The sequence below is a fragment of the Ornithorhynchus anatinus genome, chromosome 2 (genome assembly GCF_004115215.2).
Source record: "Ornithorhynchus anatinus isolate Pmale09 chromosome 2, mOrnAna1.pri.v4, whole genome shotgun sequence".
Lineage (NCBI taxonomy): Eukaryota > Metazoa > Chordata > Mammalia > Monotremata > Ornithorhynchidae > Ornithorhynchus > Ornithorhynchus anatinus.
Genome location: NC_041729.1, coordinates 63,444,447 through 63,515,444, shown reverse-complemented (window position 1 = coordinate 63,515,444; position 70,998 = coordinate 63,444,447). Strand labels below are relative to the sequence as shown.

The following is a 70,998-nucleotide window of genomic DNA, read 5'->3' as shown; positions in this document are numbered from 1 at the left end:
CCTGGTTCTCCTCCTGTCTCTCTGGCCATTCATTCTCAGTCTCTTTGGTGAACTTCTCCTCCGCCTCCCGCCCCCAAATGTGAGAGCCCCTCAAGGCTCTGTTCTGGATTTTGCGTCCCCTTCTATCTACATCCACTCCCTTGGAGAACTCATTGGCTCCCACAGCTTCAACTACCATCTCTATGTGCATAATTCCTAAATCTAATCTCCAGGCCTGACCTTGCTCCTTTGTAGTCTGCGTTTCCTCCTGCCTTCAGGACATCTCTACTTGGATGTCCCACCTCAAACTTAACGTGTCCAAAAAGGAACTCCTCGACTTCCCACCCAAACCCCATCCTCCCCCCGAAAACACCACCATCCTCCCTGTCACACAACCGACGTCCTTGGCATTATCCTGGACTCTTCCCTCTCATTCAACCCACACATTCGATCCGTCACCAAATCCTGTCGGTTCAACCTTCACAACATCGGTAAAATCCACACTTTCCTAGCCACCCAAACCGCCGCCACGGTAATACAGTTACTCATCCTATCCTTTCTGGATTACTGCACTAGCCTCTCTGATGACCTCCCTGCCTCCCGTCTCTCCCCTCTCTAGTCCAAAATTCAGTCTGCCGCCCGGACCATTCGGTCCACGTTTCCCCACTCAAGACCCTCCGTGTTTGCCCACCCACCTCCGCATCAAAAGCACTCAATCACCTTGTCCCCTCCTAGTGCTGATTTTAGGCAGACTTCACTCCTCTAACTCCGACCTCCTCACTGTACCTTGATCTCATCTACTTTGCAACCAATCCTTCGCCCGCATCCTGCCTCTGGCCCGGAGCCCCCTCCCCCTTCACGTCCGACGGGTGATCACTCTCCCCACCTTCCAAGCCTTATTTAATTCACATCTCCTTCAAGAGTCCTTCCCCAACCAACACCTTGTTTCTATCCTCCTCCCTCTCCCTTCTGCATCTTTCTCGCGCTGACATTTGCACCTCTGATTCACCTCATCCTCAGCGCTGACATTTGCACCTCTGATTCACCTCATCCTCAGCACGTGTCCGCATCCGTAATTTCTTTTAATGACCGTCTCCCCTTCCTGACTCCTTGTGGGCAGGGATCATGTGTACCGACTCTGTTGCACTGTACTCTCCCAACTGCTTAGTACAGTGTTCTGCACAATTAAGCCCTCAATAAATCCCACGGATTAGGCGTGGATTGACTAGGTGTCTCCGCAACTAGGTGTTTAACCGGGTATACATGTAACTGCGGCTGTTTGCACGTGACTATGTGTATGAGCGTGATGGCAGGAGAAGCTGTGTATGATAATGATGATTGTATTTGGTAAGCGCTTACTATGTGCAAAGCACTATTCCAAGCACTGGGGAGGATACAAGGTGATCAGGTTGTCCCAAGTGGGGCTCACAGTCTTAATGCCCATTTTCCAGATGAGGTAACTGAGGCACAGAGAAATTGAGTGACTTGCCCAAAGTCACATAGCTGACAAGCGGCGGAGCCGGGATTTGAATCCATGATCTCTGACTCCCCAGCCCGAGCTCATATGTATGAATGTGCACCGAGGTATGTGCGCGGAGCTGTTTAGGGATGTACACTGCCTATGTATATACACCCTGCCCCTCGGCCCCCTTTCTGGCCAGCGGCCAGCGTGAGCTCACACTCCAGGAATCTCTAGATCCCTCCAGCCCCAGCGACCGGAGGACCGGGAGGATGGGGTGGGGAGGGGGAGCGGAGGGGGGGAAGGGGGCAGAGAATGGGAATTGGGGGTGGGGGATGCCTCTCCCCTGGGTGTCAGGCATTTATCAGCTTCCTCCGTGGGCGGCCGTGAAATCTGGAGCAGAAATCTGGAGCGGAGAGTGGAGGAGGCTGAAATGCCTGGGAGCAGAGAGGGGGCGGAAGGCGGGGGACGAGGACCGGGGGTTTGGGGAGGGGGAGGCTCAGGAGAAGAGGGATCGGACCGGGCCGCACTGGAGCTGTGTGCTGGGGGAGGGCCCCAGTAGCGTGGGAAAGGCCGGGGTGTGAGGCGGAGACGCGTTTGGAGAAAGTGGAGCATGACTTGAGGAGGAAAATGATCTCTCCCACAGGTCTTCCCGCCAAGAGCCTCCCTCGCCCTGGGCCTCCAGCCCACCGCCCCCACCTCTCCCCTCGCTCCCCAAAATCTGGAGCCTGGGACCCGAGCTCTCCGACAAGGCACGGCAGCACCGCCCTGCCTGAGAGCCTCAGGGCCAGTCCTGGGGGGCCCCAGCAGGGACTATGCCCCCCGCCCCCAAACAATACCCCACCCTGGCCTCCACTGGGAGCCCCCTCCTGCTCCTGCAAACAGATGTGGACCACCCGGGGACTTCGGGGGCCGAAGAGGGGAGAGACCTAGCAGGGCCAGCCCTGTCTCCACCGAGACCCCGGGCCAGTCATTTCCCTATTTCCCTGGCCCAGCCTGTCCGAGTGAAGCACGAAGGTGAGTCCACGTGGCCGAGACTTTACTTCCCAAAATGCCATCAACATTCACATTTGGTATGGTGACATGGTCTGTGGAGCCCCCCTCCCCTGGGGCATCACCCTGTCCCCGGGAGGAGGGATGGGGGCTTGACCATCAGCAGCTGGAGGGCACGAGGGCAGAAGGGCCGATGCTCAAAACTGGGGGCCCCCACCCACTCATTCACCTTCAACCCAGAGCTGGGCTTGGGGTGGAGGGTCCCCCGTCCTCCCCACCCCCCGTGGGGCAGCAGAAACGGGGGTTTGGAGGGACACTGGGGGCCTCCCCGCAACCAGAAAGACTATATCCCTCTCTCCCCTCCCGCTCAGTCTCCAAAAGCCTGATCATTGTCCAGGGAGAGGGGAAGGGCTGGGGGCTCCACTCCCACCAGGCCCGGGGTCGCAATTGACACCGCATCAGCGGGGGTTCCGGCTGGACGGGCCAAGGGTCTGCCGCCCAGCTCCGGTCCTCAGCCCAGGCCCAGCTCGCACGGGTTGCGGCGGGCGGCTCGGGCCTCCTCGTAGAGGCGGCGGAAGTCCCGGTAGCGTGGGGCGCAGCCCAGCCAGGCCTGGCCGAAGTGGCCCCAGCCGGTGAAGAGGAAGGTGCCGGGGCCAGGCCGCACGCCGCAGCGCAGGGGGGTGCGGATGGTGCCCGCACGCCAGCCCGCCGGCTGGAACAGCGGCAACTTCTGCCGGTGAATGAGGGCGGCGCCGACGCTGATGACCGCCTCCTGCAGCTCCAGGTCATGCCGCACGTCGCGGATCGTCCCGCGCAGAACTGCGGGGCCGGACACGGCTGGTGCAGGGGCCCCGGCCGACCCGACCGGCCGCCGCCCCTCCTCCCCCCGGGTGTCAGCTCTGCCTGGGCCAACCCGAGGCAAGGAGCAGCTGGGGCAGGGATGAGGGCCGCTGGCCCAGCTCTGTGGCCTGGGAGCCGGAGCCTCCCCCCACTCTCCACCCGGCGTGTTCCGCCCCGCTGGACCGCCCGGGAGGCCGCCCCTTGGCCCAGATGGGGGTCTCGACCTCTGCCCCTCCCAACCCTCCCCATCCCTTGCAGCCCAGGGGCGGGGGGGGGTCCCCACTCACCGAAGTCACTGGTGCAGGCCGCCGTCAGCACCTCGGTATCATTGCATGGGCGGCAGGTCCCTGCGGAGCAAAGCCCATTCATTCAGGCGTATTTACTGAGCGCTTCCTGCGTGCTGAGCATCCTACTAACTGCTTGGGAGAGTACAATAGAACAATAAACAGACGCATTCCTTGCCCACAGCCAACTCGCTGCCTAAAAGGGGAAACAGACATTAATATAAAGTACAGATGTGTATAGAAGTGCAGTGGGACTGGGACGGGGTGGGGATGAAGGAAGGGAGCAAGTCAGGGTGACAAAGAAGGGAGAGGGAGACGAGAAAAGGAGGGTTTAGTCAGGGAAGGCCTCTTGGAAGAAATGGGCCTTCAAAAAGGCTCTGAAGAGGGAGTGAGCGTGCGTCTGTCGGATTTGAAGAGGGAGGGTGTTTGGGGCCAGAGGTAGGACGTGGGCGAGAAGTCAGTGGCGAAGAGGTCAGAGGTCGAGGTACAGCGAGGAAAGTTGGCATTTGGAGGAGTGAAGCGTGTATGCTGGGGTGGAGTAGGGGAGTAGCTAGGCAAGGCGGGAGGGGGGCAAAGTGATTGAGAACTTTAAAGCCAATGGTGAGGAGTTTTTGTTTAATGCGGAGGTCGTGGGCAACCGTTGGAGTTTCTTGAGGAGTGAGGAAACACGGCCTGAACGTTTTTTGTAGACAAATGATCCAGCCAGCGGTGTGAAGTATGGATGGAGTGGGGAAGAGACAGGAGGCAGGGAGGTCAGCGAGGAGGCTGATACAGTAACCAAAGAGGGATAGGGTAAGTGCTCGGATTAATGAGGTAGCAGTTTGGATGGAGAGGAAAGGGCGGATTTTAGCGATGTTGCGAAGGTGGAATCGACAGGATTTAGTAATGGATTGAATATGTGGCTTGAATGAGAGAGAGAGAGGAGTCAAGGATAACACCAGGGTTACGGGCTGGTGAGACCGGAGGTACGGTGGTGCTGTCTACAGCGACGGGAAAGTCAGGGGAAGGACAGGGTTTGGGTGGGAAGATAAGAAGTTCGGTTTTAGCATATTAAGTCTGAGGTGATGAGAGGACATTCAGGTAGGAGGAAATGCAAGATGACAGAGAGGGAGAGACGTCAGGGCTGGAGATGTAGATTTGGGTATCATAGAGGTGGTCAGCTCCCCCTGCCCTCCCCATCGCCCTGACTCGCTCCCTTTGCTCTAAGCCCACCCCTCCCCGCCCCACAGCACTTGTTTATATATGTACATATCTATAATTCTATTTATATGAATGCCCATTTATTTGTTTAAATGTGTATATATCTATAATTCTATTTATTTATATTGATGCTATTGATGCTATTGATGCCTGTTTACTTCTTTTGATGTCTGTCTCCCTCCTTCTAGACTGTAAGCCCACCGTGGGCAGGAATTGTGGGCTGAAATGTTCTTTCCAAACTCTGCACACAGTAAGTACTCAATAAATACGAATGAATGAATGAATGAATGAATGAATGAATGAAGCCATGTAAGCGAATGAATTCACCAAGGGAGTGGGTGTGGATGGAGAATAGAAGGGGATCATTCTTTCATTCGTATTTATTGAGCGTCTACTGTGTGCAGAGCACGGAACTAAATTATTGGGAAAGTACAATTCAACAAATGACAGCTACGTTCCCCGCCCACAACGAGCTTACAGTCTAGAGCGAGGGAGAGGCAGACATCAATCCAAATAAATACATTACAGAAATGTACATAAGTGCCGTGGTGCTCCGCACCCCAGGAAGCACTCAGTAAATACCACTGAGTGATAGATTGTCTTAGGTCACCTAGCAGGTCAGCGCTCTAGGCTGACTAGAGGATCCAGGTGTCTCAGATCCCCATCCTCTAACCACACCACAGGCCTCGGCACCAGACGGGGGGGCTTCCGGCCTTCCTGGGGGTTCCTGGAGCAGGGAGGCAGGGGCCGGGCCCCCACGGGACAGGAGGTGATGGAAACCTGATCTGCCCCCTGACCGTGCTGGGTCCCTCTGCACCCCACTCTGCCCGCCACGCTGAGTGCCTTTTGCACCCCACCTTAACTGCCCACCACGCCGGGAGCCCTCCGCCGGCCCGCCCGGCACTCACCTTCCACGCCCAGGCCTCCGGAGAAGAGGGGCCGGCGTGGGTGCCCATCGTCACGCAGCTCGTAGCGGAAGGCGGCGACGCGGCGGCTGATGTCCCGGTGCGGCGCGGCCAGCAGGAACAAGGCCACCTTCTCCCAAGGCTCCCAGGCGAAGCAGCGGCCTCCTGCTGGGCCTGCCCTGGACCCCCCCGCCGCAGACTCCTCCAGCAGCAGCTCTAGGACCCCGGCCCGCTCCAGGTAGACCTGAGCCCCCCGGAACGTGTCAGCGGGACGGATGCAGGCCAGGAGGCGGCGGGGCGGGGGCGGGCGCGGGGACAGGGTGAGGCGCAGGGCCCCGGCCGGGTACAGCCACTCCACGGAGCCCTCCGCGCAATGTAGCGTCAGCTGCTCCACGAGGTCGCCTTTCTGGGACAAGCCGCTGCCAAGGGAGAGACAGCACACGTACACAGACCTATCATTAGCACTTAGCCCCACAGTTGGGAGGGAGGTGGGTGGCACTGCAGAGAAGGGGCAGGGCGGCCCCCTACCCGGACTCCTCCCTTCCTAGGGCTGGCCTGGGCCGGGCAGGGTCCCATGTATGTACAAAGGCACACGTGTATAGGAACACGGCAACCGACTCTGTTGGATTGTCCTCTCCCAGATGCTCAGGACAGTACTCTGCACAGAGTAGGTGCTCCATAAATACCATTGATCGATTGGTGTTTGTACCCACATTGGCAGGTGGATGGATGGATGGATGGATGGATGGATGGATGGATGGATGGATGGATGGATGGGTGGGTGGGTGGGTGGGTGGATGGATGGATGTACAGACACGGATGATGGATGGACCATATGTATGCACGTAGAGATGTACTCAACTATGGATGGAAGGACGCGTGTATGCACAAACACACCCAGACAGACTTATGTATGAACACACATATGGACAGATGATGTACACACGGGGATGATCAGACATACACACATGACTGGAGAGGGGGAGGCTTGCAAAGCTGGTATGTCTGGAGTCACTGGGGTCAAGCAAATCGATCAGTCAATGGTATACTTTACTAGTCGCCAACTCCCTCTCCCCGTTTTTCATTCTCAGATTGGAAGCCCCGGGAGGACGGAGGGGGCCTTGCCTAATTGCCTCCCGTCCAGCCTTTCCCAGCACTCAGTACAGAGCTCCGCACACTTTGAGCGCTCGATGAATCCTACACCCCTAACAGTCCTAGCTGTTAGGAGAGCCTGCTCGCGTGGGGTGTTTGTGACCCCCGGGGTCCCCGGAGAGGACGGGGTGGGGGTCCGCCGGGGCAGCGGCCTGAAAGGCTCCACCCTATCCCCTCCACGGGGCTCGGGGCAGTCAACGGAGGGTCAACTGTCCCCTTCTGTCCCCTGGGTCTCTTCTCCCCCAGCTCTGTACCCCGACCCCGATGCAGCTCCTTTTCCTCATTTCCCCACTCAAACTTGGAAGCCTCATCTCCCCCCAGCTCCGAACCCTCATCTCCCCCCAACTCCAAACCTTGATCTCGCCCAACTCTAAACTCTGACAGCCCCAGCTCTGAACCCCGACCTCCCCTAGCTCCGTACCTCAGCTCTCCCCAGCTCTGAACCCCGACTTCCCCCCAGCTCTAAGCCCCGACCTTCCCCAGGGTCCGGGGAGGGCATTCATTTCCCGCTGCAGGGAGACCGGGTACCAGGTAGAGAAGCAGCGTGGCTCAATGGAAAGAGCCCGGGCTTGGGAGTCACGGGTCATGGGTTCGAATCCCGGCTCTGCCACATGTCAGCTGTGTGACCTTGGGCAAGTCACTTAACTTCTCTGTGCCTCAGTTACCTCATCTGTAAAATGGGGATTAACTGTGAGCCCCATGTGGGACAACCTGACTACCCTGTATCTTCCCCAGCGCTTAGAACAGTGCTCTGCACATAGTAAGCGCTTAACGAATAACATTATTACTAGTGGAATTGCTATTGTTCTTGTCCGTCCGTCTCCCCCGATTAGACCGTGAGCCCGTCAGAGGGCAGGGACCGTCTCTATCAGTTACCGATTTGTAATAATAATAATAATGTTGGTATTTGTTAAGCGCTTACTATGTGCCGAGCACTGTTCTAAGCGCTGGGGTAGACACAAGGGAATCAGGTTGTCCCACGAGAGGCTCACAGTCTTAATCCCCATTTTACAGACGAGGTAACTGAGGCACCGAGAAGTTAAGTGACTTGCCGCTTAGTACAGTGCTCTGCACATAGCAAACGCTCGATAAATGCTACTGAATGAATGAAGAGCCCGGGCTTGGGAGTCAGAGGTCTTGGGTTCTAATCCCTGCCCCGCCACTCGTCAGCTGTGTGGCTTTGGGCAAGTCACTTCACTTCTCCGGCCCTTCGTTACCTTATCTGTAAAAAGGGGATGAAGACTGCGATCTCCTTGTATCGCTTAGAGCAGTGCCTGGCACGTAGTAAGCGCTTAACAAATACCATCATCGTCGTTATGATGATCTCCCCCCGGCTCTGAACTCTGACCTCCCTCCAACTCCAAAGCCTGACAGCCCCGATCCCCGACTTTCCCTTTCCAGATTCCAAGACGTTCGGGGAGCATGGAGGGGGGAGGGAGAGGGAGGTGGGGATGGGGAAGGCGGGGGAGGATCGGGGAGTGAGCCACGGCCCCCCTGCCCGAGGCCGGGGAGGGGGCCGAGGTCCAGGAGCAGGGGGCAGCTGGGGCAGGGAGGGGGTGGAGGGGGCAGGGGCCGGCCGTACCTTCCCGTCCAGCTGCACTGGTCGTCGGAGTAGCGGGCCAGAGCCCAGGCCACCAGTCCGGCGCAGAGGACCCCCAGCAGCGGCATGGCGGTGGCGGGCCGGGCGGGCCCCGGCCTCCGGGGGCCCCGGGCCGGCCGCCGGCCCGAAGACTGACCGCCAACGGGCCGCCCCCACCCGCCTCCACCAATCGCGGGGCTGCTCCCCTCCTCTGGCCCTCCCCGTCCCTCCCTGTTCTCCCCTGTCCTCCCCTGTCCCTCCCCTGTCCTCTCCTGTCCCTCCCCTGTCCTCCCCTGTTCTCCCCTGTCCCTCCCCTGTCTTCCCCTGTCCCTCCCCTGTCCCTCCCTGTCTTCCCCTGTCCCTCCCCTCTCCTCCCCTGTCCTCCCCTGTCCTCCCTGTCCTCCCTGTCCCTCCCCTGTCCCTCCCCTGTCCCTCCCCTGTCCTCCCCTGTCCCTCCCCGTCCTCCCATGTTCTCCCCTGTCCCTCCCCTGTCCCTTCCCTGTCCCTCCCCTGTCCTCCCCTGTCCCTTCCCTGTCCTCCCATGTTCTCCCCTGTCCCTCCCCATCCCTCCCCTGTCTTCCCCTGCCCCTCCCCTGTCTTCCCCGTCCCTCCCCTGTCCTCCCCTGTTCCTCCCTGTCCCTCTCTATCCCTCCCTGTCCCTCCTCTGGCCTCCCCTGGCCCTCCTCTGGCCCTCCCCTGTCCTCCCCTGTCCCTCCCCTGTCCCTTCCCTGTCCTCTCCTGTCCCTCCCCTGTCCCTCCACTGTCCCTCCCCTCTCCTCTCCTGGCCCTCCTCTGGCCCTTCCCTATCCTCCCCGTCCCTCCCCTGTCCCCCCCCGTCCCTTCCCTGTCCTCCCCTGTCCCTCCCCTGTCCCTTCCCTGTCCTCTCCTGTCCCTCCCCTGTCTCTCCCCTGTCCTCCCCTGTTCTCCCCTGTCCCTCCCCAGTCCCTCCCCTCTCCTCCCCTGTTCTCCCCTGCCCCTCCTCTGTCCCTCCCCTGTCCCTTCCCTGTCCCTCCCCTGTCCTGTCCTCCCCAGTTCCTCCCCTGTCCCTCCCCATCCCTCCCCTGTCTTCCCCTGTCCCTCCCCTGTCTTCCCCTGTCCCTCCACTGTCCTCCCCTGTTCCTCCCCGCCTGTCCCTTCCCTCTCCTCCCCTGTTCTCCCCTGTCCTCCCCGTCCCTTCCCTGTCCCTCCCCTGTCCCTCCCCTGTCCTCCCCTGTCCTCCCCTGTCCCTCCCTTGTCCCTCCCCTGTCCCTTCCCTCTCCTCCCCTGTTCTCCCTTGTCCTCCCTTGTCCCTTCCCCGTCCCTTCCCTCTCCTCCCCTGTTCTCCCTTGTCCTCCCCGTCCCTTCCCTGTCCCTCCCCTGTCCCTTCCCTATCGTCCCCTGTCCCTTCCCTGTCCTCCCCTATTCCTCCCCTGTCCTCCCCGTCCTCCCCTGTCCTCCCCTGTCCCTCCCCGTCCCTCCCCTGTCCTCCCCGTCCCTTCCCTCCCAATTCAATTCAATAGTATTTATTGAGCGCTTACTATGTGCAGAGCATTGTACTAAGCGCTTGGAATGGACAAATCGGTAAAAGATAGAGACAGTCCCTGCCCTCTGACGGGCTCACGGTCTAATCGGGGGAGACGGACGGACGAGAACAATGGCAATAAATAGAATCGAGGGGAAGAACATCTCATTAAAGCAATAGCAGAAAAATAGAATCAAGGTGATGGACATCTCATTAACAAAATAAATAGGGTGATGAAGATATATACAGTCGAGCGGACGAGTACAGTGCTGAGGGGAGGGGAAGGAGCAGAGGGAAATGGGGGAGAAGAAGGTTTAGCTGCGGAGAGGTGAAGGGGTTGGGTAGAGGGAGCAGAGGGAAAAGGGGAGTTCAGTCTGGGAAGGCCTCCCGGAGGAGGTGAGCTGTAAGTAGGGTTTCGAAGAGGGGAAGAGAATCAGTTTGGCGGAGGCGAGGAGGGAGGGCGTTCCGGGACCGCGGGAGGACGCGGCCCGGGGGTCGGCGGTGGGACGGGTGAGACCGAGGGACGGTGAGGAGGTGGGCGGCGGAGGAGCGGAGCGTGCGGGGTGGGCGGTGGAAAGAGAGAAGGGAGGAGAGGTAGGAAGGGGCGAGGTGATGGAGAGCCTCGAAGCCTAGAGTGAGGAGTTTTTGTTTCGTGCGGAGGTCGATAGGCAATAACTGGAGGTTTTTAAGAAGGGGAGTGACAGGCCCGGAGCGTTTCTGCAGGAAGATGAGCCGGGCAGCGGAGTGAAGATTAGACTGGAGCGGGGAGAGGAAGGAAGATCAGAGAGCAGGCTGACACAGTAATCTAGCTCCCCCCCCCCCCCCCCGTCCCTTCCCTGTCCTCCCCTGTCCCTCCCCTGTCCTTTCCTGTCCCTCCCCGTCCTCCCCTGTCATTCATTCCATCGTATTTATTGAGCACTTACTGTGTGCAGAGCACTGGGCTAAGCGCTTGGAATGTACACTTCGTCAACAGAGACAATCCCTGCCCAACAATGGGCTCACAGTCTAAAAGGGGAGACAGCAAAACAAAACAAGTAAGCGTCAATAATAATGTTGGTATTTGTTAAGCGCTTACTATGTGCAGAGTCCTGTTCTAAGCAATACCATCAAGATAAAGAGAATCAGAGGTCTATACACATCATTAATAAAATGGAGTGATAAATAATATCTACAAATAGGTACAAGTGCTGTGGGGAGGTGAAGGGGCAGAGGGAAAGGGAGGGTTCAGTCTGGGAAGGCCTCCTGTCCTCTCCCGGGACACCCCGGGAAGAAAGGAAAAGGGGGGAGCGGGAAGGGCCCCGGGCTCAGGGGCCTTTGCAGAGAGGGGCGCCCTCCACGGCCCCTCCATGGGGAAACTTCCCCGTTGAGGTCCCTGGAGAGCTCCTGGGGATTTAGGCTCCTGGGGATTCAAGCGCTTCCAGGTGGAGATTTAGAAGCCCCTGAAGAGGGCCAGCTTCAAACAGTCGGTTGCCCTGAGGTTGCGCGCACAAACCACACGATAATGTCATATACCACGCTTCTCTGCCCTGTCCTTTCAGCTACCCCTTGCCCCAGTACCCAGGGCAGCTCAATTCTGAGGCCCCAACTTACAGATTCATTCATTCATTCAATAGTATTTATTGAGCGCTTACTATGTGCAGAGCACTGTAGTAAGCGCTTGGAATGTACAATTCGGCAACAGATAGAGACAATCCCTGCCCACTGACGGGCTTACAGTCTGATCGGGGGAGACGGACAGACAAAAACAATAGCAATAAATAGAATCAAGGGGATGTACATCTCATTAAAACAATAGCAATAAATAGAATCAAGGGGATGTACATCTCATTAACAAGATAAATAGGGTAATAAAAATATAGACAAATGAGCAGAGGAGCACAGTGCTGAGGGGAGGGGAAGGGAGGGGGGAGGAGCAGAGGGAAAGGGGGGAAAAGGGGGCTTAGCTGAGGGGAGGTGAAGGGGGTGGCAGAGAGGCAGCAGAGGGAGCAGAGGGAAAAGGGGAAGCTCAGTCTGGGGAGGCCTCTTGGAGGAGGTGAGCTCTTTGGCCCTGCTGCTCTCTTTGAGCAGGACAGAGTTACCATCATCTTTGAGAGAAGCTGATGGGCCACCAACTTTGAGAAAGGCCGGGTCCAATAGGTCATCTTCTTGGGGAGGTCCTACGTAGCCCCCTCACGGTGAGACACCACCAGACACTGGCTTACTCTCATACAGGAGCAGGTTCCAGGAGAAGCAGGAATGGGCAGGGATTGTCTCTATCTGTGGCCAAATGGTACATTCCAAGCGCTTAGTACAGTGTTCTGCACATAGTAAGCACTCAATAAATACTATTGAATGAATGAATGAATTGCAGAGAGTGTCAAACAGGGATCTAGAGGGAGAAGTCTAATAATTTCAGGATTCATTAAGCGCTTACCATGTGTTAGGCGCTGGGGTAGACAGTCCCTGTCTCACATGGGACTCACAGTCTCAATCCCCATTTTACAGGTGAGGTAACTGAGACACAGAGAAATGAAGCGACTTGCCCAGGGTCACACAGCAAACAGGTTGTGGAGATGGGATGAGGACGGCTGGGATGGTGGGGTGGGGGGCGTGAGTGTGTGAGACAGCATGAGGAATCAGATCAGCGGGAAAAACTGGGGAGTGGGTGGATCCAGTGAATGAATGACTTGGGACAGGGAGAGCCGCTGAAAACTGAAGGAGGTGGAAATAAGGCTGAACTGGAGTATTGGAGCAAGAAAACAGGTGTTTGACATTTGTGATAGGTTAATATTCAGCAACCAGTATTCTGTACGGAAGAAGGCTAGTTATAGCAGAGAAACCTCCAGGGCAGGGCTCCGGTCTTGTTCTTACTTCATCATCCCCCCCGCACCCCACCAGGATTTAGTAATATGCTGAGGAGAGAGGCATCTAAAGTTCTAAATCAACCTCAGCCTGGACAGGGGCTTTCATTCATTCATTCAATCGTATTTACTGAGCACTTACCGCGTGCAGAACACTGTACGAAGCGCTTGGAAAGTACAATTCAGCAATAAAGAGAGACAATCCTTGCCCACGACGGGCTAGAGGGAGACAGACATCAAAACAAATGAACAGGCATCAGTCTAAATAAATAGAATTATAAATTATAATTATATATATACATATGTGCTGTGGAGCAGGGAGAGGGGGCTTAGTCTGGGCAGGCGTCCTGTAGGAGGTGAGCTTTCAGTAGGGCTTTGAAGGGGGGAAGAGTGATTGGAAATTTGAGGATGAAGGGCATTCCAGGCCCTGGTCAGAGGATGTGGGCTAGGGATCGGTGGTGAGATAGGCGAGACTGAGGCACAGTGAGGAGGTGGGCGGCAGAGGAGCGGAGCGTGCGGGGTGGGCAGTAGAAAGATAGAAGGGAGGTGAGGTAGGAGGGGGCAAGGTGATGGAGAGCTTTGAAGCCAAGAGTGACGAGTTTTTCGTGTGAAGGTTGATAGGCAACCACTGGAGGTTTTTGAGGAGGGGGGTGACATGCCCTGATCGTTTCTGTAGCAAGATAATTTGGGCAGCAGAGTGAAGTATGGACTGGAGAGGCAGGAGGTTGGGATTTCAAATGGAAGCTGATACATTTAATCCAGTCGGGATAGGATGAGTGATTGTACTAAGGTGATAGCGGTTTGGTTAGAGAGGAAAGAGCGGATCTTGGCGATGTTGTGAAGGTGAGATAGGCAGGATTTGGTGACGGATTGGATGTGTGGGGTGAATGAGAGAGCAGAGTCAAGGAAGACACTAAGGTTGCAGGCTTGTGAGACAGGAGCGCTTAGAACAGTGCTTCGGCGCTTAGAACGGTGCTTCGCACATAGTAAGCGCTTAATAAACACCATCATCATTATTAATATTATGGCTGTGCCGTCCCAGTGATGGGAAAATTCGGGGAAGGACAGGGTTTGGGAGGGAAGATAAGGAGCTCTGTCTTGGACCTGTTGAGTTTGAGGTGGCCGGAGAACATCCAAGTAGAGATGTCCTAGAGGCAGGAGGAGATGCGAGCCCGGAGGAAGAGAGAGAGAACAGGGGAGAAGAGAAAGCTTTGGCACTGAATTTTTCATCCGTAGCGAAAACAGTAGAATTGGCAAAACTGTGGGTTTACACTGTGAGCCCGTTATTGGGCAGGGATCGTCTCTATCTGTTGCCAAATCGTGCATTCCAAGCGCTTAGTACAGTGCTGTGCACATAATAAGCACTCAGTAAATGCTATTGAATGAATGAATGAATGATAGAGACTGTTTATCTTCCCCAGTGCTTAGTACAGTGACTGGCACAGAGTAAACGAGGCTTAGTGGAACGAGTACAGGCTTGGGAGTCAGAGGTTCAAATCCCTGCTCTGCCACTCGATAGCTGTGTGACTTTGGGCAAGTCATTTCACTTCTCTGTGCCTCAGTTACATCATCTGTCAAATGGGAATGAAGACTGTGAGCCCCACGTGGGACAGCCTGATGACCTCGTATCAACCCAGGGCTTAGAACAGTGCTTGACACATAGTAAGCGCTTAACAACTATCATAATTAATTATGATTATTAACCAGAGAAGCAGCGTGGCCTAATGGAAGGAGCATGAGCTTGGGAGTCAGAGGAAGTGGGTTCTCATCTTGGCTCCACCACTCGTCTGCTGTGTGACTTTGGGCAAGCCAACTCACTTCTTTGTACCTCAGTTCCCTCATCTACAAAATGGACCGTGAGCCCCACGTACCTCAGTGCTTAGAATGGTACTTGCACAGAGGAAATGGTTAACAAATACCATCATCATTATTATTATTATAATAATGTTGGTATTTGTTAAGTGCTTACTATGTGCAGAACACTGTTCTAAGCGCCAGGGTAGATACAGGGTCAACAGGTTGTCCCAGGTGAGGCTCACAGTTAATCCCCATTTTACACATGAGGTAACTGAGGCACAGAGAAGTTAAATGACTTGCCCACAGTCACACAGCTGACAAGTGGCAGAGGTGGGATCATATTATTAAATGACATTGATTGATTGACCAAAAAGCATTATGGGCAGCCCCACACCATGTTTTGGGTGTCCCACAGTGGTAGGTCCCATCCAGCGTGGCTCAGTGGAAAAAGACCAGGCTGGGGCATCCGAGATCATGGGTTCTCATCCCGGCTCCGCCGCTTGTCAGCTGTGTGACTTTGGGCAAGTCCCTTCACTTCTCTGGGCCTCAGTTCCCTCATCTGTAAAATGGGGATGAAGACTGTGAGCCCCAAGTGGGACAGCCTGATGACCTTGCATCCCCTCCCAGCACTTAGAATGGTGCTTGACACATAGTAATCACTCAACAAATACCATCATTATCATTATTGTTATTGTTAAATAATGATAATAATGTTGGTATTTGTTAAGTGTAATCTTGGGGTAGATACAGGGTAATACAGGGTACACTTCTCTGAGCCTCAGTTCCCTCATCTGTACAATGGGGGTTCGAATCCCGGCTCTGCCATTTGTCAGCTGTGTGACTGGGGCAAGTTACTTAAGTTCTCTGTGCCTCAGTTACTTCATCTGTAAAATGGGGATTAACTGTGAGCCTCACGTGGGACAACCTGATGAACCTGTATCTACCCCAGCACTTAGAAAAGTGCTCTGCACATAGTAAGCGCTTAACAAATACCAACATTAATTAAAACTGTGAGCCCCACGTGGGACAGCCTGATGACCTTGCATCCCGCCCCAGTGCTTAGACCAGTGCTTGACACATAGTAATTGCTCAACAACTGCCATCATTATTATTATTGTTAAATAAAGATAATAATGTTGGTAAATGTTAAGCGCTTACTATGTGCAGAGCACTGTTCTAAGCTCCGGGGTAGATAGAGGGTCATCTTGGGATAGATACAGGGTAATACAGGGTACACGTCTCTGGGCCTCAGTTCCCTCATCTGTAAAATGGGGATGAAGACTGAGTCCCACGTGGGACAGCCTGATGACCTTTCATCCCGCCCCAGCGCTTAGAACGGTGCTTGACACATAGCAATCGCTCAACAAATGCCATTATTATTATTATTATTGTTATTAAATAATGCTAATAATGTTGGTATATGTTAAGCGCTTACTATGTGCAAAGCACCGTTCTAAGCGCTGGGGTAGGTACAGGGTCATCTTGGGGTAGATACAGGGTACTAGAGGGTACACGTCTCTGGGCCTCAGTTCCCTCATCTGTAAAATGGGGATGAAGACTGAGTCCCACGTGGGACAGCCTGATGCCCTTGCATCCCGCCCCAGTGCTTAGACCGGTGCTTGACGCATAGTAATCGCTCAACAAATGCCATCATTATTATTATTATTATTATTACTCTCCACAGGCCCTGGGGGGAGGGAGGGAGGGCACCACCGAGAGGCGGAGGCCTCCGGCGTCCTAGAGGGGCCCGGAAGTCCCGTCCGAGCCTGGCGGTGACGCACTTCCGGCCGCTGGCAGGTGAGCCGCCGAGGAGGCGCAGAGGCGGCCCGGCGGAGGCTCGGGTCGGGTGAGGGGGCTCCATGCTGCTCTCCGCCAGGCTCCCCCGGACCCCGCTGCCGGCCCCGGAGGCGGTGAGTCCCAGGCCGAGAGAGAGAGGGGCGCTCCGGTGGCGGGGGGGACGACCCGCCCCCCGACCCGTCAGTCATTCGTTCATTTAGTCAGTGGTTGTCAGTCATTCATTCAGTGGTAGTCAGTCATTCAGTGGTAGCCATTCATTCATTCCGTGGTAGTCATGCATTCAGTGGTAGTCATTCATTCAGTGGTTGTCATTCATTCATTTATTCATTCAGTGGTAGCCATTCGTTCAGTGGTAGTCATTCATTCATTTATTCATTCAGTGATTGTCATTCATTCATTCAGTGGTAGTCATTCATTCAGTGGTAGTTATTCATTCATTCAGCAGTAGTCAGTCATTCAGTGGTAGCCATTCAGTCATTCATTCAGTGATTGTCAGTCATTCATTCAGTGATTGTCAGTCATTCATTCAGTGGTAGTCATTCATTCAGTGGTATTCATTCATTCATTCAGTGGTTGTCATTCATTCATTCAGTGATTGTCAGTCATTCATTCAGTGGTAGTCATTCATTCATTCAGTGGTTGTCATTCATTCATTTATTCATTCAGTGGTAGTCATTCGTTCAGTGGTAGTCATTCATTCATTTATTCATTCAGTGATTGTCATTCATTCATTCAGTGGTAGTTATTCATTCAGTGGTAGTTATTCATTCATTCAGCAGTAGTCAGTCATTCAGTGATTGTCAGTCATTCATTCAGTGATTGTCAGTCATTCATTCAGTGGTAGTCATTCATTCAGTGGTATTCATTCATTCATTCAGTGGTTGTCATTCATTCATTTATTCATTCAGCGGTTGTCCTTCATTCAGTGGTAGTCATTCATTCAGTGGTTGTCATTCATTCATTGAGTGGTTGTCATTTATTCAGTGGTTGTCATTCATTCAGTGGTTGTCATTCATTCACTGGTTGTCAGTCATTCATTCAGCGGTAGTCAGTCGTTCAATGGTAGCCATTCATTCATTCATTCATTCATTCATTCAGTGATTGTCAGTCATTCATTCAGTGATTGTCAGTCATTCATTCAGTGGTATTCATTCATTCAGTGGTTGTCATTCATTCATTTATTCATTCAGTGGTTGTCCTTCATTCAGTGGTAGTCATTCATTCAGTGGTAGTCAGTCATTCATTCAGTGGTAGTCAGTCATTCATTCAGTGGTAGTTATTGAGCGCTTCCTGCATGAGGAGCACTGGACTGTACTCATCCGCTCAACTGTATATATCTTCATTACCCTATTTATTTTGTTAATGAGATGTACATCCCCTTGATTCTATTTATTGCTATTGTTTTAATGAGATGTACATCCCCTGGATTCTATTTATTGCTATTGTTCTAATGAGTTGTACATCCCCTTGACTCTATTTATTGCCATTGTTCTTGTCTATCCGTCTCCCCCGATCAGACTGTAAGCCTGTCAGTGGGCAGGGATTGTCTCTATCTGTTGCCGATTTGTACATTCCAAGCGCTTAGTACAGTGCTCTGCATATAGTAAGCAGCATGGCTCAGTGGAAAGAGCCTGGGTTTTGGAGTCAGAGGTCATGGGTTCGAATTCTGGCTCTGCCACTTGTCAGCTGTGTGACTGTGGGCAAGTCACTTAACTTCTCTGTGCCTCAGTTCCCTCATCTGTAAAATGGGGATGAAGACTGTGAGCCTCACATGGGACAGCCTGATTCCCCTGTGTCTACCCCAGCGCTTAGGACAGTGCTCGGCACATAGTGAGCACTTAACAAATACCAACATTATTAGTAAGCGCTCAATAAATACTATTGAATGAATGAATGAAGTCCCTTCCCTTCCCAGGGCCCTCAGTGACCTCATCTGCAAAACGGGGATGAAGACTGGGAGCCCCAAGTGGGACAACCTGATGACCTTCTATCTCCCCCAGCGCTTAGAACAGTGCTCTGCACACAGTAAGTGCTTAACAAATACCTTCATTATTATTACTACAGTTAGGCAACAGAGAGAGACAATCCCTACCCAGCAATGGGTTCACAGTCCAAACGGTGTCCCGCCCCCCCCCCCGTCCTCTGCCCCTCCTGGTCCTCTGCCCTCGTGATCCCCCGTCTACCCCTGGTCCTCTGTCCCCCCTGGTCCTCTGTCCCCGGCCCTCTGCCCCCCTTGGCCTGCGGCTCCCCCCGGTCCAGGCAGTCCCCCTGGTTCTCTGCCCCCCCGTCCTCTGTCCCCCCGGTCCTTTGCCCCCCCTGGTCCTTTGTCCCCCCAGTCCTTTGTCCCCCTTGTCCTTTGCCCCCCCCCCACCGGTCCTCTGTCCCCCTGTAAAATGGGGTATTTATGTGCTTAAATACCAACAGAACCGGTCCTCTGTCCCCCTGGTTCTGTCCCCCCCAGGTCCTTTGCACCCCCAATCCTTTGCACCCCCGGTCCTTTGCCCCCCCTGGTCCTTCATCCCCCTGGTCCTTTGCCCCCCCTCGTCCTTTGCCCTCCCGGTCCTCTGTCCCCCTGGTCCTTTGCCCCCCGGTCCTCTGTCCCCCTGGTTATTTGCCCCCCCCACACTTCTCTGTCCCCCTGGTCCTTTGCCCTCCGGGCCTCTGTCCCCCTGGTCCTTTGCCCCCCTGGTCCTCTGGCCCCCTGATCCTCTGGCCCCCCAGTCCTCTGGCCCCTCTGGTCCCCTGCACCTCGGTCGTTGGGCCCACAGAGCGACCCCGGGCCCTTTCCCGGGCCCCTCTCCTTGGGCCCCTCTCCTTGGGCCCCTCTCCCCAGCCCTTGCCCCAGAAACCCGATTCGATGGCCCCCAGCCGGCTTCCTTGGGGGTGGCGGCCAGGGGGTTTGGCTCACGGCACTCGTTCTCCCTGTGGGCGCATCGCAAACCCCTGCCAGGACCCTGCATCAACCGCTCTGCTTCTCTCTCCCTCTACCCGCCTTCCCTCCCTTCTTTTCTTTCCCGCTCCCCTACTCCCCCTCCTCGAGGAAGAGCTTTGGGGCAAACAAAATTGGAGGCAGGGACCAGTTGCTGGGGGACCAACACTTAGTCTCTTTATAGATGAATGCGGGTTGTAATCTTTCGCTCCTTTATTAGGCATGAGGATGGGGCTCTTCCGTGTGTGTGTGTTGAAAATCAAACAAATCTCCCCGAATTGGGGAAGAAAACTCTCAAACATTCATTAATCGTATTGAGCGCTTGGGAAAGTACAGTATAACAATAAACGGTGACATTCCCTGCCCACAACGAGCTCACGGTTTAGAGTGGTGGAGGTAGACGTCAATAAAAATAAATAAAATGACAGATACGGACGTAAGTGCTTTGGGGCTGAGCGGGAGAAAGAGCAAAGGAAGCGAGTCAGGGTGATGCAGAAGGCAGTGGGAGATGGGGAAAAGTGGGATTTAGTCTGGGAAGGCCTCTTGGAGATGATGAGTCTTCAGTAAGGCTTGGAAGGGGGAGAGAATAAGTGTCTGGTGGATTAGAGAAGGGAGGATGTGCCAGGACAGAGGCAGGATGTGGGTCGGGGCTTGGCAGCGAGGCAGGCAAGATAGAGGCACAGTGAGAAGGTTAGGACCAGAGGAGTGAAGTGTGCGGGCTGGCTTGTAGGAGAGAAGTGAGGTGAGGTAGGAGGGGGCAAGGTGGTGGAGAGCTTTAAAGCCAATGGAGAGGAGCTTTTGTTTGGTGCGGAAGTGAATGGGCAGCCACTGGAACTTTTTGAGGAGTGCGGTGACGTGTCCAGAATGTTTCTGTAGACAAATGATCCGGGCAGCAGAGTGACATATGGACAGGAGGCTGGGAGGTCAACAGGGAGGCTGATGCAGTAATCCAGGCGGGATAGGATGAATAATTGTATTAACGCCGTAGCAGTTTGGATGGAGAGGGAAGGGCGGGTTTTAGTGATGTTTGTGACGGTGGGACCGACAGGATTTGGTGACGGATTGAATATGTGGGTTGAATGGCAGAGAAGAGTCAAGAATAACGCCAAGGTTAGAAGGTTTGTGAGACAGGAAGGATGGTGGTGCCGTCTACAGTGATGGGGAAGACAGAAAGAGGACAGGGTTTGGGTGGGAAGCTGTTTTGGACCTGTAAAGTTTGAGGTTTTCCTATTCTTTTGTGATTGTTTCTCAGTTATAATCATAATGGTATCTGTTGAGTGCTTACCATGTGTCAAGTCCTGTTCTAAGCACTGGGATAGATGGCAAGTTAAGCAGGTTGGACAGAATCCCTGTCCCACATGGGGCATACAGTCTTAATCTCCATTTAATAATTGAGGTAACTGTGGCACAGAGCAGTTAAGTGACTTGCCCAAGGTCACACAACAGACAAGTGGCAGAGCTGGGGTCAGAACCCAGATTCTTTTTTGCCTCTCAGGCCACTAGGCCAGGCTGCTTCCGTGGCTTTTATCTTCAACCTTTCTCCTCCCCCTACCTCCCACGCTGTTCTGTTTCTCTTTTTTTTCTTACAGAACACCCTAGGGACACACACACCAAGGTTTTGAAAAATGTTGAGGAAAAACTGAAATACTAGCTTCATTCTTTTCTCTATCTTGTAGGTGAGGTCAGTTGTCCAATTTTCCTAATTTTGAAATATTAAAACTTGCCTGATAGGTGATAGAACGTCTTGCATCTTGACTTTGTGGAACACTTTGTTTTCCAAATGCTTCACAGTATTTATTGCATTTTATCCTCACAGGATCCTTGTGAGGTAGAGAGAAGCAGGAATTTTTAGCGTGGCTCAGTGGAAAGAGCATGGGCTTGGGAGTCAGAGATCATGGGTTCGAATTCCGGCTCTGCCACTTGTCAGCTGTGTGACTGTGGGCAAGTCACTTAACTTCTCTGTGCCTCAGTTACCTCATCTGTAAAATGAGGATTAAGACTGTGAGCCCCACTTGGGACAACCTGATTACCCTGTATCTACCCCAGCGCTTAGAAAAGTGCTCTGCACATAGTAAGTGCTTAAATACCAACATTATTATTATCGCCATTGTACAGATGAGGAAGCAAGTGAGGAGGAACTGAGTGATCTTCCAAAGGTTAGACAGCAGGCCAGTGGCCAAACTGCGACTAAAATCCAAATCCTGACTCCCAGTGGCAGAGGTGGGATTAGAACCCGCAACCTCTGACTCCCAAGCCCGTGCTCTTTCCACTAAGCCATGCTGCTGCTCTAAGCCCTTGGGAAAATGCAACGCAACAGTAAGTGACAGTCCCTGCCCACAATGAGCTCACAGTCTGAGTGGGGGATAAGAACATCAGTACAAATAAATGAAATTTCAGATGAATCCGTAAGTGCTGTGGGGCTGGGAAGAGGGTGGGGGAGAGCAAAGAAGCAAGTCAGGGGACACAGAAGGGAGTGGGATTTGAGGAAGAGTCGGGCTTAGTCTGGGAAGGCCTCTCAGAGGAGAGGTAAGACTTTGAAAAGGGAGAGAGTAATTGGCAGATGTGAGGAAGGAGGGCATTCCAGGCCAGAGGTAGGACGTGGGCCAGAGGTTGGCAGTGAGACTGGAGAGATCGAGACACAGAGAGAAGGTTAGCACTAGAGGAGCAAAGTATGCGGGCTGGGTTATAGAAGGAGAGAAGGGAGGTGAGGTAGGAGGGGACGAGGTGATGGAGAGCTTTAAAGCCAATGGTGAGGAGTTTTTATTTGATACGGAGGTGGATAGACACCCACTAGAGACTTTTGAGGAGGGAGGTGACGTGTCCTGAACGTTTCTGTAGAAAGATGATCCAGCAGCAGAATGAAGTATGGATGGGAGTGGGGAGAGGCTGGAGGTTGGGAGGTCAGCAAGGAGGCTGATGCAGTAATCTAGGCGGAATAGGATGAGTGATCGTCTTAACCTGGTAACAGTTTGGTTGGAGAGGAAAGGACGGATTTTGGCCATGTGAAGGGACCGACAGGAAGAAATTGAGGCACAGAGAAGTTATGACTTGCCTGAGGTCATGCTGCAAGCAATTTGCAGAGTCGTGATTAGAACTCAGGACCACGGCCCTCTCCGGTAGGTCATGCGGCTTCTCATTCGTGAATGGGTCAGTGATTCAGTCAGTCAGTTTTCTATTTATTGAGTGCTTACTGTGTGCAGAGCACTGTACTAAGCGCTTAGTACAATATATACAATAGTACGGTATAACAAATGTATTTCATGCCCACAACAAGCTTACAATCAAAAAGGGATGGGAGAGAAGGAAAAAAGGATAGACATTTGAATGACCAGAACCCAACAGGGAAAATCAGCGTGACTACACGAGGCAGGGGTGGGTGGTGGAGAAATGCACAGGTAAAGGGAAAACTAACAACGTTCCTTGGTTGAAGTGTTAGCCGCCACTGCAGAATAACAGTCCGTTATGTTGACTTTCTTATAGGTTCTTGCAGGAGTAGCGCTGTCATTTTGCCACCCCCCTTTGATCCTTCCATTGGTAAGTGAGCCGGTTCTCCTGGGAGGGATCCCTGGAAAGGACGGGGACCAGGTAGACTCGACTCAGGAAGGTGTTTGGGAGCTAGATACAATAATAGTCGAAGTAGCCGAAGTGTTTATTGAACACCTGTGCCGAGTCTATAGAATATAAGTTCCTTGTGGGTAGACAGTGCGTCTCATTCTTCTGTTTTCTGCCTCCTACCTTCCACGCTTGGAGGTAGACATAAAAACATTTCCAACACCGGAAGCAGAAGGAAGAAACTGAATATATACGTAATCCTTCTTGATCTCTCAGCCGCCTTTGACACCGTAAACCACTCTCTTCCCCTTGAAACATTACCTAACCTCAGCTTCACTAACACTCTCTCTCTCTCGCTCATCTCCTTTCTGTCTGACTTCTCCTTCTCCGTCTCTTTTGCGGGCTCCTCCTCTGCCTCCTACCCTCTGACAGTGGGGGACCTTCCAGGTTCAGTTCTGGGTCCCCTAATATTCTCCATCTACACCCACTCCCTTGGAGAACTCATCTGCTCCCGTGGCTTCAACTACCATCTCTTTGCGGCTGATCCCCAAATCTATATCTCCAGCCCTGCCCACGTTCCTTCCCTGCAGCCTTGCATTTCCTCCTGCTTTCCGGACATCTCTACGTGGATGTCCCGCCTATTCCTCAAACAGAATATGACCAAAACAGAACTCTTTATCCTTTCACTGTACTCTGTCTTTCTCCTGTCTTTCCCATTACTGTAGACAGTACCACCGTCCTCCCTATGTCATAAGCCAGTAACCTTGATGTTGTCCTTGAGTCATCTCTATCATTCAACCCCCGTTTTCACTGTCACCGAATCCTAGCTAAAATCTGCCCTTTCCTCTTCATCCAAACTGCTTCTACGCTACGGCTACTATCCAATCATGTATCCTATCCCACCTTGATTACTGCATCAGCCCCTTTCACTCCTCCCTGCCTCCCGTCTCTCCCCAGTCCAGCCTGCACTTCACTCTGCTGCCCAGATACTTTTTCCTGGAAAAAAAGCTTCCTCCATGTCTCTTCACTCCTCAAGAACCTCTCCTCATCCCTGTTCACATCAAACAGAAACTCTTTACTATCCCTCTAACCTACCTCACCCATCTTCTACAGCCCAGCCCACACATTTTGCTTCTCTAGGACCAGTTTGCTCATGTGCCTCGATCTCGTCCACTTTGCTACTGACTCTTTTCTCGCTTTCTCCCCTCCGTATCTACCAGACCATCACTCACCTCTCCCAGAGGCCTTCCCTGATTAAGCCCTCTTTTCCCCGACTCCCTCTCCCTTCTGTGTCTGTGATCTTGGGTCTGTGACCTTGGGGCTTTTGGTATTTGCTACATCCTCAACCCACAGCACTCAGGGGACACATTTTACAATGATATATTTTATTTATATTAATATCTGGCTCTCCCTCTAGACTGTAAGTTCATTGTGGGCAGGGATGTGCCCACGGACTTTGTCGTATTGTCCTCTCCCAAGTTTTGCTCCAGTGCTCTGCAAACAGTAAGCGCTCGATAAATGCCATCGATTGATTGATGGGCTGAGGATAGAAAAAATCGATACGTAAGTGATAGAGGTGGCTGTTGGGTTAATAATAATAATTATAGCATTTGTTGAGTGCTTACTGTGTCACAGGCACTGTACTAAGCACTGGAGTGAATACGAGGAAATCGGGTGGGTCACAGTTCCTGTCCCACGTGAGGCTCACAGTCTCAATCCCCATTTTACAGATGAGGTAACTGAGGCCCAGAGAAGTGAAGTGAGCTGCCCAAGGTCACCCAGCAGACAAGTTGTGGAGCCGGGATTAGAACCCATGACCTTCTGACTCCCAGGCCCATACTCTAGCCACTGTGCCACGGTACGACTTGGGGTTCGGCCCCCTGCTACCATCTCCCTGCTATCTGCGCCTTCATCTCTGCCATCTGATTTGTGGGAGGCCTGGCTGTTGGATTGGGGTGGGCCGCACAGTCCGGGCAGCCCTGGGATAGGAAAGGAGAGGGAAACCTGGACGTGAATATGGATCTGAATATGCTTCACTGGGGGGTACCGTGTCCTGGCCTAGGCCCCCAGCTCTGCTTCTCCGAGCCGAGAAGAGAAATACTTGATGGCCGATGGTATTTGAGTGTTTACTTTTGCAGAGGACTATATTAAGGGCTGGGGAGGGTACAATACAGTTGGTTGACACGATCCCTGCTCTCACTTTCCCCCTTTGTTTAGGGCCTTGATCCAGCACCCGCTATTCTTGACTTCTCCAATTTCTCTTCCACCGGGACATTCTGAATTACCCCTCATTTCTTTTATTGCTACGAAATCCTGCTATTTCTTCCTGCATGTCTCCCAGATCCCTCTGGTCCTCTCCCTTTAAACTGTTAACACCCTGGTCCAAGCTCTGGTCTAGCCTTAGTTAGACTATTATTGCTTTTGTCTCAGTGCCGGACTTCCTGCCCTCTCCAACGTGCTGCTGCATGGATCTTCTTTCTGAAGCATTGATTGGCCCACATTTTCCCTCTCCGCAAAGCCCTCCACTGGCTTCTCTAGCTTCTTCGTGTCACAGAAAGCTTCTCGCAGTCAGCTTCTCTACTCTCTGTCCCTATCCGACCATCTTCATCCACTATTTCCCAACCCGCTGTCTTTGCTCTCTTGAGCCGACCGTCCGGCAGTACCTAGCTCTCAACTCTCCCGCATCTATTTCCGTGCTCATGCTAAACTCCGGCTTGAAATGTCCTCCCTCGCCACATCATTCAGGCCACAGTTCTCCCCACATTCAAATACCTGATAAATTTCGAAGCCCTCTGTGCCATATCACCTCTTCTGCCTTCTCTAGCACTTCCAATCTTATTTACCTCCCCCCACACCCTTAACATTCATGAATATAGATGCCCACTCCAAAGTATTTACCTCACTGTCAACACTAATAGTGGTTGTCACCCCGTTAGAATGTAAACTCCTTGTGGGCAGGGGGAGGATGATGATGATAATTATGGTATTTAAGCACTTACTATGCACCAATCACTGTACTAAGCGCTGGGGTAGAGTCAAGGTAATCAGGTTGTCCCACGTGGAGCTCAAAGTCTTAATCCCTATTTTTACAGATGAGGTAACTGAAGCACAGAAAAGTTAAGTGGCTTGCCCAATGTGTAATGAGTTATTTTTCTTCCTGTAGCCGCATCTGCTTTCCGTTCAGAAATTGCCTCTTGTTGGGGAATGGATGAACGCTCCTTGTCTGGGTCTGTGATTTCTGATGGGACACTACCTTCTCTCAGTCCTAAGTGCTTGGAGATTCCCGTGGTGCATCCTTTCAAAGTCCTTGGAGAGAAAAATTGAACTGCACAGGTGAAAGTGAAGTGACCCTGTCCGGGAATCGTGGTAAATGACTACAGGATCGAGGTGGCTGGTGGCTCCGGTGCTCCGGGCCCAGGGTTCCGGGACACAGGTGGCATTTTTAAAGCAGAAGAGGACTGGGCCCAGAGAACCAGATCTGGCCAACATGGAAACAGCGAGATCTCCCATGAATTCTGCCATTTCCACTACCAGAAAGTGTCTTGCGAGGCTCTGAGCCTACTCCCGTCCCTCTGCCGTCAGTAGCTGAGCCTGAAGCAGATCCCTGGACCTGCCGGTGTCGGGGCCGTTCCTGACCGTCCTGCCCAGAGGGGTCCAGACCTGGGGCGGCTCCAGCAGCCAGCGAGTGCAGAGGAGGTGGTGACCCTGGTGGAGGACTACAGAAAGAGAGGTGCGTGGACCTGACCGGTCGGTGAGAGAGGGCCAGCTCGCGGGAGGTGGTGGGAGGTATGGTGGGGCTCAATCATTCATTCAATAATATTTATTGAGCGCTTACTATGGGCAGAGCACTGTACTAAACGCCTGGAATGTACAATTCTGCACCCACTCTGGCCAGCTGGGCCCCTGCCGCTAGTGGGATCAGCGGACACTCTCTTTTCTGCAGCACATCCAGTCTGCCGGGACAGACTCGGACCCTGGGGCATCCCCCCTCTGCACAGCACAGAGTTACCCTATGGTGCGTGGACTCAGGATATCCTAGATTCCCCCTTTTTGCCTTTGGATTTCTCTCCAGTGCCCCGAGATTCTCCGCATCAGAGACTCGCCCACGGGCCAGTGTCACTGGGAAATAAGAGAAAGCAATCAGGTGAGGGGGTGGGAGAAGGGAAAGTGAAGGGCCAGAGTACTGGGCATGGATGGGGCATTGGGGAACCAGTGCCTGACCTCTGTCTCCAGTTTCCCCCGGCATCCCCCTCTGCTTCAGCTGCCCATTCCTTTAGCGAGCGAGCAAGTCTGTGGCTTTCCCTCCTGCTGTCCTTTGTCGGGGGCGGGGGCGGGCGTGGGACATGATCTCACCTGAGGTCTGAAATCTGATCTCCAGAGAACGTCTTTTCACCACCTCGACCTACTTCTACTGTGATGTTTGTCTGCCGGTTCCGCCCTGCCTGCCCGGACAAGAAGTTATTTTGGGAGCCGTACAAGAGCCACTTCCCCCTTCTTCTCGATACAGTGACTCGCCAGAAGAGGCAGAACTTGGAACGCTTCAGCCCGAGGTGCCGCTCCCCCTCTGGGAAGTCCGAGATGGTACTCGACACCGCAGTCTTTGGGGACCAACTGTCCCCGAGGGGCGTTCTGCTCACCAAAATAACTACAAGCCTCGGGGCTGTTCAGGTCACTCATCCTCACTCATTAATCAATTGAATCAGTTGTATTTGTCGAGCACTTACTCTGTGCAGAGCACTGGACTAAGCGTTTGGAAGGGTACGGTACAACAGAGTCCCTGTCCACAATGAACTTACCGTCTCAGCGGGGGGAGACAGACGCTAACGTAAATAAAGGATGGTTATGAGGCTGAGAGAGGGGTGAAAACCGGAGCAGATCGAAGTGCAGTTACCCTCTTTCAGTAGCCTCCTGTCTTCATCTGTGGTCTACGGTCCTCTCCTACTCTTGAGAAAAGTATGAATTTTTGTACAGAAGCTGCTCCGTACCCCGGATCAGTGACCTCCGGGTCGATTTCCTCCATCCTAAGATGGAGACAATGAGTACTACACCAGGTACATCAGGTGGGACTGTATAAGGGGTAGGTTTTAATGGCAAACTTTCCTTTGGTTTATTTTGGTTTCATTACTCATAATCTTCCTGACAAAGCATTATTGGCTCCTCGCTATCGGCTTTAAAGTTCTCCGTCACCTTGTCCATTCTTCCCTCACCTCCCTTCTCTCCTTCCATATCCCAGACCGCACACTCTGCTCCTCTGCCGCTAACCTCCTCACTGTGCCTCCGTCTCCCGTCTTGCCGCCGATCCCTGGCCCACGCCTTCCACTGGCCTGGAATGCCCTCCTCAAATTTTCCAAACAATCACTTCCCCCTTACCCCCCTGCTGAAAGTGCACCTCCTCCAAGAGGTCTTCCCAGACTAAGCCCCTTTCTCTCAGCTCCCCCTCTCTTCAGCATCACCTTGACTCGCTCCCTTTGCTCTTCACCCCTTCTCCTCGCCCCACAGCACATATGTATATAGGTATAGATCTATAATTCTATTTATTTATATTGATGCCTGTTTGTTTTGAAGTCTCTATTGCTGTGTTGTACTGTCCAAGTGCTTAGTACAGTGCTCTGCACACAGTAAGCGCTCAATAAATACGATTGAATGAATCAATCAGAGCAAAACATTTTTTAGCTTTCAGCTACTGCCGCACATTGGGTAGATTCGTGAGTGAACAGTTGGCAAGGGCTCAGGAAATTTTTATTATCGTAACTGGTAGCCCAGTGCCCTCATCCTGTACGTATAAAAGTAGTTATATTTATTAACTCCCTACTGGGTACAACACACTGCACTAAGTGTTGGGAAAAATGCGTGGCTGAGAATCAGATTGGGAGTCCCTTATTGGGCCACAGGTCTTGTCTAAGAGTAAGGTCGGGGGGGTCGCTGACAGACACAGCGGGAAGGATAAAATTACAAAAGCAATGTAAAAACAAAGGAAATGATAAATACAAGAGCAGTAAGATACTGGGATTCAAGGAGCGGAGTTTCTAACTCCTTAGGATTTATGAATGTTGAACTCATATAATCACAACGTTTCAGACACTCTGAAATTTGCTGCTGGGTATCAATCTTTCCTGGTGCCGCTGGTGCAGGGCAGGTGGGGAGGGGCCACGTTTGGAGGGTGGCTTAAGGAGATGCATTTCTTCCACTGGCTCTCCATGCAAACCCTTGAGTGATGTCCCATAGTCTGGTTTAAATCCTCCCTTGTCCACAAAACTCACCCTAAGGTCACTGGTGAATGGTTAACCAAATCCCATAGTCGCACCTCTCTAGTCTTGCCCTCCTTGGGCACTGCTGACTATTCTTCCCTCCTTTTGTATTCTCTCTAGACTAACCCTCTGAGATCCTGTTCTTTCCTAGTTCTGCTTATGCCTCTCTGGCTGTTTTCTTTGTATCTTCTTTGCCGCTTCTTACTTTGTCCTTTAACTGTGGACGAAGCCCTTACCTTGATCCTGGGCCCTTTACTTTTCTCACGGTGCTTTCACCCACCTGAGGGTTTGTTGCTTCCAGTGGTTGCCGTTGCTCCCTTAGATATCTCTCCCTAGTCCTGACTTCCCTGCATCTGTGGTTCCCTGTTTTTCCTGAACTCTAGACTCTCTCCACTAGGTTATCTGCTGAGAATACATCCTGAAGAGAAGAGGAAGCCCGGTTCCGGGAGTGGGGGTTTCAGCAGGTGACCATTGATCTCATTGATAGCTCTTTTCCCCTCCCTCCTTCAGCTGTTCCTGCTCCCCGGGGCCCTACGTTTCCCCAAGGCGGGAATCCAGGAGATAGGGCAATGGCAGCTGCCCCTGAGAAAGCTAGGCCTCAGGTGAGTTGTTGTTCCCTTGGTCCTTCACGAGCTCTTATTCCTTCTGCCCGTTAGTGGTCATCCCTCAGTCTGGACCTCCTTTGGGAGACACACCTCCCCTCTCCTCTCTCTGGAACTGGCCCAATTCTCCTTGGCTCCGCGGTCCCTTGGATGCTGCTTCACTCCACCACCCACCATCCCTGTCCTCCTTACCCTCGGTGTTCCCGACGTTGCCTTATTCCATCCTTCTGCTCCCGGCCCCCGTGCAGCCAGCTCTCCCCCTCACTGCAGGTCCCAGGGGTGAGCTGGGCCTTGGGAGACCGGGAACCCAGTGGGGCTCATGGCGTTTCAGGGATTGGTGACATTCGAAGATGTGGCCGTGAGCTTCACCTGGGAGGAGTGGGAGCATCTGGACTCGGCTCAGCGCAACTTGTTCCGGGATGTGATGCTGGAGAATTATGGGAACCTCGCCTCCCTGGGTAAGTCCTCGACCGCCTTCGTTCGGGGATTTCATTTCATCTGTTGCAGCTGTCCAACTGAAGCAAGTTACGTGAGGGTGGCAAAGGCATTCAAAATAATTTGTTTTTGAGGAGTGGGGAGATGTGTGAAGAACAAGATTTTAGAGAGAGGATCTCTATCAGCCTCCTCGGTGGTTTCCCTGCCTCTAGTTTCTCTTCTCTAAAGGAGACAGGCCTGGTTACGACAAGCACATAAATCGGCGCGGTGGCCGTTTTGCAAGGAGAGAAAGGAATGGATCCGGAGAAGGTGGAGGGGAAAAAGAAGCAACAGGATTTAATAACAGACCGAGTGTGAGAGTTGAAAGAGACCGTAGTCAAAATAATGCCAAAGTTGATGCCTTCAAAGGCAGAGAGGGTGGTGGTGTCAGCTCTGATGGGAAACAGGGGGAGGTGAAGATTTGAGACAGAGATAATAATGGCATCTGTTAAGTGCCTACTCTATGTCAAGCACTGTTCTGAGCGCTGGGAGAGATGTCAGTGTCCAACATAGAACTCACCATATTAATCCTCCCCGTTTTACAGATGAGGTAACTGGGCACAGAGAAGTTAAGTGACTTGCCCGAGGTCACACAGCCGAAAAGTGGCAGAGTCGGGATTAATAATAATAATAATAATAATAATGTTGGTATTTGTTAAGCACTTACTATGTGCCGATCACTGTTCTAAGCGCTGGGGGAGATATAGGGGAATCAAGTTGTCCCACGTGAGGCTCACAGTAGATCCCCATTTTACAGATGAGGTAACGCAGGCACAGAGAAGTGAAGTAACTTGCCCACAGTCACCCAGCTCACAAGTGGCGGATCTGGGATTCGAACCCATGAGCACTGACTCCCAAGAACCCAGATCCTTCTTACTCCCAGTCTAGTGCTTTTATCCACTAAGCCGTGCTGCTTCTCTAAGATGAAGAGCTGATACAGTGCCTGGCACATAGTAAGGGCTTAATAAATGCCATTTTTAAAAAATAATTTTAGTTTTGATATACTGAACTTGAGTGAGAGTGCCAAGGTAGAATGTCTGAGACAAGAGGAAATAATAGGTTGCAGAATGGGAAGAAGAGAGAGACGAGCTCAGGGAACAGTGAGCAGGTTGGCATTAGAGGAGCAAAATGTATGGGCTGGGTTGTAGTAGAGCAGAGGAGTAAGGGAGGAGGAGAGCTGATTGAGTGCCTTCAAACTGGGGCTACGGAATTTCTGTTGGATGCAGCGGTCTTTGGTTTTTGCCTTGGTCTGGATCCGGCTCGTTAATGGAAGTAATCCAGTGAAAGAAACACAGACCATGAGTCTGTAACTTTCTGTATTTTTTTCATTAAACTACAACCAGCACATTAATTAAAATGTAAGCAAGTTTTGCAGTCATGTGGGAATCAGGTGTCCTTTTTTATTCTGTGACCAGTTAGCTTCCTGAGCATTCCTTGGGCTTCTCTATTTCAAACTTCATTTTTTATTAATTAGGAGCAGACTAACATAATTCCAAAGGTATATATATATATGCACCCAGAGGGCTACTTGGCATCCAACCTTAAGCTCAGAGAGTTACGTAGGCATGTTCAACTCCTTTACTCCATTTAGTCTTCCAATCTTGGGGCACTCCTGTGGTCGGTGCACAGACCATTTTGTCCTGGGTCAGTAGCCGTAGTGGAAGTAAGAGCAGTGGTAAAATTGAGCATCCATTTGGTGTGGTGCAGCGTACCAACTGCTTGGAAAGTACAGAACCAATAAGTGACCCGTTCCCTGCCCGTAAGCAGTTTATATTCCAAAAGGGGTGACGAGCTTTAACTTATAAGTAGAAGCCGGTTGGAGGAGGTTTTGAATGTGGGGAGACCTGCGGTCCTTCTGCTCTGGGGAAGGAGGTAAGGGGGAGAACTGAGAGCACGGTTCAGCTAGGAGGTTGGCCTGCGGGGAATGAAGCCAGTGAGTTGGGGAATAGCAGGGAAAAAAGAGCAGATGGGTAAGGTGGGGCGAGTTGGTGAAGAGCCTTGAAACCAACCGGGAGGAGTTTCTGTAGACACAAGGAGCCAGTGTAGAGTTTTGAAGAGATGAAAAGAGTGGGCCTAATGACGCTTCAGGAAGAGCAGTGGTGCAGGGAACTGCAATAAATCCTTGGGAGAGTACAGTACAAGAGAGTTGGTGGACACAATCCCTACCCTCAAGATGCTTTACAATCTAGTGGGGGACACAGGCATGAAAATAAATTACAGGTAGGAGAAATGGCAGAGTGTAAGGATCTCGGTGTAAATGATACGGGGCCAGGGGAGCCGTGAGAATCAAAATGCTAAAGGGTCATTATAGGCCCACGTGCGTAGATGATGCTGAAGGGGAAATAGGGAGGGGAAATAAGAGATTAGTAAGGGAAGGTTTCCTGAGGCAGATCTCAGTCAGTCAGTTGTATTTATTGAGTGCTTACTGTGTACAGAGCACTTTACTAAGCTCTTGGGAGAATTCAATATAACAGAGTTGGTAGACACATAGTCCCTGCCCAGAGGTTTGTTGGGAACGGGGAGGGTGTTCCAGGCCAGAGGGAGGACGTGAGCAAGGGATAGAGTGAGTAGGTTGGAGTACAAGCTGGAGAGGGGAAAGACTTGGAGGCCAGTAAGGAGGCTAAGACTAGAATGATGGTAGTTTGGCTGGAGAGGAAGGGGCGGATCTAAGAAATATCATGTAGACAAATTTAGCAGCCGACTGGATGAGCAAATTGAATGACAGCGAAGGGTTGAGAATGCCACCAAGGTTATAGGGCTCTGGGACGGGGAGGATGGTGGTGGTATCGACCGAATATGAATTGCCAACTGGGCATCCAAATGTAGATATAAAGCTGTAAACTCACTGTGGGCAGGGAATGGGTCTGTTATATTGTACTCTCCCAAACGCTTACTACAGTGCTGTGCTTAATAAATACCACGGATTGATTGATGGCCTGGTGGAAAGAGCACAGAACCTAGGTTCTAATCTTGATCTCCCTTCTGTCATTTGCTGGCTAGGTGACTTTGTGCAAGTCACTTCACTTCTCGGTGCCTCAATTTCTTCATCTGTAAAATAGGGATTAGACACCTGTTCTTTCTTCTGCTTAGGCTGTGAGCCCCTTGTAGGACAGGGACTGTGTCTGACCTGATTAATTTGTATCTATTCCAGCATTTAGAACAGTGCTTGAAATATAGTAACAATTGTTGTTATTATTTCACATCTCCTGGATGTAGGAGGAGGTGCAGGACTTGGAAGCTAGATAAGAGGTCGGGGCTAGAGAGATTTAGGTGGAAGCCGTGGTTGAAGCCGTGTGAATGGATGAGCTGTAGACTGTAAATTTGCTGTGAGCTTGGAACCAATGCTTTTGTAATGTACTCTTCCAAGCATTTACTATAGTGTTCTGCACACAGTAAGTGCTTAATAAATACCATTGATTGATTGAGCTTCCTGAGTGAGTGGTTATAAACCGAGAAGAGTCCGAGTTCAGAGCCTTGGGGATTGCAGTCGGAGGAGGAGTTAGCTAATGAAGCTAGGAAGGAGGAGAATCAGGATGGTACTGTGCAAAATTTTTGTTTTTCTCATTACTATTAGCAGAACAGGAAACAGTCAAAATCAAGCCCTACAATATTAATTACATTTTCTTCCATCTTTCATTAGCTCTGAGACTTGCGAAGTGCCACCTTCAAGATAGTTTCAGGTTCCAGGACCACATCCTCCGCCAGCGTATTGGGTTGGTGCTACCAAGGAAGGGAGGAAAAGCAGTGAGATTGATCCCTTTGGGACCAGAGGAGAATTCCGATTGCTATATTTTTTTTTATGGTATTTGTGAAGCGCTTACTATGTGTCCAACACTGTTTTAAACCTGGGGTAGATACAGATTAATCAGGTTGGACACAGTCCCTTCCCACATTGGGCTCACAGTCTAAGAAGGAGGGAGAACATCAGCTGAGACCTCCAGGCTGGGTTCTCACCAACCCCCTCATTCCCTCTCTGACCCTTCTACTTCCCTCTCTGAGATCCTTGGAGAATTCGTATCATGCATTATCTTTGACGACTGTTGACTTTGTGCCAGGCTGAGGAAATGGGCTGGGGAATCCATTTTTGATCATGCAAGGGATCCATGGGCGTCCTAATCCATTTTCTGTGGGCAGCTCTTGACCCTTCCCATCAGCCACTTCAGACACAGGAGTCGGGATTGCGCTCTGAGGAACCTGTGAGCAGCCCAAACCATCATGAACAATTTCTTTCCAGGATTTCCAGTTCCCAAACCCGACGTTATATACCAGCTGAAGGAAGGGAGTCTGGATCTGCTGGGATCTGTTGAGGAAAGAGATCCCTGCACAGGTGAGTGAGTGTGGACAGAAACACCTGATGATTAGGACTTTAAGGCTTTCTGCCAGATCTCGTCCACTTACTTCTCTGCTCTCTTCACTCACTGTTCCCCAGTCCACACTCTCCGTAACTCCCAAGTAAACCTTTCTGTCCCTTGCTTGAGATTGTCCCACCTCTGACCCATTGTTCACCCTGTTCCCTCTGCCTGGAACCCCTCCGCCTTCAACTGTACCAGACAACACCTCTCCCCATATTCAAAGCCTCTTGAAATTCCACCTCCTCTGGAAATATTCCCAGATTAATTTTCATGCCTTCTGGCTATTAACCTCTGTGCCTCGGTTTCTTCTACCTGCCACCATTCAGGGTAGTGAGAGCGAACCCTAACCCTTCCCCCGGCCTCCTCTCCATCACTTTGCCCCTTCTTACCTCACCTCCCTTCTCTGCTTTTACATCCCAGCCTACACACTCCGCTCCTCTGGTGCTAACCTTCTCACTGTGCCTCGTTCGACCCCTGGCTCACATCCTACCTCTGGCCTGGAATACCCTCCCTCCTCAAATCTGCCAAACAAACACACTGCCCCCCTTCAAAGCCCTACTGAAGGCTCATCTCCTCCAGGAGGCCTTCCCAGACTCAGCCCCCCTTTCCTCTGCTCCCCTTTCCTTCCCATCGCCCCGACCCACTCCCTTTGTTCTGTTCCCCTCCCCACCACAGCACTTGTATATATATGTGCATATATATATTTCTGTTTATATTAGTGACGTGTATATCTCTCTAATTCTCTTTATATTGATGCTATCGATGCCTATTTACTCGTTTTGATGCCTGTCCCCCCTACCTTCCAGACTGTGAGCCCGTTGTAGGCAGGGATTGTCTCTTTTTGTTTCCGAATTGTACTTTCCAAGTGCTTGTACGGTGTTCTGCACACAGTAAGCACTCAATAAATACGATTGAATGAATAATAATAATAATGTTGGTATTTAGGCACTTACTATGTGCAGAGCACTGTTCTAAGCGCTGGGGTGGATTCAGGGTAATCAGGTTGTCCCACGTGAGGCTCACGGTCTTAATCCCCATTTTACAGATGAAGAGTTAAGCTCCCAGTCTCCCTGGACAGTTCCCCTGCCCCTAGAGGTCTGCTGGCTCTTGGGCCACTTTTCCGGAACTCCAAGTGTGAGCAGATAGAAGAAACAGAGACACAGCTGGTTGATAGCTAAGTACATGAATGGAAAAGTTCCTAAAATATGGAAAAATTAGTAAATTAACATTATTATGGTGTCGGTTAAGCACTCTTCTAAGCGGTGGAGTTGCTACAGGTTAATCAGGTTGAACTCGGTCTCTGTCCCACAAGGGGCTCACAGTCTAAATAGAAGGGAGAACAGGGATGTTATGTGGGAAAATCAACCAATGCTTTAAAATCCTACTCCGTCTCCCAGTGCTATTTCTATGAGGCTATGACAGGCTGTTCAGTCTACATTAGGAAAAAGTAGATTCCAGTTATTTCCCCAACGTTCAGTTCAGTGCTCTGCACTGAGGCCTAATTGATGTTGAGAGAGGCAGGAAGAAGGTAGAACTTGGCAGGGAGGATCTGGGATTGAGTGGTACAGACGGGATTGAGTGCGAGGGAATTGCCCCAGAAGCCGGAGGCTCTCCTGGGCCTCGGCCTCCTTTCCGGCCCTCGCCTGAAATTCAGAGGTCAGGCAGGAAGGAGTAGAGAATCGGTTCAAGGACTCAGATTTCAATGGCAGGGCCTGTGGGCAATCAAAAGTCCTGGTATCTACCACAGAAGTCAAGCCCCGATTAGTGGCTTTTCTTGCGGATTCTTAAATTCCGCGGTCTCCGTGGCAACAACCCTCTGAGGCAGCACTAGGAAAGAAATGTGTTCGATTTTCGAACGAGGTACAGCTACAACACCTCTTACCTTCCCAGAATATTTGGCATTCTCTGGGACGGTCAATCCATTCACAATAATACATTTCAATCCAAAAAGCAGAATCCAGAGACCCTGAAATTTCTCGCTTGCTTCTGCTTAACAGCCAGCATTGGGCCACCCTTTCAGCCTGCTTTTCTCCTTCCACAAGGTCCCAAGGACTCCTTGCAAGAAGGACTTGAAAATTAATTGTGGAAAAACCAGACCCTGCTCCCTTTCAAAAGCCTTTCATTCTGAACAGAAGTTCTTGCTGACAGTGTAGCCCTTAAGTGAGCAAAGCAGAGTTGAGAAGCAGCTCAGTCATTTCACTGGACTTGAGCCACCAATCCCTGAAGCTGGGCTTCAGAGCTCCGGGGACTCTCCTCTTGCCATTCCTGCCCTTTGGGAAAGGAAAATAGCATATAAGTGGGGTTTTTTAGAGGGAAATAACTGGACTTTGGAGAGGAAAGTTAGGGTGTTGTAACTCCCATCCCTAACCACTGGCTTGAATGTCGTGTGGAACCATCACCTTGTATTTCTGTGCATGCTGCGGCCGCTGTCAGTGACCGATAGCCTCCGAGATGGATGGTTGGTCTAACTGAGGAGATGGTTATTTATATTCTTCTCCAGGCAGACAGCTGAACTCTGAACCTTATTGATATTTCCTGCCTGCACAACTTTCTGTGGCTGGGAATTTCATGTGCACAGTACCAACTATATGGAGTCATCCCTGCACTAACGTAATTATTTAGAGCGCAAGCACCCTGTGGGTAGGGATTGTGGCTACCAACTCTATTGTACTCTCCCAGGCATATAATACAGAGCTCTGCACACAGTGAGCCCTCAGTAAATGCCTTTGATTGGTATTTGCATTCTTACAAAACCCCACGTTATCACAAAATAGCATGATGTAAACTATTATTTCAGTTGTAAGGAAGAAATTGGGAGTAGATAATTCAAGCTAATTATAGTGTAAAATTAATGGCAAAGTGTATAAAGTCAGGCTCTGCCACTCCAGGTGAAATCGAAGAGGGTGTGGAAAACAAAGTCTTTAACTTGTTTTTCATGATTACTTTGCATTTCTATATCCTGAAACACATAAATTATTTTTGCGTTCTACAGGGAACTGATTTGTAACTGCTTCAAATTCACCTTTTCCAGTAAGTTGGATTACAGTGAATTTCAAACTGTTGCAGATTAGTTACATATACAGTATCAATGAATTATTGATCTCATGTCTCTGATACACAACCACAATGTGGTCTTACTTGAAACAGTCTCATCCCATTTTGGCCAATTCACAGCTCCATCATGTACCATGTTCCTCCTTCTACCGTTCATGATGCCCAAAGAAACACTGTCTTCATTGGGTCTTGTAGGAAGTCTTTACCACCACATTCCTGCTATAGGGTTACATTTTAGTGCACGTGTTGAATAGGTTTTGAATCTACCATTGCTTAGGCTTCGGTGAGCACCCACCTTTTTTTAGTGTTGTGGGATTTGGTGAAGAACAATTTCATATTTGAAGTCTACAAAATCGTGAGGAGCGGGGACCTTGCAATCATGTTCTTTTTCAGCCTGTCATTCCATTTCCTCATATAGAAATTGTTTTAATCCCTTGGATCAACTGGGTTGCTCTTCTCTGTTTTTTTCTCTTTTTCTCTTTAGATCTGTGGTACCACCAATGTTCTAATCATTGAATCCTATAAAAAACTTGGAAGGGCTGTTGAGTTAAAGTTATGATTAATATCTGTAATTTGTATTGATGTTTGTCTCCCCCCCCCAGACTGTAAGCTCACTGTGGGCATGGAATGTGTCTTTTTTGTTTTACTGTACTCTGCCAAGTGCTTAGTACAGTGCTCTGCACACAGTAAGCGCTCAGTAAATAGAGTTGAATGAATGGATGAACCTTTGATGCTCCCCAGGTATTTGGGCTGCCTCTGCACAGTAATCCCCTCATTGGCCTGCTCTATAAACAATTTGGGTTTCAGAACCTCCTCACATCTTCCTCAACAAAGATCAAGAACTTGGCTATCTCCCTTTTGTTGACTTTTCAGACAGTCCCTGTAATCTACTAACTTGCTTCCTACTTTTCATTATATATGAAAAATTATTTATAGAGAACTTTAGAGTCCCTGGCATGTAGCTCTTCAAATTCCTTTTCAGTCTAATTTCCTATTTGCCAACTACTCGGGTAGGGCTTTTCTAGGATCTTTTTGTAAAAAATTGGTATTTGGCAAAGTAAATGATCATCCATCAGTCACTGGCATTTACTGAGTACTTATCGTGTGCAGAACATTGTACTAAGCACTGGGGAGAGCACAATACAAGAGAGTTGGTAGGCACATTTCCCTCCCCCAACAAGTGTAGAGTCTAGAGGGGAAGACAGACATTAAATAAATTGCAGGTATTATACATAAGTGCTGTGGAGCTGAAGGTAGGGTGAATACCAACTGCCCAGAGGTTGCAGATCCAAGGACATAGATAACACAGAAGAGAGAAGGAGTCAGGGAAAAGAGGGCTTAATCAGAGAAGGCCTCTTGGAGGAGATGTAACTTTAAGGTTTGGAAGATAGGGAGAGTAGTGGTCTGGCATATATGGATGGAAAGGGAGTTCCAGTCCAGAGGGAGGACGTGGGAAAGGGCTTGGTGGTGAGAAAGACGGAGATTGGGGTACAGCTGGTTTTTAGAGGAGCAAAATGTATGGGCTGGGCTGCAGTGGGAGATCAGATCAGGAAGGGGCAAGCTGATCATCAGAGTAATAAAGGCCCTTTTCCAAAAATGGAAAGTTTAAATTAGTTTAAAACGCCCCTCCCCCCTCTCCCCCCCTACAGCTCTCAGCATATCCACAGCATATCTTTATACTCTATTTCCCTTATTTGTAATTTATTTTAGTTGCTCTCCCCATCAAGGCTGTAAGTGTCCTGTGGGCAGGGATTGAGTCTACCAACTCAGTAGTTATTGAGCGCTTACTATTTGCAGAGCACTGTACTAAGCACTTGGGAGAGCACAATACAACAAACAGACACATTCCCTGCTTACAACGAGATTACAGTCTAGAAGGGGAGGGACAGCAGTATAAATAAATAAATTACAGATATGTACATAAGTGCTGTGGGCTGGGAGGGGGGAAGACCACAGGGAGCAGGCCAGGGTGATGCAGAAGGGAGTGGGAGATAAGGAAAGATGAGGCTTAGCCTGGGAAGGCTTTTGGAGGAAATGGGCCTTCAGTAAGGCTTTGAAGCGGGGAAGAGTAATTGTGGGACTTGAGGAGGGAGGGAGCTTCAGGCCAGAGGCGGGACGTAGGCTAGAGGTCAGCAGTGAGATAGGTGAAATTGAGGTGCAGTGAGAAGGTTAGCACTAGAGGTGCGAAGCGTGCAGGCTGGGTTGAGAAGGAGAGAAGCAAGGTGAGGTAGGCGGGAGCAAGGTGGTGGCGTGCTTAAAACCAGTGGTGAAGAGTTTGGGTTTCATGCGGAGGTGGCCGGGCAACCACTGGGGTTTTTTGAGGAGCAGGGTGACCTGTTCTGAACATTTCTGTAGAAAAATGATGTGGGGAATGGGGAGAGAGAGGAGGTTAGGAGGTCAGTTAGGAGTCTGATGCAGTAATCCAGGTGGGATAGGATGAGCGATTGTGTTAAATGTGGTAGTTTGGATGAAGAAAGGGCGGGTTTTAGCTATGATAACCCGCTATGAAGGTGGGACTGACAGGACTGACGGGATTTAGTGATAGGTTGAATATGTGGGTTGAACGACAGAAAGAAGTCAAGGATAGTGCCTAGGTTACAGGCCTGTGAGACTGAAAGGATGGTGGGGCCATCTACAATGATGGGAAAGTCAAGGGAAGGACAGGGTTTGGGTGGGAAGTTAAGGAGCTCTGTTAAGGACTTGTTAAGTTTGAGGTGACGGGAGGACATCTAAGTAGAGATGTCTCGAAGGCAGGAGGAGATGCGACCCTGGAGAGAGGGAGAGAGATCAGGGGAGGAGATGTAGTTTTGGGTATCATCCGCATAGAGGTGGTAGTTGAAGCCATGGGGCCAAATGAGTTCTCCGAGAGAGTGGGTGTTGATGGAAGGGGACACAGAACTGACCCTTGAGGGACCCCCCACAGTTAGGGGGTGGGAAGTAGAGGAGGATCCCGTGAAAGAGATTGAGAATGAGAGATGGGAGGAGAACCAGGAGAGGACAGTGTCAGCGAAGCCAAGCTTCAGTACTGTTTCCAGGAGAAGGGGATGATCAACAGTGTCAAAGGCAGCTGAGAAGTCGAGGAGGATCAGGGTGGAGTAGAGGCAACCGCAAGAAGGAGCTCAAGCTCACTGTCAAACTTTAGGAGGGCAGTTTATGTGGAGTGAAGGGGGCAGAAGCCAGTTTGGAGGGGGTTAAGGAAAGAGTTGGAGGAGAGGAATTTGAGTCAGAGAGTATAGACAATTTGTTAATAGGATTTTGGAGATGAATGGTAGAAGGGAGATGGAGCGATAAGTGGAGGGAGCTGTGGGGTCAAGGGAGGGTTTTTTTAGGATAGGAGAGAGATGGGCATGTTTAAAAGCAGTGGGGAAGAAACCATCGGCCAGTGAACAGTTGAAGATGTTCTCAGGGAAGTTCTCAGGGAAGTTTATTGCAGTAGCAGAAAGATTGACCATCTTCCACCTTGAAGCACAGTAAGTGCTTAACAATTACTGTTACTGCTATTATAATTATTATTATAAAACTAGTTGCTAGGAATATAAAGTGTTAGCAGGGATTTTCTTCTACAGATACCCTCTAATCTTTCCCCTGATAGACAAGCTAGTGTGTTAGGAGGGGTCCCCCAAAAAGACATCCGAGGAGCCACTGAAGAATCTGGCTGTGTACCACCTTTGCTGTGTCCTCACCCTCAGCTATTGCCTTATCTCCGTGCTCCCATTCTGGCCCAGATTCTTTGAATGGGTTGTATAAGAATAATAATAATTGTGATATTTGTGCCAAGCACTGTTCTAAGCGCTAGGGTAAATCAGGGTCATCAGGTTGTCCCACGTGGGGCTCACAGTCTTCATCCCCATTTTACAGATGAGGTAACTGAGGCCCAGAGAAGTGAAGTGACTCAGTTACCTCATCTGGAAAATGGGGATGAAGACTGTGAGCCTCACGTGGGACAACCTCATGACCCTGTATCTCCCCCAGCACTTAGAACAGTGCTCTGCACATAGTAAGCGCTTAACAAATACCAATATTATCATTATTATTACTTGCCCAAAGTCACACAGCTGACAAGCGGTGGAGCCGGGATTAGAACCCACAACCTCTGACTCTCAAGCCCGGCATCTTTCCACTAAGCCGTGCTGCTTCTCAAGACACACTGCCTTTGCTTCCTCTCCCCTGCTCTCTTCTTGATTCTCTGCAGTCTGGTTTTCATCCCCTTTACTCCGCTGAGATCATACAATAATCTCCAGTGCTTTCTTTGACCCACATCCGGTGTGTTTTTTGTCCTTTTCCTCCTTGGTATTTTCGCTTCAACACTGTTGACCACGCCTATTCCTATAAAGACTTTTTTGACCTCGGAATCACTGACACATTTCTTACACCTTGTTCTCCTCCCCCTCTCCCTCTGACAACTCCTCTTCGGTTTCTCGTGCTTCCTTTTCAGCACCTCATCTCCCGTAACTGTGGGTGGCCCTCCCGGGAGGTTCAGCTAGATCCCTTTCTCTTTTCACATTACACTCACACGTTCAGGGAGCCCATCCACTGTCATGGTTTCACCTACCATCTCTTTTTGGATGACTCTCAAATCTACCCCATCAGTCCTGACATCTACCCTGACTTTCACTCCCATTCCTCTGACCTCTGGGGCTCCTTCCCCTGGCTAAATTGAACCTGAGTGAACCAAAGAGCTATTCAAACCTGAATTCATTCATTCAATAGTATTTATTGAGTGCTTACTATGTGCAGAGCACTGTACTAAGCACTTGGGATGAACAAGTCAGCAACAGATAGAGACAGTCCCTGCCGTTTGACGGGCTTACAGTCTAATCATCTCCCTTCTTAAACCCACTCCTCGTTATATTCCTGTCACGGTCAAAAACAGCACCCCTCTCCTTTCCCAGCAGCCCATACCCTTGACATTATGCTCAGTGCTCACTGTATTTCCACTCACATTCCATCTACTACTTAATTCTACCCAGTCTTTCTACACAACAGTTCTCGAATCTACCCTTTCCTCCTCACCCAAGCTGCTACAACTAAGCAGCACCAGATTTGGCTATGTCAGCCTTTTTTTTACTCTATCTCTCTACCTCCAGTCTGCTCCATTTTCAGTTCACACTTCATTCTGCTGGCTGGATCATCTTTCTGCGATGTTCTTTGACACCTATCTCTTCACTCCTCAAAAACCTCCCCCGTTTTCTGCCACATTACACCCAGAAAGTCCCAAGGTTCAGTTTTAAGGCCCACCATCGACTTGGTCCTTTTTACGTATCTGCACTCTTCTCCCACTCCTCACCCAGTTGGTGCTCTTTGCTTCTCTGAAAGTAATATGCTTCCTTTGCCTCATTCATAACTCCATTTCCAACTCTTAGCTCTCCCAAGCTGTCTGGAAATCTCACCTCTTCCAGCAAGCAGTCTCTAATTAGTTTTCCACCACTTCCAGTTTTTGTCATCCCAATAGCCTCCCAGAGTGCCTGTATATGCCACCCTCCTACACGCTCATAGTGGTAGATGGATTTCACTATATATTCCACACTCTGCCAGTTACTGGATAAAAATGTTCCTTCCCTCTGCTCCCAACCATTTATAATTTTGTTTCTCTCCCACATTAGATTGTAAGCTCCTTGAGGACAGGGATTGCCTTTAATTTCTCTTGAAGCTTCCCAACTCTTCTGAAACTCTGTTATATTGTACTCTATATATTGTATATTGTACTGTGTATATTGTACTCTTCCAAGTGCTTACTGTACACAGTAAGCGCTCAATAGATACCACTGATGGAAATTGGTGATATTTGAATTTTCTTTTTATTCTAGATTTTACAACTGGAACTGAAATGACAAAATCAATTCCCCCAAAGCAGAACAGATCTGAAGAAGGAGATTTACAAAAGGCATTCCTGGGATGTCTTCTCCAGAGTATTCTTGTGACTTCCGTGCACGAAAGAATCTATGAAAATGAAGATAGAGTAGAAAAACAAAGGAAGAAACCCACTGTGGAAAAACTGAAGAAATTTCCTAACCAGGATAGTGCTTTCAGAAATGTGGAAGTCCAGAAGAAAGTCCCCACAGCAAAGAGGTCAAACGAATGCAGAAAAGCTTTTGAATGTAATTCATGCCATACTGAACAGCAGAGATTCCATCCCGGAGCAAGAGTCAACAATTACAGTGAATGTGAGAAGACACCGGGTAACCAAACGGCCCTTATTACACACGATAACATACGTATTAGAGAGAAACCGTATAAATGTAAGGAATGTGGAAAAGCCTTCAGTCAAAATTCAGCCCTTATTGAACATCAGAGAATCCACACTGGCGAAAAACCCTATAAGTGTAATGATTGTGGGAAAGCCTTCAGTCACTACTCGACCCTTATTAAACATCAGCGAATCCATACTGGAGAAAAACCCTACCAGTGTAATGAATGTGGGAAAGCCTTCAGTCAGTATTCAAATTTTTTTAATCATCAGGTAGTTCATACTGGAGAGAAACCCTACCAGTGTAATGACTGCGGGAAAGCCTTTAGTCATCACTCGACCCTTATTAATCATCAAAGAATTCATACTGGAGAAACACCCTATAAGTGCAGTGAATGTGAAAAAGCTTTCAGTCGATATTCAAGTTTATTTAGGCATCAGAGAATTCATACCGGAGAGAAACCTTACAAATGTAATGAATGTGCAAAAGCCTTCAGTCAACATTCAGCTCTTATTGGGCATCTGAGAATTCATACCGGAGAAAAGCCTTACAAATGTAGTGAATGTGGAAAAGCTTTCAGTCATAACTATGCCCTCGTTGGACATCTAAGAATTCACACTGGAGAAAAACCCTACAAATGTAACGAGTGTGGAAAAGCCTTCAGCCACCATTCCGCCCTTATCGGGCATCAGAGAATTCATACTGGAGAGAAGCCTTACAAATGTAATGAATGTGAAAAGGCTTTCAGTCAACACTCAGCCCTTATTAAACACCAGAGAATCCATACTGGAGAAAAACCCTTCAAATGTAATGAATGTGGGAAAGCCTTCAGTCATCACTCAACCCTTATTAAACATCACAGAATTCATACCAGAGAAAAATCATACAAGCGTAAGTAAATGTAAGAAAGCTCACAGGAATTACCCAACACTAAAGATTCATGCTGGAGAAAAAACCTTACAAATGTGAATGTCAAAAGGGCTTCAGGAATCTCCCTTTCACCATCATTAAGTATTAGAGGATTGATTTGATCTGGAGAGATATGAGGCAAATCTAATGAGTGTGGAAAAGTTATATAAATAAGGGAATTAATGCCAGAAAGCAGCTTAACAGATAAAATTTATGTGGAGACATCTTTAATAAATGCTGACTTACAATGAAGAGGAAACCAGTGCAAATAGATCCAAGCTCAGGCTTTTCTACCTATGTCTCCGAGTTGGAAAAGTATGCTAACAGAATTAAAGTCCCATGTATAATTAGCACTATTCGGGCATGTGTGATGCTCCTGTCAGCTGTATGGATAATGTCTGCTTTCTCTGAGCAAGGAAAGAGCTACTCTAAACCAAAGAGCCAGTTGAACCTCAGAGCCAAGTAGGAGAAGTACGGCACTTTCCATTCCTCAAACCTCCTCTAGTGCTTCTGGCCTGCTCTTCAGTCATTAATGACGTAGTTACTAGAGTTGATTTGAAAGGTTTTTCTCCAGATCAGTATCAGTCGACTTGGGGATTCTCTAGGCAATGGGCCAAACTTTTCCACCACAGAAAAGTTACAGAACCGGAATTCACGGCTTATTCAATAGTAGATCATTCCTGTTTTTTTTAAAAAAAATCAAAAAACAACAATAAACATAATGAATGTGGACAATTTTCATTCCCTGCTCAATTTTTTTTTGTGCTTAAAGAAAATTATAACTAGTTATATTCATATTACAAAATATATTATATATAAATTATAACTAGAAAAATTATAACTAGTCGAGGCCAGTGGTCTGCTCAGCCCCCTAGAGCAGGGAACACGTCGACCGACTCTATTATATTGTGCTTTCCCAAGCACTTAGTCCAGGAGGCGCTCAGTAAATACAGTTGACATTTCTCTCTTCAGCGGTGGTAATAGGATGTTAAAAGAAACAGTTGTGATGGTTGCCTTTATTGGCCTCCTTCTTCAATGGGTAGGGAAATATAGAACCCTCAACTTGCTCTCAAGTCCTTAGCGTGACTATGGCACCCATCCAATCCACCTTTGAAACTTCTTCAGTATATTTTGTGGAAATACATTCTATAATACATTCTCACCCCGCGCTACAAAAATAAATTTCCCTTTTGAATATCTTGAAGCTGTCAATTCCAAGCTTCATTGGATACCCACCAGTTATAGTGGAGTGGTAATTTGGTCCCACAGTTCCATGAGAGCCTGGGTGTCCCCAACACATCACTTCTCAGCTTTGAACTTCCCAAATTTACAACTCCTAATTTTTCACTTTAAAACAGTCCCGCCAGAAAGAAAGCTTGTACTCAGAACTCATTAAACATGAGAGAATTCGTGCTGAACAGAGAGGTTATACACAGTTTCTGTGGGAAATCTGACTATTAATCGAAGGAAGCATCTGGATAGAAATTCTGAAAATGGGTTCAATATCCAAAATTTCCTCAAACTTATTCAACCTCGGAGGAACCTATACTTGTTATACGTGAGTCATGAGCTACTCAACATTTAGGAGAAACTAAAGTGAAATTAAAATAACATGGTCCTGTTGGAATCAGGTCTTAAACTAGATCACATACATACTGTTTTACAGAAATAAAACAATGCTTTGGGCCAATCTTCCCTCCAGTTGTAAGGGAGAGAAAAGTTGGGCACTGGTTCTCACTTGGGGTACAGGGGCCAATTTTGAGAACTGTTTAATCTGTGTTGCCCTTGAGCTATTATTAAGTGTCAGGGCGGGTTCCCTAACAACAAGGTCCTGAAATGCAGCCAATCTCAAGGCATTGAAGTAATGGTGCAAATTCCGTTGAGGGGGACTGTGCTGACTACGGGCGATGGATACTGTAGCTACTTTGGGAAGTTGAATAGAAATGGCACAACTATGAGGAGGTTCACTGAAGAAACACTATTGTACTCTGAAACACAGGGTCAAGTGAGGCTAGAGATGGGGAATGCTGGGGAAGCTGGGGGTGGGGGGGTTGAGAGCGGCAAAAAAACCCAAACTTCCTGGCATTTAACAACTGAAACCAGACAACCCTTGTTGAGTTAAGACAACAGAAACCAAGACTAAGGAGGCAGTCTTGGAGCACACCAGAGAGGAGGGAAAGAAAGTTGTGATAGTCACAAAGAAAAGGAGAATCTGTCCAGTGTGGAAGCAACTCATTCACGTACTCGCTTTTTTAGTCATAACTTAGGCAGCAATCACCATCAATAGCTTCGTATCTGCATGAAGACAAAAATGGACCAAATGAGAATTGATTGGTCCATATGATACTTTTTGAGGGAAAGAGGACCCACAATTCAGTTGTCTTTTGTTTCTCAAAGGCCTATTCTATTAGATCTATAAGTTCTTAGAGTGCAGGGTTTATATTGGCTTTTTAATTTTTTTTTTTGTTCTCAAGGGCCTAGAGGAGCGTTCTACTACTCTTCTATGTTCTGCTAGTAATAGCAGGTGCCCAAAAGTGCTGGGGACTGGATTACCACAAAGGTTGTTACTTCTGAGAAAGGGACTAACCCTGAGGAACTATAGCCTCTATCCAGTTTCCAAGGATTTCTACCTCTCATTCAAGTCCAAATCTTCGGTAGTCATACCCAAATAGGGGGGCTAGAACTTCAATGTCTTTCTTGCTCTTGTCTTTTCTCCATTCCTTTATCTCTGACTTTAAACACCCTCAAGACCTCCTTCATTAGTAAAGATTCTTTCACTCAACCCAAATATTCCCTCCTGAGTCTGTTCTGCTATTCATGCACAATGTCCTTGAAGATATGGCTGTCTGAATCAGTCTCCTTCCTGTTCATCCTCTTACTTGACTGTGAACCACACATGGGGCAGAGTCTGTGATTGGCCTCATCAACTTGTATCTACCCCAGAGATTAGAACAGTGCTTGACACAAATCCGTGCCCTGCCTAGATTGCTACATCAGCCTCTTTGCTGACCTCCCAACCTCTTGCCTCTCCCCTCTCCCGTCCATCCTTCACTCCGCTCCCCGGATCATCTTCCTACAGAAACGTTCAGGACCTCTCAAAAATCTCCAGCTATCAACCTCCGTTCCAAACAAAAACTCACCACTGGTTTTAAAACTCTCCACCACCTGGCCCCTCCTACTTCACCTCCCTTCTCTCCTACAACCCAGCCCACATCCTTCCTCTGGTGCTAATCCTCTGACTGTGCCTCCATCTCATCGGTCTAACCACGGACCTCTTGCCCATGACCTGCCTCTGGCCTGCATTGCCCTCCCTCTTCAAATCCGCCAGACAACTCCTCTCCCCCACTTCAAAGCCTTACCGAAGGCCCACCTCCTCCAAGAGGCCTTCACAGACTAAACCCCACTATTCCTCATCTCCCACTCCCGTCTGCATCTCCCTGACTTCCTCCTCTTCCTCCATCTCCCAGCCCCACAGCATTTATAGATGTAACTGTAATTTTATTTACTTGTTTCAATGTGACAATTACAGACACACAGAGACCAATCAATCAATTGTACTTAATAAGCACTTACTCTGCGCAGAGCACTCAAGCTTTTGGGTTAGTACAATATAACGTTGCCTGGCGGGGGTGTGGGGGTGTGGTATAGTGGAATTGGAAAGACCTGGATTCTAAGCCCAGCTCCTCCACTAGTCTGTTGTGTGATCATGTGCCAGTCACTTCACTTCTCTATACCACAGTTGTCTTTTCATCTCTAAAATAACGATTGAGATGTGAACTACATTCAATCTTGTGTCGACTACACCACCTCGCACACTCAGTGCATATCCCCCAAAAGGTGGTTTTAAGATGAAACTATTAACCAGACCCTCAGTGGGGAAAACCACAGTCGTCCTACCTCATCAACCCACAATTCTCCTTTGGGTTAAAGAGAAACCACTCAGCTTGAGTTCTCTTCCTCCTCCTTTCCCAAAGGAAGGAAGAAACGATCATCAATAGAAAGCAAGAGCTGCATAAAAGCAACGTTGCCGTCCCCCTTCCCGCTCAGAAGAGAACCCTCCAACTCCTCATCGTGGTTTTCGTCTCTTAACACTTTCTATCTCACTTCTCTAGTAATCTACTATAGAAATGATCCCTGAAAGTATATTCTTAAAGAAGCCACCCCATCCCTGTCGCTCCAGAGTGAAGCTCCCGCACTTAGAGCCCATGGTGGGAATGACCTAAGACTCCATCCCCCATTCCCTTCCTTTCCATCCTCCCAAACCCCCCGAGATTTGAGAAATTTTGCAATCAACCTCTTAGCGCCCACGGACTTGGTCTTTAACATCCCCTGGACGATCCCCTTGAACTGCTGCTTGGGCGCCCCTTTTAAAGGCTCGCCCTTCCTAATTAACGTGCCGGTGTTGTGACGCCAATCAAATGCCGGCCTGACGTTCCCACCATCGCGCCCAGCTATGCCCACTCCGCCCCAGTCCCCCCAGATCCTACCAGACCGGACTGGATGGACTGACACCCACCGGGGTCTCGGACAAGACCTGTCCATTGGCCTTGGCCCCAAAACGGTCTAGTCCCGCCGGTCCCGCTCCTGCCAGTCTTCACTTCGAGGAGGGCAACAAGTGCCCAAGGGACCATCCACAGACAATCCAATTTTCAGGGCCAATCTTCTTTTTAAGTGTATATTCTGTATTTAATTGTATTTCTATTACAATTGTAATTGCATTTACAAAGTGTATTTGTATTTAATTCTATATGCTAGGTGCTGTGGTAGATACAAGGAAAAAAAGCTGGTTGCCCGCAATCCATGTCCCACAGTGTAAGAGGGAGGGAGAGCAGATAAATAATCCCCAATTTGCATGTGGAGTAACTGAGGCCCAGAGAAGATAAGTCACTTCCTCCAGTGTGACGGATCCAGGTCCCAACATGGACTGACGCTCCAGAACAAATCCACCTTTCTGGGAAAATTCCCGAGATTTAATTTTCAGAGCAAAAGAGTTCAAGGCGTTTCTATTTTTGAAAATCATGGGCAATTACTGCCTTTACGTTTTGATATGGAAAATGGCCCATCAAAAAATATACTATATTTTAAAAAAACCCCAATAACCTCAAACCGAGGATCTTACAGTGGAACATTTAGCCAGGATCAGGGTCTCCCTAGGTGTGCCCTGGGGCCTGATGTGCCAGTCTGGGGGCAGATGAGTAAAGTACTCGGAGACTCTCAGGTGAGTGGACAGGCCTAAAGCAGTGAGTCTAACTGTGGCCACAAGCGGGGGATGGAGAAGCGATTCTTCTCTTGTGAGTCCTAGCGTGTCCCAGTTGCCTAACTGATTTGGCCTTTCTAATAATGTAATGTTGGTATTTGTTAAGCGCTTACTATGTGCCGAGCACTGTTCTAAGCGCTGGGGTAGACATAGGGGAATCAGGTTGTCCCACGTGGGGCTCACAGTCTTCATCCCCATTTTACAGATGAGGGATCTGAGGCACAGAGAAGTTAAGTGACTTGCCCACAGTCACAGAGCCGACAAGTGGCAGAGCTGGGATTCGAACTCATGAGCCCTGACTCCAAAGCCCACGCTCTTTCCACTGAGCCACGCTGCTTTCTCCCAGAGGAGTTACTGGCCTTGACCCCTGGGGCTCAGGACTCACTCTCTGGACTCTTCCTCTGGATTTTGGATAACAGAGAAGCAGCGTGGCTCAGTGGAAAGAGCCCGGGCTTGGGAGTCAGAGGTCATGGGTTCAAATCCCGGCTCTGCCACTTGTCAGCTGTGTGACGGTGGGCAAGTCACTTAACTTTTCGGTGCCTCAGTTACCTCATCTGTAAAATGGGGATTAAGACTGTGAGCCTCATGTGGGACAACTTGATGACCCTGTATCTACCCCAGCACTTAGAACAGTGCTCTGCACAGAGTAAGCGCTTAACAAATACTAACATTATTATTATTATTATTTTCTCCCACAAATCCCAGACCCTGAGGGGCAACAGGATAGAGCCTTAGGTCCACAGAATTGTCAACAACTGCTAATTACCCAAAGGGAATATCAGCCACTAAAAACGGCTTTGTTGTAGGTTCTCTGCTGTGAGACAGGGTTCCCCGGGGGGAAGCCCAAGAAGAGTTTCCTTTTGTGTCTCTGCTCGCTGTCAATTGTCTAGAACAATTCTCCACATCCAGTAGGTGCTCAATAAGTAACACCGATTGACTGAAACCCAAATTGTATATTCCGGAGAATATTTAGCATGTACTTGTCTCAGTGCCAATCTGAGGGAATTGTTGCAACCTAATCCCCTCAGGGTGTGGGAAATCAATCAGATTCTTCTCCATCCTAATCCTCCTCGACCTCGTAGCTGTGTTTGACACTGTGGACCACCCCCTCCTCCTGGATACGTTGTCCGACCTTGGCTTCACTGACACTGTCCTCTCCTGGTTCTCCTCTTATCTCTCTGGCCGTTCATTCTCAGTCTCCTTTGCGGATTCCTCCTCTTCCTCCCACCCCTTAACAGTAGCGGTCCCTCAAGGTTCAGTTCTCGGTCCCTTTCTTTTCTCCATCTACAACTCATTCTCTTGGAGAACTCATTCGCTCCCATGGCTTCAACTACCATCTCTACGCAGATGACATCCAAATCTACATCTCCTCCCCGATCTCTCCCCCTTTCTCCAGGCACGCATCTCCTCCTGCCTTCAAGACATTTCTACTTGGATGTCCTCCCATCACTTCAAACTTAACATGTCCAAAACAGAGCTCCTTATCTTCCCACCCAAAACCTATCCTATCCCAGACTTTCCCATCCCTGTAGATGGCACCACCGTCCTTCCCGTCTCACAAGCCCATATCCTTGGCGTTATCCTTGACTCCTCTCTCTCATTCAACCGACATATTCAATTGATCCCCAAATCCTGTAGGTCCCACCTTCACAACATTGCTAAAATCCGCCCTTCCCTTTCCACCCACGTTAATACAATCACTCATCCTATCCCACCTTGATTACTGCATCAACCTTCTTTCTGACCTCCCAACCTCCTGCCTCTCCCCACTCCACTTCACTCCACTTCACTCCACTGCCTGGATCATCTGTCTACAGAAACGTTCGGAACATGTCACCTCCTCCCTCAAAAATCTCCAGTGTTTGCCTGTCCACCTCCATATCAAACAAAAACTCCTCAACATTGGCTTTAAAGCTCTCCCTCCCCTTGCCTCCTCCTACCTCCCCTCCCTTCTCTCCTTCTACAACCCAGCCCGCATACTTCCTTCCTCTGCCGCTAATTTTCTCTCTGTGCCTTGGTCTCACCTGTCTTGCCACCGACCCCTGGCCCCCATCCTGCCTCTGCTCTTGGACACCCTCCCTCAAATCCGCCAGAAAATGACTCTCCTCCACTTCAAAGTCATACCGAAGGTCTCCAAGAGGCCTCCCCAGACCAAGCCCCACTTTTCCTCATCTCCCACTCTTTTCTGTATCTCCCTGACTTGCTCTACTTGCTCTTCCCCCATCTCCCAGCTCCACAACACTTACATATATATTGGTAATTTTATTTATTTGTATTGTCTGTCTCTCCCCCGCCCCCCCAGGCTGTGAGCTCGTTGTGGGCAGGGATTGTCACTCTTGATGGTGCTTTTGTACTTTCCCAAGCGTTTAGTAGAGTACTGTGTACAAACTAAGCCCTTAATAAATGATTCAATGAATGAATAGTAAATGCTTAACAAATGCTATTTAAAAAAAATCAGTGGAATTTATTGAGCAATTATTGTGCACAGAGGACTGTACCTAAATGCTTGGGAAAATACAGTACAACGAATTTGGTAGGTAGGTTCTCTGACCTCACCAATCTTACAGTCTAGAGGAGTTAAAAGGCATTATAATAAATGAATTATAATAATGTTGGTATTTGTTAAGCACTTACTATGTGCAGAGCACTGTTCTAAGCGCTGGGGTAGATACAGGGTAATCAGGTTGTCCCACGTGAGGCTCACAGTTAATCCCCATTTTACAGATGAGGTAACAGGCACAGAGAAGTTAAGTGACTTGCCCACAGTCACACAGCTGACAAGTGGCAGAGCCGGGAGTCGAACCCATGACCTCTGACTCCGAAGCCCAGGCTCTTTCCACTGAGCCACGCTGCTTCCCTTGAAGTAGATGGGAAGTTTGTAAGTTTGTAAGTTTGTAAGACCTCATTTTCCTTGTTCCTCATACTTCTCATCTGCCCTCACCCACCTCGTTCAGCCTATTGCTAAGAATGACACTTGTTTCAGAGATATTTGTCTTAGGTCTGACTCTCCCCTTTCTCACAACCTGTGCTGTTCTTACACACATGGGTTGTCTCCAAGAGCCTTCTCCAAGCACCAGTGTGATGTGTCACTGCCTACTGTGCTATCAGTATAGACCACGAGGGGTTCAGTGCATTCTTGCAGGTCAGCCCCTGGACTTTATCAAACAGGCTGGCTTCTTCCCTGCTCAGATGACCACCTCTGAGCTCTGGAGCCCAGCGGTGAGGACCATAAGGGCCTTGGCACTGGAAAGCGTCCACTGAGAGCCCAGAGTCAAGTGCTGGTGTGTTGACCAGGCCAGGAGAATAATTTGTCCTAAAGGAGGCAGCGTTTGACCATTCTCTTTTAAAAACAGAAATGAATATTTCATCTGCTGGCCAAATATAGGAATGATGGATACCAAAAAACACCAAACCCAGCACAGAATGTATTTCTTGCTCTTTTAGTAATTTACACTTCCAGGTCATATAGGAATTCCTTTTAAGGCGACGGGAGCAAAAGTGGCTTGGCAAACTTACTTATAGAATGCCAACCCAGCTTAATTATGAGAATTCATACTCTATTTCTGTGCAGGTGATTAAATTTGTAAGCGTGTCAGCCTTTGTTATGGTTTAGATCTTTTTTATTCTAAATACGAAAGCAGAATATCCCTTGGAGAGAGCCTGGACTTGGGAGTCAGAGGCCCTGAGTTCTAATTCCAACTTCTGCCAATTGCTTGCTGTGTGACCCGAGGCAAGTCATTAAACTTTCCTGTGCCTCAATTCTCCCGTTCTCCCTCCGAATTAGACTGTGAACCCCTTGTGTGAGAGGGACTGTGTCCAACTTAATTAACTTGTACCTACCCCAGTGCTTGGAATGGTGTTTGACAAATAGTGAGCGCTTAACAGATGCCATTATTTTTCCCATTCATTCAATAGCATTTATTATTACTACTAGTAGTCACTATTACTAGTAAATAGTATTTACTACTAGTAGTAATAGGAGTAGTAATAGTGTTTATTAAGCACGCTGAGCTTAGTGCTGCTTATAGGGTCAACAATAATAATTGTATCAAGCACTTTGTACCAAGCCCTGTTCTAAGCACTGGGGAAAATTATAGTACATTTAATTTGACAGCTTCTTCATTTGTAAAATGGGACCTCCCTGCTTTCTGTCTCTCTCCACTCCAGTCTTTTCTTCACTCTGCTGCCTGGATCATTTTTCTATAGAATCGTTCAGCCCCCAAGAACCTCCAGTGGTTGCCCGTCTGCCTCCGGGATTTGCCCGGCATCCTCCTCCACATCAAAAGGAAACTCCTCACCACCAGCTTTAAGGCACTCAATCACTTGAACTCTTCTACCTTGCCTCCCTGATTCATTCATTCAATCGTATTTATTGAGCACTTACTATGTGCAGAGCACTGATTTCCTACTCCAGCCCAGCCTGCACACTTGGCTCCTCTAATGCCAACCTTCTTACTGTACCTTGATCTCGTTTATCTCACCACCCTTTCATTCAATAGTATTTATTGAGCACTTACTATGTGCAGAGCACTATACTAAGCTCTTGGGAGAGTATAATACAACAATAAGCCCTCATTTCCACTTCTCCCATTGCCTTCTGCCTCCCAGGCCCTTCTTCTATCTACTAGGCCATGCTGATGGTGGAGGACCTTAAAGTTGATTATTAGCTTTTGTTTGATATGAAGAGACTAAGGAAGCCAGTGGAGGGTTTTGAGTAGAAGAGAGATGTGGGCAGAACCAGACTTCAGGAAGAGGATCCATAAGCAGTGAGGAGTATATATGGGGGAGGTGGGTAGAGGCTGGAGGCCGGGAGACCAGTGAGGAGGCTAAGGTAATAGTCTAGCCATGGCAAGCCCAGAGCTTGTACCAGGGTGGCAGCAGACAGGGTGGAAAAAAAAAGGGGAGATCTTGGAGGTGTTAGGCCGGGCAAACATGTCAGTAGATTGAAGCACCATGGTGTGGCGGATAGAGCACAGGCCTGAGAGTCAGAGGGTTGTGGGTTCTAATCCCAAATCTGCCACTTGTCTGCTGCGTGACTTTGGATGTGTCACTTCACTTCTCCGTGCCTGAGTCACCTCATCTGTAAAATGGTAACTGAACCTGAGAGCCCCATGTGGGACAGGGACTGTGCCCGACTCCATTTGCCGGTATCTACCCCAGTGCACAGTACAGTGCCTGGAACACAGTAAATGCTTAACAGATATCACAGTTACTATTATTATTATTGAATAGGAGAGTTGAATGAGACCCAAGAGGCAAGTATAACAGAAAGCTTGGAGGCTGCTGGGTTGAGGAGGATGGGGATGGTGTTGACTGAGATGAGAAAGATGAGGAAGGTGTGGGGTTAGGGACAAGGACAAGGGGTTCTGACTTGTGGAGATGTCCAAGAGGCAAGAGAAGATGCAAGACATCCAAGCAGATGAGAAGAGCTAGAAAGATAGATTTGCGAGTCACCTACAAAGAGGTCATAGCCGAAGCTATGTGAGTGGATGAGTTCTCCCAGAGGATGAGCGTAAAATGAGGAGAGTGTGGGGCCCAGCACAGCGCCTTGGAGGCCAGCTACGGTAAGAGGATGTGAGACAGAGGAGAAGTCAGCAAATAAAACTGAAAAGAAGTAGTCAGAGAGGTAGGAGAAGAACCAGGAGAGTATTGTATCAGCAAAGCGGAGTCCTGTTAGTGTTTCGAGAAGAAGGGAGTGATCCTTGAAGACTACTGTCTGAAAGGTTGACGGTTGAGACAGTTTGTATCACTAGCTCGTTTACTCATTGCACGTGTTGCATTTTCAATCCATAATGGAGAGTAAGTTGCATTTCAATTTATCCTCAAGAGGAAATTTTACTAGAACTTCTCACATGCGATAACGTTTTACGTGATTGCGGGCATATGCCAAATGATACCTCCCTGCCAATTAAACACTGCATGTAAGAAAAGATCATTAACTTTAACACATCATTAATAAAATAGAGTAATAAATAATATATACAAATATGCACAAATGCTGTGGTGAGGGGAAGGGGGAATAGCAGAGGGCAAGAGAAGGGGGAATGGGGAGAGGAGGAGGAGCAGAGGGAAAAAGAGGCCTCTGTCTGGAAAGGCCTCCTGGGGGAGGTGAGCTCTCAGTAGGGCTTTGAAGAGGGGAAGAGAGTTAGTTCGGCAGATGTGGGGAGGGAGGGCATTCCAAGTCAGCCGTAGGTTGTGGGCCAGGGATTGAAGGCAGGACAGGTGTGAACAAAGAACCGTGAGGAGGTGAGCGGCAGAGGAGCAGAGTGAACTGGGTGAGCTGTAGAAGGAGAGAAGGGAGGTGAGGTAGGAGGGGTCAAGGTGATGGAGAGCTCTGAAGCCAGTTTTCTAATCATTTGTCTGCTGTGTGACCCTGGGCAAGTCCTTTAGTTTCTCTGTGCCTATCTCATCCATAAAATGGGATTAAGACTGTTAGCCCCATATAGACCATGGATTATGTCCTGTCTGGTTAGCTTTTACCTACTGTAGAACTTAGTTCAGTGCCTGGCACCTAGTAGGTGCTTAACAAATACCATTTAAAAAATATTGATCGAATGGGCTCGCTAAGGTCTTTGAAATGCTACATTTCTCTAAATAAGATGAGTACATGCTGGATATCATTGACGCACTGGACCGTGGTTCAGTAACTGGGAAAAATGTGAAAAAATATTGTTGAAGGAACTTTTCATCATCCCCCTAGACTTCTTGTGTTTCTGTGAAAAAAGCTTTGCCAATAACTGGAATATGAAAGTGGAAAGTTACATATTTTCAGTAGTTGGTGATGTAGACCTCAAGAAAAAACCAATGTAGAGGCCTTTTCCCCAAGATATATGTTAATCATAGAGCAATTGTTGTCCAGGTAAGACAACAATTTTGTAATTTTGTCAAATCAACCAAAAAGGAAATATATTCATGTCTGTCTCTCCCTCTAGACTCCAAGCCCATAGTGAGCAGGGAATCTGTCTGCTGATTGTTATATCGTGCTCTGCCCTTATTTAAGGGCTGGATAAATCCAGTGCTTAGAACAATGCTTCACACATAGTAAGCGCTTAACAGATACCATCATTATTATGCGATTGACTGACTGAAATGGGCATCCTTAGCAATTGACGACTCTCACCCTCATCCTGTTCTTGTTACAGTGCTCCCTCAAATAATGCTCAATAAGCACTAGGACTGTCTTAATGCAATACTGCCACCCTTCACTTTATGTACTGATGTACTCTGTTGTTTATCTACTTGTACTGCCAATTCAAGTTTACCTGGGGTTCAGCATGCACAACTTCATGTACCGACTTTGTATTTGCTCAATTTTAATGTCCGTCACATAGACGGGCACCTTCTTGAGAGCAGGGGCCATGTATACTATATAGCTTTGAACTCTTGGAAACATTTGTACGCTGTTGTTCCAAAGTCTATGCTTCCCACTCTAGACTTCAAGCAGGTTGTGGGCAGGGCATGCGAATGTTACGTTGTTCTGTTGTACTCTCCCCAGGGCTTAGTTCAATGCTCTGAACACAGTAAGGGCCCAAATAAGATCGAATGAGTGACTTAGATTGTAAGCTCCCATTGGTCCGGGGTTTCGTCTCCTACGCCCAGAGTGTCAAAGAAGGTACTTATGAGAATGTGGTCTCACTCAAGTCAGACCAAACTTGGGGTCAGATGCCCCAGTGTCCCAAGGTGACCCTGGGGTACCGACCATCTCAAGGTCAAATGCTATCCCGTGACCTCCGGGATACCGCCCCCACAACCCAAACTGCTGGATTGACAGCCCAAGCTGGGAATACAGAAGGTGCCTCTACCCCTCTGCCGCCCACCTCCTCACCGTTCCTCGGTCTCGCCTATCCCGCCGTCGACCCCGGGTCACGTCCTCCCGCGGTCCTGGAACGCCCTCCCTCCTCACCTTCCCCTCTTCAAAACCCTACTTAAAACTCACCTTCTCCAAGAGGCCTTCCCAGACTGAGCTCCTCTTCTCCCTCTACTCCCTCTGCCACCCCCCCTTTACCTCTCCGCAGCTAAACCCTCTTTTTCCCCTTTTCCCTCTGCTCCTCCACCTCTCCCTTCCCATCCCCACAGCACTGTACTCGTCCGCTCAACTGTATATATTTCCATTACCCTATTTATTTTGTTAATGAATTGTACATCGCCTCGATTCTATTTAGTTGCCATTGTTTTTACGAGATGTTCTTCCCCTTGACTCTATTTATCGCCATCGTTCTCGTCTGTCCGTCTCCCCCGATTAGACCGTAAGCCCGTCAAACGGCAGGGACTGTCTCTATCTGTTGCTGACTTGTTCATCCCAAGCGCTTAGTACAGTGCTCTGCACATAGTAAGTGCTCAATAAATACTATTGAATGAATAAATACTATTGAATGAATTCTAAACAAATTAAGGATGGAGGAGGGGGAAGGGCAGAGATTGGATAAATAAACTGAGGTAGGAAGCTGGAATGGCCTAAGAGCACAGGTGATAAATATCTGCCTCCTCTAACCTTCTGTGCAAAGGAATGGGGCTTGGTGCAGCCGGCTGCCGGTCGCCTCTGTCCAAAACTTGAGAAGGCCACTCTGCCTGCACCGAGTGAGGAGCCATGGGAGGGGTGAGTGTCCGGTCCTGCTAAACGCTCGTGGGGTTGAAAGCCAGATGTTTCGCCATGGGTATGTAATGTTTAAGTGGATTTGATAATAATAATAATAATCTTGGTATTTGTTAAGCGCTTACTATGTGCAGAGCACTGTTCTAAGCGCTGGGGTAGAAACAGGGGAATCAGGTTGTCCCACGTGGGGCTCACAGTCTTAATCCCCATTTTCCAGATGAGGTAACTGAGGCCCAGAGAAGTGAAGTGACTTGCCCACGGTCACACAGCTGACAAGTGGCAGAGGTGGAATTCGAACCCATGACCTCTGACTCCAAAGCCCATGCTCTTTCCCACTGAGCCACGCTGCCTCGGGTGCCTCCCGAGTGGGACATGAACATGGTGAGAGCTCGTCACCTCACCAAGTGTAACATATAAGTGGAATTAATGCTTAAGTGGGTGCCTCCCTAGTGGGATGTGATCATGGTGGGAGCTAGCCGCCTCACCAAGTGCGAGTAACATATAGGTGTGTAATGCAAAAGTGGGTAACACATAACTGGATTTAACTCATAAGTGTATTTAATGCATGTGTATTTGATGCATAAGTGTATGCAACGCATAGGTGGATTTAATGCATAAGTGGATTCTTCCGGAGTGGGGCGCGCACATGGGGGGAGCTAGCCGCCTCACCACGTGTGAGCAAATCATAAGTGAGTTCCGCCTGGGTGGGCCCACTTGTCCGCTTGGCCTAATGGATAGAGCTCGGGTTTAGGACCTGGGTTCTAATCCCGACTCTGCTACTTCTCTGGGCCACAGTTCTCTAATTGATAAAATGGGGATTATGATTGTGAGCCCCATGTGGGACAGGGACTGTCCAACCTGATTAGCTTATATTTAACCTAATCCATAGAACAGTGCCTGTAATGTGAAGCAGCATGACTTGGTAGAAAGAGCACGGGCTTGGGAGTCAGAGGTCATGGGATCAAATCCCAGCTCTACCACTTGTCATCTGGGTGACTTTGGGCAAGTTGCTTAACTTCTCTGTGCCTCAGTTACATCCTCTGAAAAATGGGGACTAAGACTGTGATCCCCACACGGTAACCTTGTATCAGCCCCAGGGTTTAGGACAGCGCTTGGCACATAGCGCTTAACAAATACCATCATTATTATTATTATTACTATTATTATTATATAGTAATGTCTAACAGATACTAAAACAAATAGGTATAGTGGACCATTTTAAACCAAGGAAACTAAAGAATAGTATAAGGTAGCATATCATTCAGAGAATTAGGGAATTCCAGAACCTCAGACAGTTACATTATGAAACACATCACTTCTCTCTTCATGAAGCAATTTTTAAAAAATCAACCAGCTGGCTAGTCGTCTAAGTATCTCAACAACAAAAAAATGACTTTCTGGTTGATTATTTATTCAAAAGCTCCTCCTCCATTTCCCTCTGACTCTCTTTTTCAGGCTTTTGTTCCAACTCATCCAATCTCAACAAGCCTCCCTTGCCATGGAGAAGAACTTAAAGGCTCAGAAGGTAATTGAAAATCGAGTGAAAGCCTTTGGCTTTGAGGAAGAAACTTTACTATTGATCTCTGAGGTGAGTGTAGATGTCAGGTTTAAATTTAATCTAATTTTTTATTTTTGTGTGGTGTTTGTTAAATGCTTAATGTGTGCCTGGCTCTGTACTAAGCACTGGGGTAGATATAGACTGATCAGTTTCGACACAGTCCATGTCCCACATGGGGCTCACAATCTTCATCCCCATATTACAGATGTGGTATCTGAGGCTCAGAGAAATGAAGTGATTTGAAGTCACCCTGCAGACAAAAAGCAGAGGAGCCTGGGATTAGAAGCCAGATCCTTCGGATTACCTGGCCCGGGCTCTATCTACTAGGCCACACTGCTTCTCAATTGTGGTGCCTTCATTTTCATTCAATAAAGTAGCTCTCAATTATTTATTCAGTGGTTGATTTTCTAGTGCATAGATATTTCAAACCTCTGATTTTCCTCCCCTCTTCTTTACTCCCCTTCCCCCCAACCCCACATTGGACACTTTATTTTTTTATGAAGATGGGCATGTTAAGGAGCTTAACATCCAACTGGGAGAAATTAATAAAGCAGACATAAAGAATACAGAAAACTGACAAAATTATAAAGATACCAGAAGATCCATGGGAGGAGTTAGAGTAATTAGAAAAAGTACCAGTGAAGGCCTGTTTCTGCCTAGCTACGGATGACCATCTACTTTTTCTTATACTACATTTGTAATATAAAGACTTTCATTTCTTTCTCTGCTGTCTCCAAATGTAGACTCACGACAAACTCTCATTTTAGTTCCCTGAAGAATCTAAAAATTGGTTTAAAACTCCTAGGAAGGAAAAGATTTGTTCCTTTTGATAGGCAGGACAGCCAGTTAAATTTTGGTTCCTGGATTAGGGATCCCCCAAATAAAGATTGAAACCCTCAAAGAGTCTAGACTGTAAGCTCATTTGTGGGCAGGAAACGTGTATGCTAATGCTGCTGCATTGGACTCTCCCAAGCACTTAGTACAGTGTTCTGCATATAGTAAACATTCAGTATAAATACCAATGATAGATTGATTGATTGACTAGAGATTGTCCCTCTATACTGGAAGCTCTTTGTGGGCAGGGAACGTGTCTACTAACTCTGTTGCATTGTCCTCCCCCAAATGCTTAGTACATTGCTCTGCACATAGTAAGTGCTCAATAGATACCATTGATTTACTGATTCCATTTCAGATTCTTCCCACTCCACGCTTCTCAACCAGTAGGTGACAGCAAGCTCACTGTGGGCAGGGAGTGTGTCTGTTGATGTATTGTACTCTCCCAAGTGCTTAATACAGTACTTTGCACACAGGAAATGCTCAATAAGTATGAATGAATTGAACTGGGGGAGATTTACGGCTATTCTCCGACCAGCCGAAGAGACTCCCATACCCATGAATGTTGAGAACCACAAGAAGCATATAGTATTTCTTTGACAGGTACTTTAGGGATGCTTTTTTTTCCTCAAGCATTCATTAAAAGCTTACTATGTGCCATGTATCGTATTAAGCCCTGGGGTAGATACATGCTAATCAGGTTGTACACAGTCCCTGTCCCACTAGGACTCACACTTTAAATCCCCATTTTTTACAGATGAGGTAACTGAGGCCCAGAGAAGTGAAATTACTTGTCTAAATTCACACAGCAGATGTGGCAAAGCTAGGATTAGAATCCAGGTCCTTTTGACTCCCAGGCCCAGGCTCTATATACTAGGCCATGACGCTTCTCCAAGGGAGCTGAGAGAAATCAGTTGAAGATGTGGGAGGATTGTAGAATATTGAATGCTAGGAAGAGTGACTCTCAATCTGTCATTTTTTAAACAAAAGAAGCAGCCTGGCCTGGTGGATAGAGCCCGGGACTGGAAGCCAGAGGACTTGATTTTAATTCCAGCTCTGCCTCTTAATTGCTGTGTGTGACCTTGGGTAAGTCACTTCGCTTCTCTGGGCCTCAGTTTCCTCAACTGTAAATTGGGGATTAAATTCTGCTCCCTTCTACTTAGACTGTGAGCCCCATGTGGGACAGGGGTTGTGTCCATCTTGATAAAGTTGTATCTACGCCAGTGCCCAGAACAGTGCTCGACGCATAGTAACTGCTTAACAATTACCATAAAGAAATCCACCAAAACAACCACCAGTTTAATCGTTTAAAAATGGGGAGTCAGAGGGTGGAGAAGTCATAATCATCACGGTGCTTGGGTAGAAACGTTTCAAACCTTTGTAAGTGTATTTCCATTTCCCGGCCACTGCCTGATGTAGCAGAGAAGCAGCGTGGTCTAGTGGAAGGAGCAAGGGCCCGGGAATTGGAATGACCAGGGTTGTTCTCATCCCTGCTCCGGCACTTGTCAGCTGCGTGACCTCGGTCAAGTCACTTCACTTCTCTGTACCTCAGTTACCTCATCTGTAAAATGAGGAAGAAAACCGTAAGCTTGTATTCACTCCCGTGCTTAGTTCAGTGCCTGGCACATAATGAGCTCATGACAAATACCATTAAAAAGTGTTTTTACTTCCTTCAATTGCAGGTTATGGGAGAGGATATCATTCCGGAAAAAATCAAAGATGAAGGTCAAGCTGAAGTGAAATGTGTAGGCTGTACAGCTCTGAGTGCTTTAGTAATTGCATCTGTAAAAGAATTTGAAGACAGGTGGCTCGGAAAGATCGAAGAGCAGATCAGGGTTTTTGAACACAGGGACCGCTAATAGATAGACATTGCAACCTAGCAGCCGATTTTAAAAGTTCTTGCTTCTGTTTGGTTTTTTTGGGCCTTTATTTCAGGCAGGAGTTTAGGCTAATAAAAGACGTAGTGAATTCAGTTAGTTATTCATGTTGTCTGAGCAGTGTTTCCCCTCCCCCCCCCAACTTTCCACTGTAATGATTATTTTAATTAATTTTAGCCCTTCAATCTGCTATGGGCACTACTTGAATTTTATTTCTTTCAGAGATATTAATGTTCTTGGAAGAATAATTTGTGGGTAGTATATGTTCATCAACATCATCAGTGGTGTTTATGGAGCGCTTACTGTGTGCAGAGCACTGAACCAAGGTCTTGGTAGAGTATAGTACCCACAGCACTGTACTCGTCCGCTCAACTGTATATATTTTCGTTACCCTATTTATTTTGTTAATGAATTGTACATCGCCTTGATTCTATTTAGTTGCCATTGTTTTTACGAGATGTTCTTCCCCTTGATGCTGTTTAGTGCCATTGTTCTTGTCTGTCCGTCTCCCCCGATTAGACTGTAAGCCCGTCAAACGGCAGGGACTGTCTCTATCTGTTGCTGACTTGTTCATCCCAAGCGCTTAGTACAGTGCTCTGCACATAGTAAGCGCTCAATAAATACTATTGAATGAATGAATGAATATAGTACAACGGGGTTGGTAGGCATGTGTCCTGCCCACATTGAGTGTACAGTGCTCTGCTCATAGTAAGCACTCAATAAATACTAGTGAATGAATTGAGTTTACAGTCTAGAGGGGGAGACCGACACTGATTTAAAAAAATTCCCGATCCATCCATCAGTTGTAATTATATGTGCATAGGTGCAGAGCACTGAACTAAGCGCTTGGGAGAGTTGGATATTTTGTGGGCAGGGAATGTGTCTGTTTATTGTTCTATTGTACTCTCCCAAGCGTTTAGTACAGTGCCTCGCACACAGTAGGTGCTCAATAAATACGGCTGAATGAATGAATGAATGAACAGAGTAGGTAGACACATGCCCTCCCAGAGCCAGCTGGATTAGAACTCAGGTCCTCTATTGTCACTCTACTGAGCCATACTGCCACCTACTGGCCACCCTTGAGGATGGCCTCCATCTCAGGCCAAGGTTTATTCAAACGAAGGTAGGAAAAAAAATCCCATCTTATTACTTTTCCAAATTGAAAGACCTGTTGTCTCATATAAAATTCATTCCAGTCCTGCATATGGGATCCTGAAATCAGTCTTTAGACGATATTACTTTTTTACAGTATTTGTCAAGTGCTTATTATGTGCCAGCCGCTGTACTAAACGCTGCGATAGGTACACACTTGTCAGGTTGGACACAGTCCGTGCCCTACCTACGTGGGGCTCCCAGTCAAATCCCCATTTTATAGACGAGGTAACTGAGGCACAGTGAAGTGACTTACCCAAGATCACACGGCAGACAGGTGGCCCAGAGAAGTGGCAGAGGCGGGATTAGAATCCAGGACCTTCTGACTCCCAGGCCCGTGCTCTGCCCACTAGACCACACTGCTTTTCATTTATTTTTTCAAATTAACTTAGGAAAAAAAACCCCATCTGAATTCACTTTCCAAATTAATGGACTTTTGTCTCATATAAAACCTTCTCTCGTCATTGATATATGATCCTGAAAGGCCTTTATCCTAAAGTTAGCTGCCCAAAAAATGGGTGAGTTAAAGCTTTCCCCATGGTGGTAGGTATCCAACCCATGTCCTTAGAGGTTGATAGGTTTACCGAAAGAAAAATGATCTAACGCGTCCAATGTGGTGATTCCCACAGAAGAAAAAAATGTTGCCCTTGAGGGATCAGGCATGAGAGAGACTTATCACCCCTGATTCGTTCACTCTCTATGTACTTTGTAAGCCAATAAATGGAATTTTCCCTGTAGTTTCTCTTAAATGGATCAAGTGTATGTGAACACAATAGGTAGCTTGACCTAATGGATAGAACCTGGGCCTGAGAATCAGAAGGACCTGGGTTCTGATCCCATTCCTGCCACTTTTTGTCTGCTGGATGCCCTGGAGCAAATCACTTCACTTCTCTGTACTCAGTTTCCTCATCCATAAAATGGGGATGAAGACTGTGATCTCCATGTGACTGTGTCCAGCCTAATTAGCTTATATCTACCCTAGCACTTAGTACAGGGCCTGGCACATAGTACCTGCTTAACAGATGCCATAAAAATAAACGAGATAAAAAGTTCTAGTCTAGGTCTTGCTCCAACACTGCCCCATGCCCAGCCCTGCTCCTCATACTTCTCGGTTAATCAGTGAATGGGGTATATAGTTTGTATCTATCCCAGTGCTTAGTTCAATGCTTGGTACATAATAAGTGGTTTGTTTTCTTTAATATTTGTTTTTTCCTCAAGTGAAGCAGGGAACCAGTGCGGCCTTATGTACAGAGCACGGGCCTGGGAGCCAGAAGGACCTCGGTTCTAATTCTGCCTCTTCCAGTTGTCTGCTGTGTGACCTTGGGCAAGTCACTTTTCTTCCCTGAGTTAACTCGTCTGAATCGAGGATGATGACTGAAAGTCCCCAAAGGAGCAGGGACTATGTCCAGCCTGTGAGCTTGGATCATCCCTAGCAGTTTGTACAGTGCCTGGTGCCTAGTTAAGTGCTTCACAAATGCTATATTAAAAAAAAAAAGTGAGTATGAGCCCTCCTGAAAGAAGCGAATTCTAGCCCCCAACCCTGGGACCCTCACAGCAAAATTGAACCACCATCCACCCCATTGGTAGGAATCTTTCCTTTTCTCTTTCGGGGAATGTGTCTGCTAATTTTGTTGTACTGTGCCCTCCCAAACTCTTAGTCCAGTGCTCTGCACATAGTGAGCGCTCAACAAATGCCATCAATCGACTGACTGATGTACCTCTGCCGGGGGAGCCCTTTTTCAGGTTAACTGGGTTCTTCAACAAGCATTCGAATGTCAATGTATGTCCTCGGTTCATTTATTCACGATCATTATTATTATCAAGCACCGTCGAGTCATTTTTGATTCGTGGCTACTCTATGGATATATTTCCTCCAGAATATCCTGTCTTCTGCTATGATCGGTGACCTCGCTAAGGGTTCTTCCATTATTCATGATCCCCAGAGTATATTCGTGAATGACCAGTTTTTATCCATGTTGTTCTTTTCCCTTGCCCTCTCTGGGATGTTTGCGCTTTTTGTCCACTTGCCTGACTCCCCTATTAGACTGTGAGCTCCTGAGGGACTGTGTGTTCCTTTCATCGTGTGCCTCCTAAGTGCCCACAGGGTGCTCGCTCCAAGACTGTCAACTTGTTGTGGGCAGGGAATGTGTCTGCTTATTGTTCTCTGGTACTCTCCCAGGCGCCTAGTACAGAGTTCTGCTCCCAATAAGTGCTCAATACATACAGTTGAACACACAGCCACTCTCCGGCTTCCCCCGCTGGCAGAGGCACAAGGCGTCGGATGGGTCACCCGTAGGATTCAGATGAGCCGTAACTCCAGTCCAAGATGATGAACTTCTCCTGGATTTGCCTGGAGAATTTCCTGCTCGATTTTTCCCGGTACACCTCTCCTGCCACACTCCGGTTAGAAACGTTCTGTCTCCAGGGAAGAGCGGGCAATGATGGAGAATCTTGTTTTCTTACAGTTCAATCAATCAATAGTATTTATTGAGCACTTGCTGTGTGCAGAGCACTGTACTAAGCACTTGGGAGAGTTCACCAGAACAAAATCGATAGACATGTACCCTGTCCACAATGAAATTACAGACTAATGGGGGAGACAGACAGTCATATAAATTGATAAATTATGGATATGTACATAAGTGCCATTGGGCTAATGGGGGATGAATAATGGGAGCAAATCAGGGTGACGCAGAAGGGAGTGGGAGAAGAGGAAATGAGAGCTTAGTTAGGGAAGGCCTCTTGGAAGAAGTTTCCTGAGTTTTCTCCTCAGGAGATAGCCTCTGCAGAACAACGTGTGGAATTTGTTAAGCTCTTACTATGTTCCAGGCACTGAACTAAGCACCGGAGTAGGTACAAGCTAATCAGGTTTGACACAGTCCATGTCCCACGCGGGGCTCACAATCTTCATCCCCATTTTACACAGTAAGCGCTTAATAAATACGATGGATCGATTTTATACAGATGAGGGAACTGAGGCACAGAGAAGTAAAATGATTTGCCCAAAGGCACAAAGCAGACAAGTGGCAGAGCTAGGACTAGAACTCAGATCCGCGCTCTATCCAACAGGCCACACTGCTTCTCTTGAAGCCACCTACTTGAGAAGAATGAAACACGCAAACTGGGATGTAGGGAGAGGAAAATAAGGATAAGATGGAGGGATAAAGCTGTTAGAGCCCAGGCCTGGGATCAGAAGGACCTGGGTTCTAATGCCCCCTCTGCTGCTTGTCTGCTATGTGAAGTTGGGCAAGTCAGTTCACTTCTCTGGGCTTCAGTTACCTAATTTGTAGAACAGGAATGAAAACTGTTAGCTCCACGTGGGACAGGGACTGTGTCCAACTTGATGAGCTGTATCTTCCCCAGTGTGTAGAACAGTGTCTGGCACATAGTAAGCGCTTAAATACTATAAAAATTGAAAGTGGAAGTGCCAGGCTCAGAACTGGGGACAGGCCTCAGCAGCCTCAGGCTGCCCTGCCCACCTTGAGGTGGATGTCCAGGATCTGAGCCCTGTTGCCCTCAACTACTTCACTCCACTTTGGTCAAGAAGGATGTAGACAAATATTTCCTGTTTATTGGCTGCCTCCAGCACATTACAGAAGATCTCGACATCCATGAACTCATCCATCAAGATGGCCAGCACCTGGAGCGGGACGGGTATTATCTTTTTTTCCTTTTTTGATGGTATTCGTTAAGCACCTACTGTGCGTCAAGCACCGTACTAAGTGCTGGGAACAGGTTAATTTGGTCAGATAGTCCCTGTCCCACATGGGGCTCACAGTTTTGGTTTGAGGGGAAAAAAGAGTTTCCATTTTCCAGTTGAGGAAATGGAAGCCCAGAAAAGTGAAGTGACTTGCTCAAGGTCACATGGCAAGCAGTTGGCAGAGCTGGGCCTTCTGATTCCCAGACCTGGACTCTGTCCAGTAGGCCACGTTGCTTCTCTTGATCAGAGACAAGGTAATAATTCATCCCCGGCACTGACTCCCAGGAGCTGGGATTACAACCCGGGTCCTTTTGATTCCCGGTCCGGTCTCAGTCCCCTAGTCCACGCTGCTTCTAGGTATCAGAGACAAGGTTACATTTCCCCTTCCCCACCAACTCCCACTCCCCAAAGAGGGGGGATGATGGGGGAAATAGGCGTTGAGTACAGTGCTCTGCCCACAGTAAGCATTCCATAAATACGATTGAATGATGGGAAGAGGGCTGTTTCACCCAGATTTCAGAGAATCTCAATCTTGTTTTAGTGTCCTTAGTGGAAGGTGAACCCGCAAATAATTGCACTAACTGAGGGCCAAAAAATTAAATTACCTGGACTGGAATTACCTGACTCCTTAAAGGCAAGGAGTTTTTTTTTTCTGCCCTTCGGTGTGTACGATTTGCTAGTGTAGGCTTCATCTAATATCCTTTTATTATTAGAGCCCACCCTACATTCCCCTTTGATCTTGTACCTCATTATGGGCCTTTGGATCTGCAATTTATGGATAAGTTGCTATCTCTCTAAGTGACTCAACTCATTCCACAGAAAGTAGGTTTTGTTCACCTGGGAAGGTTTGAAAACATCAAGGAGCCAGCTGAAAGACCCAAGTGCTCTTGGCACTGAACTGAAACCAATCCAGGCATTTCCAAACTGATAATTGATCACTGGGATGTCAGTCCCACCTCAAGCCCATGAACATGCCTGGCCTGTCATTAATCAGTCTATCAGTCAGTGGTTTTTACATAGCACTTACTATGTGAAGAGCGCTGTATTAAGAGCATGAGAGAGTTTAACAGAACACAGTCTAGAGTAGAATTTACCCAACACAGTACCAAGTGCTTGGGAGCTCATTATGGGTGGGAATGTGTCTGCTAATTCTGTATTATTGTCCTCTCCTAAATGCTTAGTACTGTGCTCTGCCCCTAGGAAGTGCTCGATAAATACCACTGATTGATTGAGAAAGCACAGTAAAATTAGCAGATACAATTCCTGCTCACATGGAGCTCACAATCTAGTTGGGAAAATAGACACTAAGATACCTTATAAGCAGAAGGAAGAAGTGGAATTTAAAGATGAGCAATTTAGTGCTTCGTGAAAGGGGTTGGGGGTGGGGAGGGGGGCTGTGTGCGTGTGTGTGTTCTCACTCCCCACAGTTGTCCCATGTGCTTGCAGCAGAAGCAAGGTGTGTAATAATAATGTTGATATTTGCTAAGCGCTTACTTAGCACCGTTCTAAGCGCTGGGGTAGATACAGGGTACTCAGGTTGTCCCACGTGGGGCTCACAGTGAATCCCCATTTTACAGATGAGGTAACTGAGGCACTGAGAAGTCAAGTGACTTGCCCACAGTCACACAGCTGACAAGTGGCAGAGGCAGGATTCGAACCCATGACCTCTGACTCCCAAGCTCGGGGTCTTTCCACTGAGCCGCACTGCTTCTCTGGGTACAGTAATGATGGTAATTATTCAGCACTTTGTTTGTGCCTAAAAACTGCACCAAGCACTGGAGAAGATAGAAGATTTTCTTCTGCCTCACACTTGGAGTTGCACCTTTTATTCACCCCTCCCTCAGTCCCACAGCACTTAAGCACAGATCCGTAATTAATTGTTTTATATTAATGTCTGTCTCCTCCTCTAAACTGTAAACTCCCTGTGGCCAGGGAATGTCTCAACCAGTTCTGTAGTATTGTCCTCTCCCAAGTGTTTAGAACAGTGCTCCGTTCACTGTAAGCACTTAATAAATACTACTGATTGAAATGTGTCTACCAACTCTGTATTATTGTTCTCTCCCTAGCGCTCAGTACAGGGTTCTGCACACAGTGAGCGCTCAGTCAATACCGTAGATCGACCTTTCGAAGACAATCACCTCAGACAAAGTTTCTGTCCCACTTGGGACTCCAGAATCTGTTCCCCTCCACTGGGCTTTTGGTTGGCTGCACGAGAAAGCATCATGGAGTTTTGTCCAGGCCCCGGGTTTTCAATCTAAAGCCAGTCAATCAATCAGTGGTATTTATTTAGTGCCTACTGTGTGCAGAGCACTGTACTAACCACTTGTAAGAAGACAATAATAATAATAATAATAATAATGTTGGTATTTGTTAAGCGCTTACTATGTGCAGAGCACTGTTCTAAGCGCTGGGGTAAACACAGGGGAATCAGGTTGTCCCACGTGGGGCTCACAGTCTTAATCCCCATTTTACAGATGAGGGAACTGAGGCACAGAGAAGTTAAGTGACTTTCCCACAGTCACACAGCTGACAAGTGGCAGAGCTGGGATTCGAACTCATGAGCCCTGACTCCAAAGCCCGTGCTCTTTCCACTGCGCCACGCTGCTTCTCTATAGATACAACAGATACATCCAAAGTACAAAGTACAAAGACGATACAACAGAACCGGTTGAGACATTCCCTTCCCACACTGAGCTTACAGTCTAGAGGAGGAGACCGATATTAATATAAATAAATTAGAGCTAGGGGCAAAAGTGCTGTGGGGCCGAGGGAGGGGGTGAATAAAAGGAGCAAGTCAGGGTGACGCAGAAGGGAGTGGGAGAAGAGGAAATGAGGGTTTAGTCAGGGAAGACCTCTCCGAGGAGATGTGCCTTAAAAGAGCCATAGAATTCCCCCAATTCCCCTAAATTCCACCTCCCTAAAATGTGGTGCACAGATGAAGGGTGAATTTGGATAAAATAATGGTACGCTGAAGAATGAGTGGAAAGAAAAGGATCTACATCGAGAGGTTCAAAAAAGCCAATCTTCCACGTGTCTTTGCCAACCCTGGGACCCTCATTAGGGCTGTGAGTGAGAGTGGATCCAGGAGGCAATGAGGTGATGAGAAGCTGCACGGCCTAGTGGCTAGAGCCCGGACCTGGTAATTAGAATGAATTTAAGTTCTCATCTCGGCTCTGCCGCTCGCCTGCTGCGTGACCGTGGGCAAATCACTTCACTCCTCTGGGCCTCAGTTCCCTCATTTGTAAAATGGGGATCAAGACCGTGAGCCCCACGTGGGACAGGGACTTTGCCCAACACGATTTGCTCGTATACACCCTTGCGCTTATTACAGTGTCTGATACACAGAAGCGTGCTTAACAAATCCCACTATTATTTTTATTACTATTCAGAGGC

At 48.6% G+C, this 70,998-nt stretch overlaps 2 protein-coding genes and 1 non-coding gene across 3 annotated transcripts; 1 reads left to right on the top strand and 2 right to left on the bottom strand.

Moving 5' to 3' along the window:
• Positions 1 to 2,460: 2,460 nt before the first annotated feature.
• On the bottom strand, positions 2,461 to 8,501 carry METRN (meteorin, glial cell differentiation regulator). Its single transcript, XM_029057954.1, has 4 exons — positions 8,395 to 8,501; positions 5,664 to 6,079; positions 3,559 to 3,618; positions 2,461 to 3,250 (listed from the first exon to the last, which is right to left on the bottom strand). Exons 1-4 carry the CDS (start codon positions 8,478 to 8,480, stop codon positions 2,943 to 2,945), a joined length of 870 nt encoding a protein of 289 aa, XP_028913787.1. The 5' UTR covers positions 8,481 to 8,501; the 3' UTR covers positions 2,461 to 2,942.
• A 17,894-nt stretch (positions 8,502 to 26,395) lies between these two features.
• Positions 26,396 to 45,375, top strand: LOC100092268 (zinc finger protein OZF-like). The gene is given in 8 exon segments (XM_029056489.2): positions 26,396 to 26,537; positions 26,880 to 26,951; positions 29,566 to 29,657; positions 29,989 to 30,115; positions 34,366 to 34,458; positions 43,345 to 44,615; positions 44,617 to 44,676; positions 44,678 to 45,375. Coding segments are annotated over 6 exon segments (1,650 nt in total). The 5' UTR covers positions 26,396 to 26,537; positions 26,880 to 26,951; positions 29,566 to 29,624; the 3' UTR covers positions 44,744 to 45,375.
• Positions 45,376 to 48,568: 3,193 nt separating this feature from the next.
• On the bottom strand, positions 48,569 to 48,784 carry LOC114809883. Its single transcript, XR_003757655.1, has one exon. It is a non-coding gene; the product is annotated as a small nucleolar RNA U3 (small nucleolar RNA).
• Between the last annotated feature and the right edge of the window lie 22,214 nt (positions 48,785 to 70,998).

What these genes read in the sequence shown, in the direction of transcription:
- METRN (XM_029057954.1), bottom strand. Translation starts at nt 8,480, where the DNA reads ATGCCGCTGCTGGGGGTCCTCTGCGCCGGACTGGTGGCCTGGGCTCTG. An exon ending in CAGTGCAGCTGGACGGGAAG is followed by an intron (nt 6,080 to 8,394) that starts GTACGGCCGGCC and finishes CTCCCTTGGCAG; the next exon opens with CGGCTTGTCCCAGAAAGGCG. An exon ending in CGGAGGCCTGGGCGTGGAAG is followed by an intron (nt 3,619 to 5,663) that starts GTGAGTGCCGGG and finishes TTTGCTCCGCAG; the next exon opens with GGACCTGCCGCCCATGCAAT.